At 39.2% G+C, this 72,089-nt stretch overlaps 1 pseudogene; it reads right to left on the reverse strand.

The window, feature by feature from the left end:
- Window positions 1–924: 924 nt before the first annotated feature.
- On the reverse strand, window positions 925–1,248 carry LOC149264148 (small ubiquitin-related modifier 1 pseudogene; annotated as a pseudogene).
- Window positions 1,249–72,089: the final 70,841 nt, after the last annotated feature.

A 72,089-nucleotide genomic window follows, 5' to 3' on the forward strand; every position in this document is an offset into this window, starting at 1 on the left:
ATTAAACACGCTCTCCAAAAATAAAAAAACCTTTAAAAACATATACAAGGTTATACACAAACGCGCCATCGAAGTAATACAAAAATAATAAAAATGCTCTTATCAAAATCACCACATCAAGGCCAATTGGAATTACCTTGTTTTCATTGATCTTGTACCACTCTCCTTTCAAATACTTTACATAGCATATAAAATTACCGAAGAATGAAGCATTTAACACACCCAAATGAATAACCATGAGTAAACACGTGTTTGATAAGGAAACCTATTGTAGAATGTGTTGCATATCAACATAGTAAGGTTAAACACACTACCATATGTTAATTGTATATTTACAACTATGGTTTGAATAGAATGTACAGTTGACACATAAGCGTTAGCTCACGGAGTCAGTTAGGTAGGAAGAATATTGTACCATTTTCATACACATGCCCTATGACTGAGTTAGAAACATGTAATAGCTTTGAGTATCGAATATATATTTTCTGTAAAAATGAATAGCTAACATCCTTGCTAACGAAATATTCCCAATAACCAAGTAGTAGTAGGTAAAAATGATAGGAGTAGCACCCTAACTCATGATGTTTAGTATTAATCTATGTTATATGATGGCTAAAATGGTCACACAACAACAAATATTGATCTTGAGAAAATGTTTGAGAAACAATCTGGTAAGCGAACATATTTCACCAAAAAGCACGATAGAAAAACACTCTGGTGCACACTAAAATCTCCAAGGCGTATATAACATTAATTACAATGTTAGTACATTCCAAACTTGTATATTAAAAACTCCAACATGGCTCATATTATTTAAGCCAATAAAAATTTATATTATGTGCTGAGACTAAGTTAAAAAAAGTCTGACAATTTCTGGGTTCAAACCGTTATGACAAGAGGTTGCAATCCAGTTGACAGTCCACTTTAACTCCTTCCTCCTATTTGATGAAGCATGGCATCAATCTCATCCCCATCTTCCATTTCATGTTCTTCAGGAGTTTTCTCCCCTCGTAAATGCCTCCCATAAAACATAAAAACTATGGAGTTCAAATCAACGGATTTCCTATCACAGTACACCATCATTAACTTCCCCAGTTGAGTATTACGCTTGATTTTGCAGAATACTTCATTTCCATCCGTGCCATTAACCTTCAGAATAATGTGTGCACCGTGGTCTGTGGGCTTCTTCTCTTCCACCATGCTCACCACACCATTACCCCAATTTCCGCCATTGTCAACGCTAGACATGGATGGTTCTTCAACTACAACAATTTTTGGAAGAAAAACAAAATTGAGAAACTCACTCCGAGTTGCTTAAACCGGTGGTCGAGATTCAGGTTTGTATCTTCATTTTACCTCTGATATATAATGTCACCAATTATAATGGATACCATAGTAACACATTCCCTTCGTCTGCAATTTCATCATATTCCCTTGGGCGATAACGCATCGGCTATATAAGTGGCACTAACTACGTAACCATCCTAAATACACTGAATTTTCTAGTATTAACTTGCAATAGTTAACATGCGGGGTTCATAAGGGCTACATAATTTGCATGTTTATAGCATCTACAATTTCTAAACAATCCTTTGAGATAAGAACGCTGCCATGTAAAGAACTCTCCCACCGTAATAACGCTCATTTGACATAAGAGCACTACCATATAAAGAACATTGTCACTGTAATAATGCTCCTAGAAAATTTTCTTTGTCGACTGGCCCAACATTAAGAGCACTACCATATAAAGAACATTGTCCCTGTAATAATGCTCCTAGAAAATTTTCTTTGTCGACTGGCCCAACATTTGTAAGGCATCTTATTACTATCCTCTCTATTCATATCTAAATAATGCATGTAATATTAACTCTGGCACTGCTTTTATGACAAGTAATGATAACCAATACCTATTCTCTTCTAAGCGATAATTATTGTCTTTATTGTTATCATGGCACTATTATTTATATTGCTACTATTACCTGGCATATCCTTATATATTTGGCACATTTTCAATCCTCGAATCTCCATATGGAAAGGCACAAAGAATACACAACACCCACTACCCTGATCATATTTAGATAAATGTGGCATAGAACGGTGGTGCCCCAAAACATCTGCTTCCCATTCCTTCTTTTCCCTTGCTAATGCCAACCATCTTGGAAAATTTTGATCAAACTACCCAAGAAAATCTTGATATTATTAGAGTTGCCTGGCATGATCAACTTTGGCCATAACTTGTAGTGATTCAGTACATTCTTTAGCTACCTTAAATTGCATGACAATCTCTTCATTTGGACCCTCAACTCCAATGGATATTAAGAGATGCCTTAGATAGTTGGCTTTACTAGTATGGCTTGAAGTAAACTAATGACGTCAAGGAAATAAGTCAATAGTTTTGGTGACCATCAAGCCAAATAAATAAGTAATACAAAGAAAGGCCAAGGAAAGAAAGAAGGACCAATCCTCCTCTAGTGATCTATTCCTTTTGAGGAAGGAGATGGATTGATTAGCTGGCGACTGCATGTGATATTGAGAATTAGAACTCCATTAGAATTCGTGTGGTATCGATTTGTGAACATGCATGTAGGAGAGACATCAATGAACCGTCAATATCTTATGACATTCAAGAAGGCAAAAAGTGAATAGCTCGATGATGCCAAACAATTTCCTACACCTGGTCTTCTCGGATTGATCCCACTTATGTTCCTCACTATTTTAGTTCTTTGATAATTAGTTATGAGTTTTCTTCCAGTTGAAATTTTCATTCAAGCCATTTATCTCCTTATTGTTCCATAACTTTCACCAGGACTGAGCATGATCCCATCTAGGCAATGCATTTGTTACGACCCACGAGTGAATCAACACCATGTAACTCGTGAACTTGTCATCATCCAAATTCTCATCATCGATGTTGTCTTATTTGTTTGTTGAAAAACACCTATAATCATCTTCAATTTCTATTTCTAATGTTGATGATAATTATAAGCATTACAAAGAATGTAATGTATGCTAGCATTTGTAAATTTCCTTCATTTCATAGTAATTAAATGTTATCCTCATTTTAATGCTAGTATGCACAAATCCTTTTATTCCATGAATTGGGATAATGTTTTCATGGATCTATCTTCTTGACAATATCAATATCCTTGAACACATTGAGATTTTCTTTTTCCATCTGCATGCATGGTTTGTTTTTCATGCAAACGTTTCTACTCTCATTTTCTTCATTGATTTTCTATATTTGCTTGATTTTCATGTCTTGAAATGAACAATAATGGAACTGCTCTCCCCTTGAGATCATGACGGATTCATTAGGTTTTTAAATCATAGGATGTTCATTTTTTCCTCTTCCATACTTTTTTCAGGTTGTTTACCACTATCTGCATTTCTTTTGATTTAGAGTTAGGTCTAGTTTGACTTTCCTCCATCATTTGTTTATGATTCTTTAGGATATATTGTAGCTTTCAGTTTTTGGCTTTCTGTCTAGGATTATTATAAATATAGAACCTTCTATGGCTAACAAAAGGAACAAATGATGTGTGTTTCCTTGAGGCATTTATATTTCTCTTTTCATCCTATTTTCATTCAATGTCTCTACGTATAAATTCATTGCAAAAATAATAGTAACCATAGAAGGGATTTATGTACCTGGTGGTTGACGTTCTCCTTTGATTGTTTGTTTGAGGATATATTCTTTCTTGTTGTAAGTTATGTTGATTAGTCTTTATTTCTTTCTCTTACATTCTTCTACTACACGTCCAAGTTCATGGCAAGAAAAACACTTGATATTTTTTCTAGGTGAAAAGAATTTCCTTTGAGATCTTCCAAATTTGTTCAACTTATATCTAGGAGGAAATTACCTTTTTGAAAAAATCTATTTCCATGACTCACTCTTTGGCTATTTTTGTTATTGCTGGTATTGTTTGCTTCTTGGTTATTTACTCTCTGTGTACCTTCCTCTATTGTTATTTTCAGGGCTGCTTCATTATCCTCTATGGATTCTTTTGAGCTACCGCTCTTTTCTTCTAACTCCTTCATGAATGTTATCTCCTCTTCTAGCTTCTTACAAAACTTTTTTTTTTCATCTAACTCTCTTCTAGCTGAAACAACCTCATCTTCTAATATTTTACATTGTAGGTCTCTCTCTCCTTGAGTTTACTGCACATCACCTCATCTAGTCTCCTTGCTTCTTCAAGTTGTATCTTCAGGCTGAAAATTTCCTCCTTGTACGCATGCTCTTTCTCATCACATATCTGCATGAGTTTATTCATATATTTGCTTTCATTCTTCAATCTTTCTATTTCATCCAATGCTAAGCCAAGCCTGGCTTGATTTTCATTTACCTTTTCTTCAAGAGAGTTAGGTACATTCACATAGGTAGAGGTTTCATTTAACTGAACACTTTCCCTTTGACAGGTTCCTTCCTCCTTCCTCTTTCTCTTTCCTTTATCTACATTATTGCTGCTAGCCTCTTCATACATGAGCTTCAATCTATCCAAAATTTATTTTGCATACATTAAATCTATTATTGTTTCAAGATATTTAATATTATGAAGATATTTATATATAACACATTTTCCCTTAGCATTCCATTGTTTTCCTTACATAGAGGGAGAGTTTTTACAGTAACTTTTGCATACAAGCTTCCATACACTAGGTCCATAAGCTATGAATTTGATTTTCACCTTATCTCTCAACTCATGAAATTTTGCTGCACTCAACACAAGGACACTTTGATAGTCCATGACTTAACCAAATCTACCTTCAAGTTGTTAGGCTTATATAGAAGGAACTAGCTTTGATACCACTTGTTGGGAATCACCATTGTTGTTAAACCAAAACCCACAAGTATTAGTCAACAATCACATCACTAGAGATAAGGATCCAAAAGAGGCGATTAGTCCATGTCGTGAAACACATGGGGAGTGTTGGTTTATCCAATTTCCAACAATTATTTCACACATTAAAGAGTTAACGGGAAAATTAACCATTTTTTTCTACTTTTATTATATATGTGATTACTTAGTTTACTAAAAAATCTCCCCTCACCAAATATTCTCACACACCTACTAGGGAAGCACGAGGTAACCAAGGGCTACCCATCACTATATACACATGTATTCGAGAAGTCCCCCCATTACTGGGATGTGAACCTGGTCTCTCACCATTTTGACAAAGGAGAAAACATTCATATAACCTTATTGGCACATTTATTCTCGGTGCAACCTTTTCAGGGTATACTCCCCTTTAAGATACCCCTTCTACCACCCCTTAAGTGAACCTTAGTGTTACCCCACAAGGTAGCCTTTCCCACACGTCCCCATAAGGGACCCTTTTTAACACCTCGATTCAAGGTTATTATAACATGGAAAATACCAATACATTTTTAGCTTCATTAAATCACCCATATATTATGAAACTAACAAATGACCCCATTACACAAAATAAACAATTGACCCCTATGCCAACTAAGTTACCCTTGTGTATCTATAAATTCGAAGCAAAATAGGGGGGATCTAACCAACAACATTATGACCTTAAATTTATGGTGCTTATCCAATAGTATCATAGAAGACTCAGTTCATCTATGAAATGGTATATAAGCGAGAATGCAGATTCCCATATAACTTTTGAATCCTTAGCTAGATCATTCCTCATCTTCTTCCAGGTCCCTGTTCATCATGACACACGGTGAGAACTGTTGACCCACTTTTGGAAAACTATTGCCACCGACATTTTAGACCATGTTCATGAATGGAGGAAACATCATAGTTTATGTAAAGTGGACATAACATAACCTATTCATCCAAATTTATTTTTGAGATATATTGTTCCTACAATTGGAAAAAACTATGTTGCAAAAGGAAGAAGATGTTATTAGTAAAGTTCAACAATTTGAAGGTATTTGTAGAAAATAAAGGTACCTTTACTATGTAACGTAGATAACCCTTGTTTATTATTTTGTTCAAGATAAACCTAGAACATCAAATGTTGAAGGTGGTTGGATCCGAAACATCACCCAGAATCAACCAGGGAATACCTTCCAATATCTTAGAAATATGTGTTGTAGTGTTTTATTCTCAAAGTACGAAGAGAACCCAGTTAAGATTTTGGATGGCAAACAATATCAACAATATAAATGGATACTAAACATTGTAGATTTGTAGAAACTAATAGAAACAAAACCTGCGAAAATTCTAATATATGCCACAATCATAGTTAAACAACAAAAGGAATAGTAATAACTCCAATCATCCAATGGAAACGAGATATACAAAGAATAGGTTTTATTATAACACTTGTGAAGGGAACAAATAAATGTTATCAATCCCCCTCTATGGGATGGGTTCTTGGCTATCCTCAATTGTCTTAAGCTTGTGTAGATTATCTATCCTCTATAATGTGTAAACCCAACAAAAATATGGTGTTCAACAATGAAAATAATGAGAGTTACAAGAGTGAGTGCAACAATGAAAATAATCAAAAGTGAATAATGAATGGAAAAAACTTCTATTTATAACAAAATATTGAGTTATCATCGACTAATGAGCAATAATAAAATATTATTAACCCCATTCTTAGAATAACCACTTGGAATATTTTATTATATTTCGTTAGGAGGGAAAAAATATTTAAAATTTTATTTAGAAATAATAAATAAATAAACGAATTATTTATCATCTAAAGAAATTGGTTAAGGAATAATAAAAAAGTAATGATCTATTTAATTATTCCCAAGGCATTTAGTCAAATTTGACAAGGAATAATAATTAATTAGTGATTAATTTATTATTCCTAGAGAAAAATAAGATAATTAATAATTTATCTATTGATTTTTCATAATTGGGTCAAATACGACAAGGAATAATAATTGAAAAATGGTATAATTAATTATTCCTAGAAGAAAATCAAATAAATAGTGATTTATTTAATTATTCTTCATGGGTTTAACTATAAATTGCTTAACAAAGGTGGTTTATTAAGTAATTTCTCACAGTGGAAGCAATTTTACTATGGTAAAATTAGCTTTACATGATGTACTTCGATCCATCTAGTAAATTAGGCTAGATGATCAATTTTTTGGTGATAATAGATTGCCCCCCAATGTACGAGTGTTAGGAGAAAAATGGATGACTAAAGTACATTGTAAAGACACAATCACTACATAACACACTGGAGTTAGGGAGAGAGAGAGACAAATAAAGTTGAAGTGAAAGAGGATAGGGATAAAGGGGGCGAGTCAAATGAAAGTCTCCTTTTATGTTGTGGTACCAGACCTCAATGAGGTGGGGGATGCATACCCATACCCATCGAGATTACTTAGTACAAAAATAATGGTGTGCCCAGAAACATAAATCTGAGCAATGAGGTACATGATGAATGGTACATGACATGCCGCATAAACGAGCCAAAAAATAATACAATGTGTCCCATATACATAATGCACCTGAAAAATATGAGCGAGGACTGAATACAATAATATCTGAGCACATGAGATATAATGGCCCTTCCCTCAAAAAATGGGTGGGAGGGACGGTAGAACAACCGGAGAATCCCTGCTAAACAGGGAAGAGCTCTACAAAACTTAATGGACCATCTGAAGGAGACATGCATGCTATGAACACTGCGATCGATAGGAATCAAACCCATCAAATCTCTGGAACTGCCTCTAAGGCTATAGCACAATAGGAATGCATCTGGGCATGTAGGGGGCTACTTGAAGTGCCACTCCCTTATGAGGTCTCAAATGTCTCACACACACCCAGGAATGATTGGTACAATATGCTGTATCATTTGGATCATGGACATGAAACAACCAAGTAAAAGGGAGATAATGAGACCCTCTGCTTGATCTGAGGCATCAAACAATAATGGAATATGGAACAAGGATACACCACCCTCTAGGTCATTCTTCTAGAATAAATGAGCTGATGTCGACAAAATAGGGCTTGCAATAGCTGATGCAATGAGGATCCCCAACTAAGGCATGAGGGAAAATAGTAATGTGACTGATGGACTGACACCAGGGACAATGGAAAATTATGGGACTGAGGGACAAACAAACGACTTCCTTTGTCAGAGAATAAATTGCATGGTTGACCTGGCAGTGACTGAATCAACTCTGAAGGGGATGGGGGACAATATGACTAGAGGCCAAAATGGACAACACAGGATGAATGGTATGCAAAGATGGATGGAATACTATGACATGATATAATGGGATATGAAATAGAATCCATGGATGCAAGGGTGACTCATCACGGATGCTCTGAACAAGGGTGACTCAATGATATTGCTACACAGAATAGGCATGGTGGGGACCATGAATGAGAAAATTATGGTTACTCATGATGAAAACCGAAATGTGAGATGAGAAGCACACAGTGAAGGTGGTCCCAAATGTACAAGCGTCGCATATGAAGAAATTCAATTTTGAGAGGCGATGAAGTGACCCTTCTTAGAAAAATGACTTCCTGGTGAAATGTCAAATCATCAAAAAATAAGAAAGACCTATTATAATAATCGGTGAGGGATTCCCATTAGTGTTCATCAAATGGAACTACGATCTGGTCAAAATGTGCAACTAAAAAATTGTGGGTTTTCCTATAAAAGGGTGTTTTCCCTCCAATTTTAGAGGAGGAGAAGGCCCTAAATCTTGTGGAGATCGTAGCGGATAAACTAACTGTTAGAATCAAGATCTGTGAATTTCATGCAAGGGGCCCTTATCTAAAGATGGCCTCAATTCTTCTTCGAATGACAATTTCTAGTGAAGAAGTAGGGAAAGAGGAAAACACAAATGAACTAGTAGAGGAGGTCTAGAATCATCCTCACCCATGAAGTCAAATATGGGGACTATGTGGACATAGATTACAATATATGAAGATATGGTATCAAATGTCTATCATATGCAATGTGCATATGGCTCACCGGAGAGGCTGTTAGGACAAACTATCCAAGGAATGGGAGGATAATAGACCATACCTAGATTCGGTGCAATCTAAACCAAGACTTATGTTAATCAGTTGAGAATATGGCCAAGGGAAAACCGTCATGCCCCCAAGCATGGGATACTTCCCGCAAACATATGTGATGGAGGGGACTGATCTAGTATGCAAAGGTGGGAATGATGCCCCCTAGCAGGAGGAGTTTGTGGAGTGCCATTGTGTTCTAAGTGCTCGAAAAAGGGATTCAAGCTTCTCGACCCAACTTGGCATGAGATCTTCCAAAGGATGATAAGGAGATGTAGGGGCATATGTCCCCCCTGTATGTTATGGGCGTACCAGATGTATTTTGAGTTATGGGCTTCTTACATAGTATTTTGTCACACTTCCTGCACTTCCATGTGACATACCCTGAAGTGCCCGAAACATGACCATTATATAGTATACTCATCCATGTATACAGCTCAAATCCCTCCTTTAATTTTTCTTTGAAAATCTCTTGAGCTTTCCCTAAAGAAATAGCTCTTAAAACCCTAAACTGAGTGTCATTACTCTTATGAAGCTCAAAAATGAGATGGTATCTTGTTGTACCATGTTAGGCCAATGATGGGATCACTCTATTCCCTTGCATACCCTCGATCCTCTTAGAAAGGAATTTTTCCCAAAGAGGATGGAAGCTTCAAGAGCGGCGAGCTGGAGGTGGTTTCGCATAGATGAGGTCGAATCCTCCTAATTTGACCACTTGATATCATCCCTATGAGCTACCTTCTTGAGATGTGGACCTAATCCTATATTTGGAGAAGTCCTAACTCCCTCTCCCAACCTTTAAATTCCTCCTCTTCCATTCCCAAATGGTTGTTCTATGTCCATTCACACCCCTATGCTAATCTTATGCTTAGAGGCTATTCATTAGATTTGGAGAAGGAGTGTCTGGAGAGCTTCTTGGCTTGGAATTGGATTAACACTCAATGAGATCATTTCAACATCAAGGCTATGGTTGTAAGCTTCCCTTTATTCTTTAAATAATATACAACTACTGGTTCATCTTCCCAAAATATATATGTTCATGTATTTATTAGCTTGGCATTCCTTGATCAGCTAAGTAGGTTATTATTGGATTTTCTATTGGTTTTGGCATGCTTTGTTGTCTCTTGATCACTTGTGCAGGTACATAAGCACTAAAAGAAGTAGGAAAAAGTCTGTGACACAAGCGGTTCGAGGCTCTCAATAAAGGAAATCAAATTAGCATCAGAACAAGGTAGGTCATCTCTTTCATTCTACTTTTCAATTATAATATAGGAAGATGTCTAGTTGATTGTCACTTCAATTGCTAGACCCACTCATTGGGCTAGAGGGATCATCTTTGTCTGTAGAGAGGATTAACCTTGTCAACAAAATGGTGACTCCACTGGGGACCCTATGACCCTTTCCATCCAATCCTTCACTCTAATCTTTTGTCTAGTTTGACCAACCATTGATTTTTCGGCTTATCTGCATCAGCCTGAGTTTATACCATCACTGATTACTACCTTAGAGTGCTAAGCCTAGATCTTTTCTTGGAATATTTTTAATTTTTTACCATATTCCTAGCCCATCACAGGTTTACCCTTACAGTTGTGATGGAATCACACTTTTTACCTTTACAATCATGATGATCGCAGTTTTTACCTTTATAGTTTCAATGAAAAAAATTCTTCATTTTTTGGTCAGGCTAAAATCATCACTACTTTTGCCTATACAAAGTAGTGATGCCATCGTGGGCTTTCCTATGCAAAGTAGTGATAATCACGTGTTTGGGTATATAAAGTTGTGATGATCCTTGAATGTGAGAATTTTTTAGGTTTCTTCCTAAGAATCCTATGTGTCTTGGCCCCTAAGGTCTTTTCCCATCATATATGCTTGTATTTGTCAATGTTTTGATTGATTTCCTTGATTAATTTTCAAAATTTTTCTCGTTGGCTTCGAAGTGAAATATGACTGAATTCTAGGTTTTCTAGTAATTGGACATTGCTTATTGCTTGTTGGTTTCGCTAAGACGTTTGTTTTGCTCAATGATTGATTATTGTTTTCTGTGGAAATCGTTGAAGACGTTGTTTTGCCTTTGTTTTAACTTGTATTTCAAAATTTACTTTTCATGGAAATGCATTAGATTAGCTATGTTGAAAGGTTATAGTTTTAGATTCATCATTGAGAATAGATTACATTTTTTTAGTGATTGAAAGGTAAAAATTGTATTAGGTGCATAAAATGATTCAAAATGAAAAGAAAATCATAATTCCTATAAACGCATCTTAGTAAAGCAAAACCATTTTTCTTTCGGAAAAAATTGCATTTAGGATAGTGGAACCTGAAAATCTTTTTACTTTTGGCATTGCATTTAGAGAAAAGAAAGATTATATTTCATTTTCACATTTTGCATTTGGAAGATGGAAGTGAAAGTTAGTGAGAAGCATTTTGCGTGATGCATTAATGACTGAAATTTCTTCCCTTTGTTAGTCTAGCTCCCATCAAAGTGGAAAAATTATTTTTATTGTATAGTTGCATCATAGGTGTTTTGATCTCGTTGATTTAAGCCCAAAACTGAAACATAATGAAGATAAACTTTAAAATCTATCAATTAATCTAAGGAGCATTTGAAACATTAACGCTCATACTTAGTGGCCTAGGCTAGAGACATGTTCTGGTGTCCTTAAAACTTAGCAGTTGTGCTTTGCTTCGACATTAGATAGTGCTAGCATGGACTTGTGCTCCCCGTACCGTCGTGTACATAAAGGGAGACACTCATAGGTTGCAAACCTTTATCCATAGGAAGCTTAGTCTACTTCCCTGTAAACGTGATACACTGAACACAATATTTGGGGAAATTGCCTACACGTAGGTCAAGTGCTTGGTAAATTTATTTGTTGAGGTATATGTTACACTTCATGGTTACTTAATACTCCTTTTTCCTAGAGTTACCTAAGTAGTCATTTCAATTTTTTCTAACTCCTTAAATTTGAAAATATCATCAAGCATTTGTCCTTTCAAGCTTGCTAAACAAACGAAAGTGACTAGTCACCTTTTCATCCTTTTCTTAGCTCTTAAAACATGAAAAGGAAAGTTTTTGTTTCAAATTCTAAAATCAATTAATTGACCGTGGAAAAACATCCTTCCTATGGAAATACTCCTGAGTAGATCTTAGGTTGATACTAATGGCAACATTTCTTAAGTTTACCAGTCAAGGAAACCCCTCTGACGGGAATCCTAGTCCTTTTCCTTCTTTTGGAAATACTAGTGCTCCCTATATGGCGACATTATCCCTTCCTGGATTAACCATTGGTCTGCCAGTTTGGTTAATTTTTACCTTAGTGGTTTCGAGTGTCCAAACTACTTTTCAACCAAGTTATCCTCCACCTGAACAACATCAACCTCATATTGATCCTAAAGTTGACCCCCTTCCTTCTTCGCCTATTTATTCACCCCATTCTTCCCCTTCACTTGGTGAAATTCTAGATTCTAGTAACCAGGAAGCTAAGAAGGAGAAGAAGAGGACAAAAAAGAAGAAGCGAAATAAGCAAGGGGGCAACCAAGCAGTGATTGCTACGAATGAAAATTATGTAGAAAAATATTCCCACTAGCCTCGGAAGGTAAAATTCCCTAGCATGTTATGTAAGGATGGCCACCTTCCTCAAAATTGTCCTTGTATTACCAAGGTATTAGAAGTGTGTTCGACAAGTAGACATCGACCTTTATTATCAGCCTCTGGCAATCATGCTAGTGATAAACCTTCAAATAGTAAAGCCGATGGGAAAAAGGGAAAAGTTAAATTTCCCTATAAGTTGTGTGAAGCTAATCATCGAATTCACCTTTGTCCTCTTATGGATGAAGCTTCCAAATAGTTGGAAAACCTTACAGCTTCTCAACCTCATCCTCCAAATGGGTATCAAAAACTTTCCCCTGATCCTTCGCTAGTTGATCCAGTGATTGATCAAAATTCATCTTTGGTCAACACTGCTCCCTCTAAAAGTGAGTCTCATAAGTTCGTTCTCAACCAACCATTGTTTGAGAAACTAGTAGCATTGACTCCACCTTCATATATCTGCACCTTTCCGGTAGAGAGTGAACCTCATACTACTCAGGTTCTTCTAGTCTCTTCAGTTTCGAATGAACTAGAGGTAAATCCTCCTATTAATGAGGAGCATGAGAGAATTTCTCCTGTTCCTGTTGGAAATAATACTGAGCGGGGGGGTGAATCAGTATTATCTAATTCTTTTTCAATATATTTATACTTTGAATTATTGTATGTCAGTACCATAAAATAATGAGCATGAACAAGAAAAACAGATAGTCACACCAAAGAACACCAAATATAAGGTGGAAACCCAATGTGGGTGAAAACCACCTGCTGCAATATGTCTCTATCTTCTTTCAATTAGAAATTCCTTATACAATGATTTTGTACTGGTGCAGTCCTTTACCAGTACGCAGGCTGCAACCTACAGAGAGCTACAACTCTCTCTCCTGGAAGGGAGTTACAACCCCCTACTTCTTTTCTTTCAAGGACCACTTTTCATAAATTTTCAAACTGGATCCATGAACATCAATCAATCATCAAGTATATCTGCATCAAACAATCTCCTTTTCCCAATTAGCACTGAATCAAGTAAACACTTCTCTGACAGTTGTACCCAGAAAACAGTAACAGTAACCACACACCAAATTCTGAACCCAGAATACTGCAGCAATATACAGAGGCAGCTAGATCATAATCTAAAGATATACGCTACTTCAATAACCTGAAACCTGTGTGCAGATCTATAAAGGATAATTCCTTCTTTCAAATATTCAGACACTAATTTACCCAGATTGTCAGATTTATAGATCAAGCATGCGCCTCATATAACAGATCAAAATCATACAAAGATACTATTATTCAAGCATAAAGATTATGACCCATCAATAGAACTTATCCTTCTTTATGCGCTAAGGTTCCTCCTTCATTCAGATCCAGATCTGCACCATAACCCAATCACAAATATTTCAGATCTAGCACTTATTAGATATTCAATTCATTCAATGATACTTTGCCAAATGATCTCCTTCCTCTTTTATAGTCTTAGGCCTTCCACAATACCACAGTCCAAAACCATAGGATCAAAAAATTGTTGGACTAATACCATGAACCAACCATGAAAGTGCGTGAGATCAACACTTTTGGATGCAATACCACAGACCAAAACCATAATAAACCAATACCACGAACCCAATACTTGGGATCAACACTTCTGACGAGGTACCATGGTCCAAAACCATAGGTTCAAATACCAAGGACTAACTACCATGGACCAAAGGTAAGTTCTCCAACATATACGCGCTTTTCCTTGCATGAAAGTGCGTGAACTTTTTCTCTACATGCAATACCACGGACCAAAACCATAATAAACCAATACCACGAACCCAATACTTGGGATCAACACTTCTAACGAGGTACCATGGTCCAAAACCATAGGTTCAAATACCAAGGATTAACTACCATGGACCAAAGGTAAGTTCTCCAACATATACGCGCTTTTCCTTGCATAAAAGTGCGTGAACTTTTTCTCTACATGAAATAAAATTTTCTCTGCATAAAAGTGTGTGAACTTTTCTCTACATGAAATAAACTTTTCTCTGCATAAAAGTGCGTTAACTTTTCTCTACATGAAATAAACTTTTCTCTGCATATAAGTGCATGAACTTTTCTCCACATTATAATTTATTATCTGAGATGAGTGGGTTGCCATCAAGTACAACATATGTATCATAATGCCAACAGTTCCCATCGAGAAAGAAGTCAAATCTCATGTTCCTATGACACCCCCTATGAGTAGTTTAGTCACTTATTTTTATTGGAGTCGACTGGCAGGATATTGTCTTCCATCTTATGTGCCTTTCCATATTACAATACAAGCTTACCATATGGTGGTACCTAGCACAGTCATAGATGAGGACGCACCTGTTAGTATTATGTCCTCAATTTCTTGGCAAGCTTTAGGTTCTCCTCAGCTTGTCCCCGTCACCTAGAATCTGTTAGCCTTTAAGAGAGGAACTAGTGAACCATTAGGGATCTTTCCTAAGTTGCCTATTACTTTGGGAGGAAAGACTATCTATATAGACGTGAAGGTTGTTCAAGGCCCATTGGATTTTAATCTACTCCTTGGCCGTGACTATGTTTACATCATGGGAGATCTTGTATCTTCTCTCTTTCAAGTGATATGTTTTCCACTTGAAGGAAGCATTGTGATCATTGATCAACTTACATTCATTGGTCCATAATCATCTCCCACTCAACCATCATCCCTAAATGATTCTTATGTGGAAGAAGTATCACCCCCACCACAGGTTAATTACGTGGCCAACTATTTCATGCCCACATCTACTGATCATCTAGTAGGTGATGTAGTACATCATGTTCTGGGGACATTGGAGCCTGATTTCGCATTCAAATCCCTGGACATGTATCGCTTCCAGAGTTTTGTTCTCCCATATTATGATAACCTCCTAGAAGCCATGTCCTCTTTTGGTTTGTGATCAGGGGATTTGGAATAGAGTTCTCTATCCTATGTCAAGCTTGTTAAAATAATGAAACACGACATATGAGCAGAGTTCCTTGTCTTGTGTCAAGCTCGTTAAAAAATGAAAGAATGACCATGAGGATAGATATTTTACTATGTCAACCTCGTTAAAGAATGAAATAGGTTTCCATGAGCACGGTTATTTTCATTTATCAAGCTTATTAAAAAATGAAACAATCCCCCTCTGATTTGAGTCTTTGATTAGATCTCGTAGAATCCTAATTGAGTCTTTCACTTGATCTCATACGTGAACCTTCATTCCATTCACCTGTTAGTAACCAATAGTCTACTTAGGTGAATGAAATGAAGCTTGGGGTGCATGTACCTCAAATTGAGTCATTATGCTGGGGACATGCAAACTTATCCCAAGCATAGTTTATCTTTGTTTCAAGCTTGTGTAAAAATGAAACCAAACCCAAGCATAGGTTATCCTTGTTTCAAGCTTGTGTAAAAATGAAACCAAATACAAGCATAGTTCTTTCCCATGTTTCGAGCTTGTGAAAATTGAAACCAATCCCTCTTTACATATTGTGATTTTCATTTCTATCAGTCGAGTTTTGCTATATGAGCCTTGGTTTTTTCATTCAATCATCACCATATCTTTGGCTGATCATATGCTTTCACTTGGTTGTTTCTCTTGTGCCTAACAAAAATCTGGGGTGAGTGGCCTTATTAGCCATCCTCCTAACCATTACATGTTTTGATAAGTTCCATCATGACCAGAACTAGTTTCTATCCTTTCATACTACTCGTTCCTCCAGGTGGAGTCCCCTTTCAACTCTTTTCAAACTCTAGAAATATGAAAAGATTACCGAGTACTTGTCATTTTGAACTTGTTAAAGTAAATGAATTGACGTATACTCAGTATAATTTTAACCTTTTTCGGAACTGAGATAGACTATTGTACGAAAAAGGAACACCTTAGTCGAACATGGCTAGAAGGTTCTCTTGAATATTGTTTTCTACCTTTTCGGGTTCAAGAGACAAATGACAAAAAGGGACATGATGGAGTTTTATTTTTCATCTCTTTTCAAAACTCTCTAAATATGAAAAATATGTTGATTTTGTCTTATGTCAAACTTGTTAAAATTTTACGACAAAAGACTCATCACCATGATAAGACCAAGTTTCTCCTTCCTAGGGTTCGTAAAACTTACTAGGATGGATTCATCTGTAGGATGAACTTATATGACAAGCATATGGTATCCTCTTCAAGCTTGTCTAAAAATAAAGAGGTACTCATTAGAAATACTAGGGAAAATTGAATATGAAACATCCTTTGTATTAGTAGCATGTCACTCTTGAACATGACACTCATCTGTTTCTTGTGTCGGGTTTTGGATATCCTCACTTAGTCACTTGTCCTTCCGGGTTTGGGTGATCCATTTTGCCTCTCATTTGACTATTCCACATCATCATTATGACCCTTGGTCCTTTATTAAGTCTAATGCTTCCACAATCTGGAATTGTGCTGCCAATATGTTCAAGAGAAGTTCAATATGCAATTATTTACCTATACACTGTTTGAGTCGTTACAGTCTTGAAATTTATTCCACTTTATTCCTTGTTTCGTGTCGATGCTCGGGGATTCATTATGACTCTCCTTTGATGGGTCACTTCCTGTCGACTTCAATTCCTTATACAAGAATATGACTTAGAAACTCCCTTTCAATACCTTAGAGCTTGCATTCCCTAATGGAAAGTTCTTCACATCTGACGACAAGTTTTCACTATTGGCCTTCGATCGGGTGATTCCACTAGTGTTCAACTTTAGCTTCGATATCACATTCACATATTGTACTATCATACTTTTATAACCTTGTCATTATGGGTGGTTCCTCTCGTGTCTGTTAACGATCCACATCAATAGCTAGTAATCAGGTGGTTTTCTAGCATCTTTGACTTCGACACGTTCATTCGCATGTTAGAATTTGTACTTAATCGGGTTTGGATGGAGCTCAAGACCTTGAGTCTTGTCTGTTATGACTTAGGTTGCATGGAGTTATATGTAATTCAGGATTGTACACATGTTTCTACTATATATATGGATGTGAACATACCGTGAGACTTTATATTTATGATGATCCTTGTTCTCTGGCTGGTTGCGCCCATACCATGGATCTTTTCATATAGTCTTCATCATCTAGATGGTTGCATCCATGCCATGGATTCATGTCTTGATATCATATATGTATATGTACATGTGTCCTTGATTTTCAGGTCTCCTGACAATGCATGTCCTTGTCCTTGCCAAAATCTCATAAAGCATCTCAGCCATCACTCTCATTCTGCCTTCATGCTTTAAGGGGCATCTATTACACAGTATGTTTTCATGCCTTCTTCACTTCCCTGTGACATACCCTAAAGCACTTCAAACATGACAATTATACAATATATTTGTCCATGTATACAGCTCAGATCCCTCCTTTAACTTTGCTTGGAAAATTTGTAGATCTTTCCCTGAAGAAATAGCTCTTAAAACCCTAAAATGAGGGTCATCGTTCTTATGAAGCTCAAAACTACAATGGTCACCTATTTCACCATGCTATGCTGGCAATGGAATCACTCTATTCCCTTGCATACCCACGATGGTCTCAAAAACGAATTTTTCCCAAAGAGGATGAGAATCTTTGTGATATAGAAGCTTCAAGAGCAGCAGGCTGGAGGTGGGGTCAAATAGATGAGGTCGAATTCCTCCTAATTTGACCTCTTGGTCTCATCCCTATGAGCTACCTCCTTGATATGTGGGCCTAATCCTATATTTTGAGAAGTCATAACTCCCTCTCCCACCCTATAAATTCCTTTCTCTCCCATTCCCAAATGGTTGGTCTATGTCCATTCATGCCCCTATGCTAAGCTTGTGCTTAGAGGCTATTTGTTAGATTTAGAGAAGGAGTGTTTGGAGAGTTTCTTGGCTTGGAATTGGGTTACCACTCAAGGAGATCCTTTCAACATCAAGGCTATGGTTGTAAGCTTCCTTTTATTCTTTAAATAATATAAAACTGTTGGTTCATGTTCCCAAAATATATGTTCATGTATGTATTAGCTTGGTATTCCTTTATAAGCTAAGTAGGTAATTATTGGATTTGCTATTGGTTTTTGCATGCTTTGTTGTCTCTTGATCACTTGTGCAGGTACATAAGCATTGAAAGAAGCTGGAACAAGTCTGCGACACAAGCGGTTCGAGGCTCTCAACAAAGGAAATTGGATTAACATCAAAACAAGGTGGGTCATCTCTTTCGTTCTACTTTTCAATTATAATCTAGGATGATGTCTAGTTGATTGTCACATCAATTGCTAGACCCACTCACTGGGCTACAGGGATTATCCTTATCCATAGAGAGGATTAACCTTGTAAACAGGTCTCCAAACACTTATATGTTTTATGTGATACATAATATGATTATGCATTTTATATTATGATGATGGCTCGTCATGTGTTGTGTTTATGGTTGTCTTTTGTGGTATACATGTGATAAATGCCAATCTAGAATGTTATTTGCAATGTTATCTACATAGTTATTTTGGGCTCTAGGAACATGACTGAAAGTAATGGTTTCAAATTAATGTACCAACAAATTAACTCGTAGATATTTTCTAAATAAGAATTGGTTATGCACATGATATACACCATCCAATTACATGAAAAGTAGCAAGGAATCTAAATGAGCATGAAGATGAAGGATGTGATGAGCGAGTGCATCAACTAACAAACCTATCACTGCATCATATCTGGACTAGTTATTGGTGGCAAATCCAATGCACATGCTATTTGAAAGGACTAATGTATGGAAGGCGGTAAAAATGGCCAATGCTACCCAAGCTAGATTACTAGAGAAGTGACTCGCACTGTTGGCATGACCGATATACAACGTGGATGATGGATCCATATGAAAGGTGCAAAAGACAATGGATGAGATGATGCAGCCTACCTAACTTCATGACAAAAATAAAGACACAGAAATCAAAGGGATATGCTGTGAGAAACAATTGTTGAGGTAGAGTGCATTGGGAAAATTAGGAAGGAGATGGCCTTCACAATCGTCCAGAAAATATTCCCCCTTGCCTAACTGCAAGGGTAATCAGGCATAGACATAACTTCCATGATGTTCATATTAGAATGGAAGATGGGTGGACTGGAGGAAGACTGACTACATGATGCAGTGGTGGTACCTGATGCATCAACCTGAGAAAGAAGGTTCACATATGCATCATCATCAATGGTACATGACGAGCTAGTAGATGGAGGATATACATATGTTGAGACCTAGGATTACATCAAAAGAGGTTCGATGGAAGTGCACGCAGAAACCTCAGAAAGGTTTGCCTGTGAGGAACTCAAGGATGATGACAAGTAAAGGATATGGCTTGTTGTGTCCATCATCTTGACATTGAGGGGAGGGATCACAATGGTGGGGCTAGAGTCCCCCTATTCTGGTTGTCTAGGGGTACCAGAATCCATTGGTAGAGGACTAGGGGTTCCACCATGAGTGGCCTCGTATTCATGAAGCACTTCAAGGAAATCAAGAAATTCGTCGAGATGAGGGAAACAATGGGAATAGTGACCATGATGATCACACAAGGCACAAGGGCAATTTGTGCACAATGTTCTAAGTTTCTTGGGTGGACCCGACATGTTAACAGTGACTTGAGGGATATTTGACTCAAGGACCATTTCATGAACCAAAAGTTTGAGATGAGGAACCTCGAGACAATAATTGGCGGCGTGCCCAATAAATTTACACAAATCACATGGAGGTGATGACTTTGGGACCTTAGGGTCTGAAGGAGCTTGGGGAGCCTTGTCATTTGGTTCTTTCCTCTTAGGTTTCCCCCCTTGTCGAGATGCTTGCGTAAAAGCAGTGGTAGGGGCTATAGGGACCGGTTGAACTGGGGTCAAAGTATGATAATTTCGTAGCTGACCAGGTGGAATGCTTGTAGGGCAATCGATGTACCATACTCGGATCCCAAAGTCATGTTAGGAAGGACCATCGAAGCCATGACAATGATAGAAAATACTCCTAGAGGGGGAAATAGAAAAAGTATCTAGCCTATAGGGTAATGTCCCGACAGAATAGCTCCTAGATGGTTGAGACCTAGAGGAACAATTCCTAGTGGAAACATAAGAGAGGCACCCACAAACAGAGGAGGTCCTATGGGGCCAGATCTAGAGGGCTCAGCTAGAATGCCAAGAAAAGGGTGTTGAGGAGCCGACTGTTGATCAGATGTACCAGACTGCTTGAGAGTAGCTCGTGACGCTTGTAACATGAAAATACTCATAGAGTTAGGATCTGAGATGAGAGGGGGAGGACCAGGGAAATTACCCAACAATGAATCTTTATAGACTCTGGATGAAACATCGGTGGGAGGAGTTGAAGACTACTTATCTAACATTGATAAAATAATGTACTTGAGGGAGGTCACAAATTCCAGCTCGTAGTAAGTCAACTGATCGATGGTAATGATCTTCCCTTTGTGGGAGAAGCACATCTTGCAGAACACTGTAAATGCAACAAATGACATGACATATAAGTAACTATGACCTAAGAGAATGTTGTAATCCAAAGGGGCATCAATAAACTCAATGTTGACATGGACAGGCTTACCTGCAAAGGTCACTGCACAGTTGTGGTACATTCTAGTAGGCTGGGAGGAGTGTCCGTCTCAAGCACGCAAAGTAATGGTGGAGGGGGACAACTCAGGTGACTTGAGTTGTTTCCAAATGGCAGCAGACATCACACAGGTGGATGCACCTTCATCAATAATGCATTGGTAGATGATGGCATTACAGACTCAAATTGGTATCTGGAAAGAAACGAATGAAGGTAATGGGGGATGTTCTGATGTATCGACTGGGAAGACAATCAAATGATCATCAGAAGGATCTAATGCACCCAAAGAAGTTAGTAAAGATTTCTTTTGAGTTGGCCACAACTGGAGTACTTCCAGCATCGACATGGCAGCAGGTGATTGCGCCAAGTCATTTACTATAGTGTATGTATGGGCAACTCAGTTAGAAGCCACATTATGGTGTAATGGTCCCTTTGGGATGTTGTGAATAACCTCAAATTTCAGTTAAGGGCTCTATAACAGACCATTTGGTGTCATAACAGGCTCAAGATATGCTTTGGTTTTGGACCCAATGGTGGATGAAGTAGATGGCTTGACATATTGATGCGATCAAGCTTGTAGGTTGATATAGGAGGGATTAACCTCATCAAAATTCATCACAAGGATCTTGTAGTCACTAGGACCAGAAGGTTGGGTGGATGGGCTACTTGACCTGGATGAGTTTGAGAAACAAAAGTCTTTTTTGAGGGAAAGGATTTGTAAGCACTGTCGGTTGAGATGGCACAAGATTCTAAGGTGATTGTTAACCTCTAGAAGCTACTTGAGCTACCCATATTTGGCGCATCTGGGATAAGAGAGGACACTTATGTCTATAATGGCCATGTACACCATAACATGAACAAGGCTTGTTTGTACGAATAACCTTTTTCTGCTTGGGATGGCTTCCATGTTGCTGGCTATTAGTTCTCAGCTAGTTCTCCTGGGATTCACTAGGCTGATTACCTTAATTACCCTAGTTACCGTTGTTACCCTTCCCCTTCTTAATTTTCTTCAAATTTTGGGGATTGGTTGCACTCTTCTGCGTAAACACTTGACCCTGAGGGGGTGGTGGCTATTGGGGCTAAGGATACATGGAAGGCTATGGTGATAATCCTGGAGGGGCTCGAATGCTCAACTGTGCATAAGGAGGAGCAATGGTTTGGTAGGTAGGTTGGGGTCCTGAAAACATATTGCTAGAAGGATGGTCATGTGTATTGGAGGAACTGGTGCCCCCTTGCAGATAGCCATAACTTTACTTATATATGGCGAAGGGTGTGAAAGGGTCTCAACGATGCTGTCAGCGACATGAGATGCCCCCAGTGCATTGGAACTTCTAGGATGAGGGAGGTTTATAATGATAGTATAGACATAATAGGATTGCGCATGAATAAGGTCATATCTTAGAGTGGTTTGGAGATCTTCTTCCTTGGTGTAAGGAAAATGGGATGCGACATCCTTTCCAGTGGATGCTAAAAGGCTCCTAAGAAACCAATCTAGATAGACATGGTCTTCGAAGGGAACGGCATAACATGTGCTCCTCCTTCTACACCACTCTTAAACATGGTCAGAAACACTAGTGGCAAAGGACTAATGGAATGAGGTCAATAGCTCTGTACCAGTGTTATATCAAAGAGGTAACTAGAAATATGAGAGCGCTTTAGCAAGTTCCGCAAAAATGGAATGACATGCAGCAGGCTGGTCTAGATACCATTTTGTAGCGTCTCCAATAAGCGTGTGTTGGAAGAGCTATAGATGAATGGAGTCATCGACAATGGAGTTCGATGAACACCACATGTGGAATAATCGGACATGGTTGGTATGATCCTCTCTAGTATTACCCTCAAACTTTGCGATGTTTGAGGGAAGCTTAGCCAGCATAGAAGGCCAACCAACATTGTGGTGTATGGTGTCATTTATTAACTGGCTAATATTTAGTAGACTTAACCCAACCATAAGGGGGAACATGGGGGCTGCTGTAATGGTTCCTGTGATTCTTCTGGTTGATGTGACTACCGGGATAGAACTGGAGCCAACACCAGGTTGGTTTCCTGCACTAGATGTGGATCCAGACATGGTGACAATATGTGGTGAAGGAGGCTCGAAATTAGATGAGGAATCATACGAACTAGGAGAAGAGTCGGTATGGGGACTCGAAGGGCTACAAAATTGAACCTGATGCGGAGGGGTAATATGCCCAAGCGGAAACTAGAGGTGAAGGCCTAATAGTCTCTGCAAAAAACACCTTGGTGGCACAATGGTGGTAAGACACACATGACACAGAAATGGTGAAGGGATATCAACAATATTCCTTTGTCTCGATGAGGGGAGATAAATTTATTATGTTAATTCTTGGATTAGCAGTGTAAACCAAGTTCCCTTCACTTAAGGTGTGCTCATGTGTACAAATGTCTTTATAGATTGAACCCATATCCTCTTTGTAAAAAGGAAAAAAGTTTACTGAAATTAACAACAAAAAATGAACAAAAAAACTATTAACTAAACCCCACCCAAACTGGGTTTGCAAACACTTGCTGGTTGGTGGCTAAATCAACAGAAAACACACTAAAAAGGAAAGATATCTAATTTTCAGTGTGACTAGGATCAAGTAACACTAGGCTGCTAGAAAATGGTGCAACAAAAAAAAAAACCAGAGAGGAAGATCGCTACAAAAATATAGGAAGATGGGTTAAAAACCTAGGGCAACTGATGGGACCCTAAGGCCAATGACCAAACAAGTCTTATTATGAAACTATGTATGGTGACAACCTACCTTTATAGATCTTAAATAGAAGGGTATAGATCTGCAAAATATGGTTGAAAGTGTTGCAGAAACTCAAACTACTCACTCAGCTAAACTCCTCCTATAAAGGTGGAAGCGTACTAGAAGCCCTAGGGGGATAAATTCCACTTGTACGAGTAAATAAGAGTAGATCAAGGCCTAAGAGGGATGAGACAGAGGTCAAAAAACCCAGTAGAATGCTCTCGATAAAACCCAGAAAGAGAGCTGATAAAAACCTAGAAACCCAAAAATCACAAGTACTAATCTATTTTTAGGTGAGATCGCACTTTTTGGGCTCAAAGGTGCCTTTTGGACTCCAGATTGCACTTTTTGGGCTAAAAAGTGCGATTTCTACTCCTTGATTCCCAGTCAGCAAATCTCATAAAAAATTATCGTCTCTATCACGGTTGGTTCCTATGACCTCCGGAAAAGACCAAAAGGCTTGCATAAGTCAGAAGTTTAATAGATATAAGGTTAAAAAGCTAGGAAACATTAACAGACTAAAAAAAGAAGAAACCCTAAGCTGAAAACTCCAGGTCACCCAGGTTTATGGATCTGAAGTATAGAACCAGTGGAGTCACCAGTTTTTTTGTAGTGTTTTCTTCTCAAAGATGTATGAAAAGAACCCACTTAATATTGTGGATGACAAACAATCTCAACAATATAAATAGCTTCTAAACAATGTAGATCTACAGCAACTGATAAAAACAAAACTTTCCAAAATTCTAATCTATGCCATAATCATAGTTAAACAAAAAAAAAAAATGGTAATAACTCCAATCATCCAATGGAAACTGGATATACAAAGAATAGTTTTTATTATAACACCTTTTAAGGGAACAAATAAATGTTATCAGTTCCTCTCTATGTGATGGATTCTTGGCTATCCTCAAACATCTTTAGCTTGTGTAGAGTCTCTCTCCTCTATAATGTGTAAACCCAACAAAAATATGGTGTGCGACAATGAAAATAACCAGATTTACAACAATGAGTGCAACAATGAAAATAATCAAAATTGAATAATGAATGGAAAACCCTTCTATTTATAACAAAATATTGAGTTATCCTCGAATAATGAGCAATAATAAAATATTATTAACCTCATTCTTGGAATAACCACTTGGAATATTTTAATATGTTTGGTTAGGAGGGAAAAAATACTTATACTTTTATTTAGAAATAATAAATAAATAAATGATTTATTTATCATCTCAAGAAATTAGTTAAGGAATAATAAAAAAATAATTATTTATTTAATTATTCCCAAGGGATTTAGTCAAATTTGACAAGGAATAATAATTAATTAGTGATTAATTAATTATTCCTAGAGAAAAATAAGATAATTAATAATTTATCTGTTGATTTTTTACAATTGGGTAAAATATGACAAGGAATCATTATTAAACAATGGTTTAATTAATTATTCCTAGAAGAAAATAAAATAAATAGTGAATTATTTAATTATTCTTCATGGGTTTAACTATAAATTACATAACAAAGGTGGTTTATTAAGTAATTTATCACAGTGAAAGCAATTTTACTATGGTAAAATTAGCTTTACATGGTGTACTTTGATCCATCTAGTAAATTATGCTAGATGATCAATTTTTTATTCATAACAATACGTATGGTACACAATCTCATACCATTTTTTGGACCACCTGCTACACCAACACCAACACCATCAAATGTTGGATATTACCCCAGCCATCTTGTGTCTCCCCAAAATCATCCCTTACCAAGGAATCAATACCTAACGCACACTTCAAAATGTATTTTAACCTCTCCCATTTCTTATACAAAACCTAGTCAAGGAAATCATTATTTTCCTTTCCCAACACCACAACAGAATAATCCTCCAATGCAGAATATTTGTGGGGGGTTAATTTTGTGCAACCTCGATTCCCTCAACAAAAAAATTCATTTGTGCAACTCAATATTAAAAAACCACCAAATCGTAAAAAGAAAAGAAGAATAAACCAAAAGGAGCCTAAGGATAGGGGGAAACGAGCGACAAAAAAAACAACCACTTGCCCTGACTAGGGGAAATACCCCTAATAAAAACCAAAACCAAAAATAGGGTAAAAATGACCCCAAAAATAAAAACATGAATTTTTCTCTTTGGACTAACCATTGTGCTATTTGTGGAGAGTATTGACAATTCACCCATCACTGCCCTCAACTTCTAGAGTTGAAGCACATGAGAGAGGCTAGGGGGTAGGGGGGGAAACTAATTAGCAACATGTAGTAATGCAAAATTTATATCCCATCTAGGATCAGTAACTACTCAGTACAATATTGGTCCTCCCTAATATCAGAACTAAGAAGGGAGTAGTTCCAATAACAACTCAAGTCCTGACATCTATATGCAACAAATAGATGCTCTGACCCAAACTCATAGTCATTATTACAGAATCCCTCTAAAACTAAATCCTTCAACAATACCTTAAACAATACATTTATGTCACCTTTCACTATACAACGAACCCCCATTGAACCATTCTGAATATGGTCAAGGAGCCATTATGTCACACTTTCCATGGATTATAGCAAAAGTAGCATTAACGACCATGTGAAAACTTCAACAACCATGTCAATGTTGGAGGTATTGGAAACATTTCCAACTTAACGACAAAATCTTCATTCCAGATTTGGTGTCATTGATACCTCAGATTCATGTGTGATCGCCTTTGACATTGACAAATTGGAACCACAAATACCTTCTATAGTCACCTTCCAGATTTCGGTAACCTTTCGAAATGTCATTATTCATCGGTGCATTGATGAGGGGAATCCATCTCTATTATGTCAAATTCAATTTGGAAAAAGCTCAGATCACCTAAACTCATGACTTCGTCCATTACATTTTAGGGCATATGATAAAATCCCATTGTCACATCTAAGACTCTTTTAGAATGTCCCAGTTGAAATCGCTAGAAAGACAATTCTCAAACATATTGAAGTCCTTGGTTCCCCTCTAGATTACAACATTTTCTTTGGAGGAACTTACATGTATCCCTTGAAGGCAATGGAATCATCCATTTTCTGCACTATGATGTTCCCCCTTAATTGGAAAATCATTACCATTGACCAATTATCAAACTCAAAAACAAGGACGTCTTCGTCGCCACATGGTGCATTTCCCTTTTTAGGGTCCCAAAATGAATTGGTCCCTTCATTAACAGAGGTAGGTCAATGAATGTTTAAAACATCCTCTCTTCTAGCACATTTCCAGGAGACCCATTAGTTATCACTCTAGTTTCTACAACTCTTGTATGTATGATGGCCATGTCAAATGGTAATAAGACACAAGATACTCAACTTCCAAACCCAGAAACACCAAATGATGCGACCAATGAACTTCCTTTTCTCCCTTGCATGTGATGAACCCCAAAAATGGGTAATTATATGGGCTCATTTGGCCTTCTAACTTAAATTAATCCACCATTCTCATTAGTTTATTGCATTTTTTTTATTATATTTATGCTAATAGAGTGAATTGGGTTAGTCATTATGCCAACAAGTCTAATGTGTGCTTTATGCAGATTTTTGGTCAATTTTGAGACAAAATCAAAGGTTTAATCAGCATTTGGTAGCCAATATTTGAGGAAAACAAGGGAGAGGATTTGTAGGAGGGTGTCCCCCTCATTTATGACCCCCTACCTCGAATCCTCCTTCAGAAATCTTGGAGCACAAGCAGCCACATTGATGCATCAAAGGGGCAGCCGAGCAAGTGAAGAAGAACTATTGTCTATCTCTAGTCTTAGGAGCCGAGCCTCCTTGATTTTAGGAAAGCTATTGGAGGCTCCAATTGGATAAATAGGAGGGCTTAGGTGCTTAGTAGTTTGTTGGATGTTAGTTAGAATTCTCACACTTTTGGTGCTATTCTTGCTCAACTCATTTCGAGCTTACTCTTGTGAAAAATTTATGTAATGTGACTTTTATTTTTGATAATGAAGATGAAACATTTTCTGAGCCAGCACCGATTTATTTCAGAGGGATGGAGCTCTTGGGTTAGGGCCCAGCCCAAGCTACCTAGTAGCTCTTGCTTTGTACTTATATGCTTTTGCTTCAGTTCATGAATTAATTTCTGTTAGATAGATTCATTTTTCCCTTGGTTAGAACATGTTGCTTTTGTTGGTTTACATAGTTATTTCCATTTCAATTGATAAAGTAGGTTAAATAGTGGTAAGAGAAAGATACAAAAGTTCCATGAATAGAGCTTGACCTTGTTTCCTCCTTTGGGGACCATGAATTGAGGTCAAGATCCGCCTACTGCCATAAAAAACACAGTTTTGCTTCCTCTGTGCAATTTCTAGTGTTGTAGTTTAATTTAAAATCTAATGCTCTACTTCAAACCCATTTTGCCATGTTCATTTATGTTTCTGCAATAAATCTCTTTCCATGATTTCCTATTCATATAGCACTGTTCAACATTTTATTCTTCTAGGTTAGAATTTAGGTTAAAATAAGAGATAGTTCTGTTCTTTTGGTACAACTAGTTTTTTTCTTGCTTAATTTTAGTATTTTGACTTGCAGCTCTCTTAAAACACACCTCTGCTCATAATATAGCAATAAAGTAGCCTTCAACATCTCTTTTTCTACATGTTTCATCGGGCATTCACAACCCTTCACAAATCTTCCCTAATTTCTGCATTTTCCCCATAATCTTTTCTCTTGCCTCTTGAGCAAATCCAACCATCATTTTCTTTCCTAATCATCCTTGATGAGCTTTAGACCCCTTGAAACCTCCCTCTAATCTTCAACTACCCTTTCCCACCATTTTTCCACCTTTAAAACCTATGAAACAACTCTTGGCGTCCTCCTGTAGATCCCCTGCAGCCTCCTGTATAATTTCCTGAAAGTGACTTTTTGAAGTCTGAGTGTAGAGGAAGTCTCCATAAGGTTACCAGGGGCTTGTTAGGACTCCCCCACACCTTCCTACACCATTTCAAACCCCAAGGTTGCCTTCCATTGCTACCAAATCCCTGCCACAACCACAAACAGATAAATTAAAACCATAACAATTTCACATAAAACACTTAAAACCCCAAAAAGATGTTTTTTTCTCATTTCCTTCTAGAAGTAGCTTGAATAGATGTAATTTACTTTTTCACTAGTCAATGGCACTCATTTCATCAGTTTTCATCTCTTTTTCTGCAAAAGTATGGTTAGTTGGAAGAATTAGGGTTTGTTAGGTTTTGCTTTACACTCCAGTCTTCTTTCTCTTTCTGCAAGTTGAATATCCTCTTTAGAGTTAGCTTTATTTCATCACAGCTAAGATATTCTTCTGAGAATTCATAGAAGTTGGCGTAAGCTCCTAGTGATCTTGCACCAGCTGACCAAATGACAACCTGTAGTAAGATCTAGTACTTGTGCATACAACACCATCGCTTCCAAGTTTGTTACGAACTAGCGGTTGATAAAAGTAAAGTAGGAAGCCCCATAAGTTACAACATTCTTGCTGCAATACTGGTGCTCACAACTTTTTGGTGCCATTGCCGAGGAAGCATCAGAGTATTTTGTGATTACTGCTTTTCTTCTATTTTCTACTGCAACATTCTGCTAAGTAGTTCATTTTAGCAAAAGTAGAGTAGTTGTTTCTCTTGATTTTTGTATTTCCTTGCTTTCATTTCAATTCTGCAATTTCCATTTCAGGAAAAGTAGATTAGTCCTTTCAATTCTACAATTTCCATTTTAGAAAAAGTAGATTAGTCCATTCAATTCTGTAATTTCCATTTCAGCAAAGGTAGATTAGTCATTTCCTTGCTTTCATTTCAATTTTGCAATTTCCTTTCAGCAAATTCATTTCAGTAGCTGCAATTTGTTTGTTCAATCAATTTCAGTTTTGCAGGTACAAGAATAAAAACAGAATCACCCAAAAAAAGAGATTCCCTTTCATGCCTCTTAGGAATAGACATAATTCAGGGAAATTCCTACCCAACACCCCCACCACATCACAAAGCCACCCTTCTCTCTTCTTCGGTGGCAATGATCCGGAAGATCCTTTAGGAGAACAACCCAAGATGTTTGAAGAACCTATAGGAGAAGAAGAGGAAGACACCATCCCTCCTGAGACAGTGGTTGAAAACATAAATGCTAGGGGGAATGGAAAAAGAGTAGAGGGTACCTTTCCCATCTGAGAGACCAATGGGGACACTAAAATGAAGAACATAAGCCTGTTAGCCCTACCTCACTTCCATGGATTGACTACGAAAGATCCTGACACCTTTATATTTGAGTTTGTTGTTATCCGTTGAACCTATGACTACGCAGAAGATGAGCAGAAGTTGAAATTGTTTCCTTCTACCCTCAAGGATGCAGCATTGCACTAGTTCATGGGGTTACCTGGCAACAACATCACAACTTGGGCTCAGATGCAGCAAGCCTTCAGTAATAAATATCGGGACTACTGTAGGTCAAAAGATACTAAGGAAGAAATATTCTGAATGACCATGGGAAGTGATGAATCCTTGGAGGATTATGAAGAGAGATTCCAGCTCAATTATAAAAGGGCCAGGTGCACACTTGACCCCGAATCTCTGAAGTTGGTCCTGCTCAAGGGAATTCCGGAAGACCTTCTAGTCACCCTCCATTTACTAGCTAAGGGAGACATCTACTAACTACCTTATGAAGACATAAATACTCTCTTTAGAGGCCATTATAAACCAACTAGAAAGAGAGGTAGGGGAAGTCAACCCATAGCCAGTACCTCCTTATCTAGTTCATCTCTCAAAGGTGAACTTGGAAACATGTTGGAAAGTATCAAGAGTGAGATGTTGCAGACTCTTGCCATGCAAATGGATACCTTGCATATCAAAAGGAAACAAGAGGAACTAGACAGGGCTTTAGCCATTTTTTGTCCTAGGTGCACTAGAAGGCATCCTAGGAACAAATGTCCATTGAACTCTATAGAGGTTTGTTCAGTCTGTGAAGAAGATAATTCTATAGATAAGTGCCCTTCATTGCCCAAACTTAAAGCTATGTACCAAGGGGTCGAAGGAGTCATTGAACCACTCTATTTCATAAACCAAAGTGTTGGGTTGTGTTATATTCTTTCCATGACTAGCCCACATAATTAATTGGTGGGTTAGAGGGGGGGTGGAGCCCCGCTTCGTTGCGTCGATTGTGTAGTGGGGGGGGGGGTGGGAGGTCACAGGGGGTTTGAGGCATAACCGTAACCCCAATTTATGGGGTCTAGGGCAGCAACCCATAAGATTTTGGTTTTGGAACCTATGTTAGGTTGGGTGGACCCACCTATGGTTTTGTGCATGATTTTCGCACATGTTTTTTTGGACATGATGGTTTTCAATCCATGGTATTGGACGCAATGGTTTTCATTCCATCGTATTGGATGCTTTAGCATGTATAAATATGTATTATAACATTGAAAGGAACATAATGAAAATTCAAGCTGGTAGTCCCGGTTTTGGGATCCAGGGGAAAATCTATGTGTATATGTGTTTCATGTGCTACTGTTATAGACATATTTGCGCACTACAACCCCAATCACATATGTCCATAAACCAAGCACTTCTAAGTCCCTAAAATTATTGTTTCATACCCTAAAGGAGCAAGGTAAGCTGATTACATCATCTCCCAGAATTTTTCCATGAAAAACTGCTCAGAACTCGTCAAAGCAGGACCATACAAATTGCCTAGTGCTAAAGGTGTGATGCATCTCACCTACCACATGAAAAAAGTGCAATGCATACTGGAGAGCCCTTCTATAGGGTGTTATGAGTGAGAGCAGAAAAATGGCACAAGCAGTTTGCTAGGTGGAAAGCCAGAGAATCTTTTAGAAGCTGCTCATTTGACACTTGCCTCTCGGAGTTCGCCCAGGGATGAGTAAGAGATCTAAAATCTCCAAGTGGAACCAAGAACTATCAGAGAGATGACACTAATCAAAATCCCAGAAGCTGACTCACCCCCTAGCAAATATCTATAAATGGATCCCTCATCCAAGAGATCCAAAGGTTGGAATTTGGTAATTTGTAAAGAGGTGCTGTTGGTTTCTCTTTGAATACATTGTTGGGTGATCTTGCTTTGTGTGAGGTGAAGAGGGCTTTCAAGCTGGGAGGATGGCACTGGGTCAGACCAAGTGGTTGTAATCCTCTCTTCTATGACTTTTACTAATAAAGCTATTTGAGTTTTCCTCCATATTCTTGTATATCTCTTCATACTGTGTTTGTTATATGCATTTTTATGGTCAATATATATCTGATCCTATATTTTTTACAGTGAAAGATCTCTATGCTTTCATGGTATTATGCTGTTGCAAATCTACAGGTGCTCTTTGAAGCCAGACAAGTAAGGAAGCAGTGGCGAGATTCTGTCAAAGGGGAAAGGAAACAAGCAAGGAGCCAAGCGGAAGACTGAGTTTGGTACTCTCTGCTTCTTTCCCATCTCTCTCTCGTAAAGGAAAAACAAATGACTTTAATCTGTTTGTTTCTAAGATAGCTACCCGTGTTAGTGGGACTAGCAGCTCTTAAAATACACTAGATTTTCCAATAACAAAATGGCGACTCCACTGGGCACCGATTAGTTTGATTTCTTGTCTCTATTTGGTTTGATTCATAAACCACAGATGGAGCCTGAAGTCAAGCCAGCTAGCTCTCGAACTGCATTTGCTATGCAAGTGCAAAGTAGATCAACGCAGCTTCAGTTAATCTCTAGGTTTGTTTATGAGCTGAAAAATTGACTTGGAAACATCCTAAGTGCCCTAGAGGTAGCTTGGGTAACCTCATTAGATTAGCCCTATAATTTGTAGTTACTGATTATCATATGCTCATCCTAAATCCCTGAGCTAAACTGCAAACTGTGACCAAAAACCAAGCTAAAGTCTCATTCCTTAACCATCGCACCCTCTCCTTTAGGAAATCTGGATGCATCGCACCTCCCGTTTGCAGTAGGTGGGATGCATCCCTGTTTCCCTGTGTTATAGGTGAGATGATCAGACAAGACTGAATCTGCCTCCAGATTTTGGTTTTTTCATCACTGTTTTCAGTTTTATTCGGGAGTTTTGTTGTCTATGATAAGTACACCATTCTAGAAACCCCCCTTCTTTGCATCATCCAACCTCTATTTTACAGAGAATTGTGAATGTTTTTATGTATTGTGTACCATTTATAGTTCTCTTTTACAAAATAGTAGCTTAATCGAACTGTCGTCTTTTGATTTGGAAGCGTCGCAAGTGTCGTTTTCAGTCAAAGAAAATAATACTACTCTTTTTGATAGTCGATTACATTATTACTCTTGTATTTGATCTGAATTTATAAGTATTTCAAGTGTCGAAAGTAGTTTTCAATTCAAAATTGCAAAGTGTCATCTTGCCTTCTTGTCATTTTTTGAAAAGAAAATCGTTAGTGATGTTGCTTTGAAAGAAGAAATAATTCAGATTTGTACTTAGCATTCTTTTTGTCATTCACACATTAAGAAAGCGGAAAACAAATACATGCACATGCATTTGCATTTACAATACTTGTTGATTTTGATTTAGGACAATGCATCTAGTGTGTGATCTTTGCCCTATGTTGAAAAGATTTCATTTCTCTTTTCCTTAGTAGCTAGGATTTTCATTGCAAAAAGAAGATTAAATGACTGTTTATCATCTTAGATTGCATTTTAGGAATTGTATATCTACATCACGTAGTGAACCTTAAAGGCAAACTTCTTAATAAAGATCAACTGTAAAATAATTTCAATGAACATAAAAACTCTTTGGAACCTAATGCACAACATCTAGAAGTCTAGACCAGAGACGTATTCTGGCATCATAAAGCCTGGTAACTATTGCTTTCATCATAGATTGGGTGATTCCTCCTCTTTGAGACAATAAGTGTCAGTACGCACATGTGCTCCCACGTACCGTCGAGTATATATTGGGAGACCACAATAGGCTATATCCTTTATCCTTAGGAAGCTGTGTGTGTCACCCTATTGATCGCAATGCACTGAACACAACATTCAGGAAGATTGACTGTCGTACCGTAAAAAGTATTCTACAGTTTTGCGATTGGTTTGGTAATCCCTCTGTCTAGATTTCTAGAGTAGTCTCTTTCATTCCTTTTCAGACTCCTTAAAGGAAAATATCCATCTGAGCACTTGTCACTTCAGGCTCATTAAAATTGAAGGCGACTAGATTCATCTTTAGCTTTTTCTCGACTCTTAAAAAGTGAAAAATAAAGTTCTGTTGAAGCATCTAAAATTCATGTAATACATAATAACATTTTACCCTCTTATTTTGTGTTGATCAAATAAATCCGCAATCGTGGAAGAAAGTCAATCAAAACCCTATCGTTCACGGAGACTGATGAGTCAATGGTCTTTGACTCCAAAAACCAAACCATTCCGGGTCAAGCGAACTTGTTTAACTAGGTCAAAGTCTCCTATTTTGTTTGAAACTTGTGTTTCAACATCCTATGAGATTCTAGTTACTCCAACCATTTATGATATCCCTGCCTCTATAGAAGAAGTTCCGCAGTTACAAGAGGACATTAGAACTGATCCTAGTGTAACAGTAAACACTTCCATTCCTGAACTAGCTCCATCCAGGGTTGATTTAGAAGGTGTTACCCCTCCAACATCTGTTGCTGCAGAATATATACCTTCTTCGACACCAGAAATATTTTACAGACCTGACGGTCTGCCTCTTCCACCTGGATTGATTGCTATAGAAGAGATTACAGAGGATCTTCCATCCAGTACTCCATCAAATTTCGGGACTGAGATCCACTTTTGTACTTTAGAAGTTAATACCCCTTCATCGCAAGTTCCTGTAGAAGCATTGAGAAGTCTTTTGGATAGACTCAATATGTCTGGAAAACCATCGACATCTAGGACTGTCTCATCTGATAGAGCGGTAGTAGAACCTCCTGCCACAACTCCGACGATGTTCGCTGGTATACCATCTGCCCTAACTAGCTCTCAACTGCTAGAAGGAGTCCACCCAAGGACAATTTCAGCAGTATGGTCTATTCCCATTTGTTCATCCAGAATAGTATCTGGAATCTCTTATGTTGAATCTCAATGAACTGATCCTTCACAACATCAATTTGGGCAGTCTAGTCTCCAAAGGCCAATCATTCCCTTGAGCACTGGATTTCCACCATATGAGAGTTCACAACCGAATTCAAGTCAAATTGGAATCACAACCAGCAATTGGGTGCCAATACTGCCTCAACAACCAAGAGTTGTATACTTAATGCAACCGAGTCTACCTATGTCGAACATCCCCACCACACCAACTATTGTGACGGTGTCACAAGTACAACAATTTCCTGTTATATGCCAACCTCAAGTTTCTCAGGTCATTGTACAACAACCTCTTGTCTCCGTGACACAGCCGCAATCACTAGTTAGTGGCTCCTTAACTAGAGCGACTCAGGCTCAAACGGGTACTATTACCCCCCATCTTGGTCAAATGTCTAGTATTGGGTGACAGAAAATGGTTTCACAACCACAGCTGGTGCAATATCAACAATCGCAATTCCAACAAGCTTACCAAGGACCTGAGTAGAAAAACTTTGCAAGTAATGGGTAGCCGTATATTCAAAATGGTTATAACCAATGGTCTCAAATTGGTTATGCCCAACCACCTTATCAAAGTTATCAACATCAAATGCATTATGTTGGTATGCAAAGACCCACTGCTCAGGTGATCCCATCTTATCCTGGGTACACTTCACTGAACCTGAATCAACAGTTGCCCTTCGTGGCGACTCTAGAGTTACCAGATCTAAATCAACTAACGAATGATCCAATTTCTTATGCCCCTTGGTGGCCGGTGATTCCTCATAAGCTTCCGTTAGATATTCCTAAATTTAATGGAATTTTGGGTGAAGACCCGTTGAATCATGTGATGACCTTTCATCTGTAGTGTTCATCCAACATTCTCAATGATGATTCGATTCGGCTTCACCTTTTCAGCGAACGTTAACTGGTTCAGTAGCAAAATGGTATATCGAGTTGCCTAGAGCTTCATTCGATAACTTTAGCACCCTTTCCACAACCTTTTCAACCCATTTTCAATTACCAATAAGGTATGAAATAGGAACAGAGCTTCTTACCAATTTCAAGCAAACGACGGCCACTCACATATCCGATCATATTCATGAATGGCAACGTCGTCGTAGAATGGTGAAAACATATGTTCTTAATCAAATGCTAGCTGAATGGTTTATTAAGTCATTGTTACCTTCTATTACAGAAGATGCGGAAAAGGGAGGGGTTGTCACTGAAGAGTAGGTTATTGCTCGTGCACAATATCTAGACTTGATCTATACTCAGTTTGGCATGCTCTATGACAAAATCCCTGGTGCCCCGAGATCAAAATTTTCCGTTCGTCTTCCTCCTAAGTGAAACAAAGACTCTCATGTTGATGATGGTGTGATAGGTATGATGAGGACGAAATTGACAAAGGCTACATCTAAGAAATCCTGTAATATTTCTAATCACAAATGAAGAAATTCTCGCCTCGAAGGTTAATGTTGTGTCAACTGACAAAGGCAAAGAACCAAAGCAACCAGGAGGCAAGAAGAAAGGGAAGAGCAAAAAAAAGAAACAGGATGATTCATCTCCTGAAAATATTCTGCAAACCCTTCTAGGCAAAAGAAACCTACTCAGCCATGCCTCATATGCGATGAGGATCATTGGACGAGAGATTTTCCATATAAAGCTGAAGTTAAGAAATTCTTTAAGAATTCAAAAACCTCAGCAGTATTGACTGATCCGTTTCCAAACCTAGGAACCAATCTAGTTGCTAGTGACAATGCTTCCCCATCCCAATTCCTTATGCTGTCCTTTTCAAAACAACAAAATGATGCTTTGATATCGACAAGGAATAAATATTACGAGAATCCACAGTTGTCGAACAACAGGGCTACTGATCAACCTAGTAGTTTGACAACAAATTCGACCGAAGTTGTGCCACCCATCATTCCTGAGCTAATGATAAAGCCACCAAAGGAAGTTGTACACAAATTGACATTTAATCCTCGTGCTAGAGCGGCACAGAATCATAATATAGTATAGGACCTGGCCCAATCACCGTCCGCTATGTTGACACTTGAAGTACTGCAAAATTTCCCTTCCCAAAGGAAGGCTCTATTATCAGCAATAGGTGGGATTGACCCAACATATTCCAATCTTGTGGCCTTTAATCATAAAGGATACGAACCTTAGTTACTAGCTCAACTCACTTTCCTAATTCAAGTGAAATCCCTCAACAAAACTATTCATCAAACGATTATTGATGAGGGGGCATCAACATGTATTTTGTTGATGAGTTGCTGGAAAACTTTAGGCTCACCACCCTCGTCGCGATTGTCGACGACGTTAAAAGCATTTGATGGATGAACATACACTCCATACTGGATTTTAAGTAACTTGCAAGTCGAACTCAGGGGAAAAATAGTAGAAATTGATGTTGAAGTTATCGATGGAAGCCTCGATTACAACATCCTACTGGGAAGGCCCTGGATTTATGCTATGGCTGCCATTGTGTCGACATACTTCAGAAATATTGCATTTCCCTTCCAAGGAGGAATTACAATCGTCGACCAACAGTCATTTCTCCCCAACAGTTCACAAGTTACAGGAAGCATTTCGATAATCCACAGAAGCTCTCAGTCACTTCAAAATATCAGAGTAGGCCTACTAAAAGACCCTACATTGATGGGTACTTTTGCCCTACCATCTCCAAACAATCTGGCGGAAGTGGCCACGGTGGGAACCTACAATATGATATCTTCTATATCTAAAAGATTCAGAAGATTCCTGAACATTTTGATAGCATGGATCATCACCATTTTAGAAAAATTGTAGCAATCAATTTTCTTGACCTGGGGGGCAAACACAAGTCAACACTTATCGAGTGTTTGGATAGATAGATCTAAGGAATATAGTACCACTTCAGATCCTTGGTCGCATGTACATTCTACAGACGAAGGAATTGTTCAGTCAATGATCATAGAGGGGGCACCATGGGAAGATTACCACCATCGTTCCCATCTTCCGGATTACCACGAAGATTATTCCAGCAACCTTAATCATCCTTCAGTTTTTGATTTTCTATCAAATATTGTAAATACGGTGGATTATGAGGATAGTTCTTTTACTGTTTCAACCTCATTAAAAAATGAAACAACTCCCTTTCCAAATCGAGTCTTTGATTACGATCTCATAAAATCCAAGCCAAGTCTTTCAAAGATTTCAAAGGTAAACCTTCATTCCAACCACCACATTGAATGCAATGAAGCTTGGGGGGCATGCACCTCGATTTTTGTTATTATGTTGGGGGCATGCGAACTTATAACAAGCATAGTTTTTCGTTTCAAGCTTGTGTAAACATGAAACCAAATCTGAGCATATGTTGTCACATGGTTCAAGCTCATTAAAGAATGAACCAAGCCACGAGCAGTTTTACGCGAAGTTCAACCTCGTTAAAAATTAAACCTAGCAATGAGCATATGTTCCACCAGGGTTTAAGCTCATTAAAAAAAGAACCCACCTCCAGTAAAGAACCATTGTGAATGTATTGTCATAAGCTTTTGAGCCTTGGTCGTGTTCTTACGATCACCTCCACTCTCTTGTTGCCGATCATTTGCCTCCATTTTATTGTTTGACCCTTTTGAGGAAAAGTTGCGATGAGTGATCCTATTAGGCACCTTTTTTACATTGCCGTGATTGGAAAGTTCCAAACCTTACCTAGAACCAGCTGCTATCTGAAAACATCACTCATTCCTCAAAAAATGAGTCTCCTTTAAGCTCTTTTCATCTGACTCATAAAATATGAAAAGATTGCCGAGTGATTGGCGTCTCTAGCTCGTTAAAGTGATTGGAAGTTTTATCCCTCCTTTAGATTTTAATCTTTTTGGACCTGAGGGATTATTACACAAAAAGATCGATCGTTTGTCTTTTTCGGCTTGTTAAAACCATCGACAAGTCATCCATTTCGCATTGTTTTATATTTTTTGGACTTAAGGGATTATATTATGAAAAATGAATATTGGAGTCTTCTTTCCATCTCTTTTCAGACTCTCTAAAATTGAAAAGGACCGAGTTATCCTTGTTGTTAAACTCGTTAAAACAATAGTGACAAACTTGTCCATTCAGACAAGAGTGAGTTTCACTATTGCTAGGCTCGTTAAAACATAGCGATGGGTTTGCCCGAAGGCAAAATTATAGAACAAGCATATGTTATCCTCCTCAAGCTTGACAAAAATAAAGAGGTACTGGTCAAAAATGACTGGGTAAAATTGGGAAGAAAACTTGAAGAAACTTTATTGGTAGCAGGTCACTCTTGAACATGACACTTTCACTCCATCACCATGACTGAGTCGGGTTGGGTTATTCCGTTCACTGGTCATATCACCATTGGTCCACCGTACCATCAACTTTTGGGGTTAACACTACCAATCCATCTCAGTGTCACCGATATGTTCAAGAGAAGTCGCCCACAGAATTCACCTACCCATCTTGTGTCTCATCTGCTACAATACCTTCACACCTCGTTCTTTCATGACCGCCATCCTGAACCTTGTATCATCAGATCATTTTCACCTCTACAAGATCATTTTCTCTGTTCCGTGTCATAGATGTGGGATCCATTAATGCCCTCCTATGGCAGGTCACTTCATGTCGACATCAGCTCATTATCCAAGAAGCCGACCTAGGGATAACCCTTCCAGTACTTTGAATCTTGCATGCCTCAATGGCAAGTTTCTCACTTCCGGCAACAAGTTTACACTAATGGCCTTTGACCAAAAGATTTTGCATGGTGTTCGACATCAGCTCACGTATTCACACCACGTGAATTGTACTACAGTACCTTGAGGTTCATCATCGGCATCAATGATTCCTCTCATGCCTGTTAACAGTTTACATCATTGACTAGTAATTAGGCGATGTCTTTCCATGTTCGAGATCATAACATCTTTTCACATGGATCGACTTGTACTTCGGGCAAAGATTGAACAAGTTTTGAAGACCCTAGATCTTGTTTCATCCCTTTGGGCTGCGATATAATCAGGAAAATAAAGACATCAAATGTACATCATTGCTGCATAGATAATCATCCAAACTAAGGGATGATGGCTCTACCGAAATCATCATTCTGCACACAGACAGTTGTCTATCCTATGTACATGAAAATGAATCTATCAAGCTGAGCATGGGTATGCCCGCCTCAGCTAGATCATGAAAATATTATGAAGATAATGTATTGTATTGTATCTTATTACAGGTCACCTTCCCATGAAAAAAAACCTCGAATCCTCACTATAAATCATTTCACCCGACATCAAAAGATTTACGACCTCATTCTTTCGGGGGCAACTGTTATAGATATATTTGGGCACTGCAACGCCAATCAAATATGTCCATAAACCAAGGGCTTATAAGTCCCTAAAAGTGTTGTTTCATACCCTAAAGGATCAAGGTCAGCTGATTACATCATCTCCCAGAAGTTTTACATGAAAAACTACTCAGAACTGGTCAAAGCAGGACCATGCAGACTGCCCAGTGTTAAAGGTGCGATGCATCTCACCTGCGACATCCAAAAAGTGTGATGCATACTAGAAAGCCCTTCTATAGGGTATGATGAGCGAGAGCAGACAAATGGCACAAGCAGTTTGCTAGGTGGAAACCCAGAGAATCTTCTAGAAGCTGCTCATTTGACACTTGCCTCTCTAAGTTCACCCAGGGATGAGTAAGAGATCTAAAATATCCAAGTGGAACCAAGAACTATCAGAGAGATGACACTAATCAAAATCCTAGAAGCTAACTCACCCCCCTGCAAATATCTATAAATGGATCCCTCATCCAAGGGATCTAGAGGTTGGAATTTGGTAATTTCCAAAGAGGTGCTGCTGGTTTCTCTTTGAAGACATTGTTGGGTGGTCTTGCTTTGTGTGAGGTGACGAGGGCTTTCAAGCTGGGAGATGGCACTGGGTCAGACCAAGTGGTTGTAATCCTCTCTTCTATGACTTTTACGAATAAAGCTATTTGAGTTTTCCTCCATATTCTTATGTATCTCCGAATACTGTGTTTGTTATATGCATTTGTATGGTCAATATATATTTGATCCTATATTGTTTACAGTGAATGATCTCTATGCTTTAATGGTATTATGATACTATGAATCTACAGGTGTTGTTTGAAGCTAGACAAGTAAGGAAGTAGTGGTAAGATTTTTTCAAAGGGGAAAGGAAACAAGCAAGGAGCCAACCGGAAGACTGAGGCTAGTACTCTCTACTTCTTTCCCATCTCTCTCTCGTAAAGGAAAAACATGTGACTTTAATATATTTGTTTCTAAGATAGCTACCCATGTTAGTGGGACTAGCAGCTTTGAATAGACACTAGATTTCCCAATAACAGTTATGCTCTCGCATTGTTTATTTTCTGTGTTTTAGAATTCATATGTAGGTAATTTTTGTATGTGGTTAAAACCTACATTTGGTATTTTTGATGCCCCGAAAATCGTTGTATCAACATTGGGGGATAACCACCCGGTCCGAACCTTAATACAGCTCCTTATCCGTTTGGAATGGTGGCTCCGACTGGGGATAATGGGACCAGTTTCCCAGTAATGAATGAAAAGGGTGGATAAATGATTGATTGTCTAATCTAATGATAGGCGAATAACTTAATCTATCAGCAAAATAAAATAACTACTACTAATCCCGAGAACTATTGTACTTTGAAATGTAGCGCTTGATGATCAATGTCTATTGACAGGCATATAGATGACTCTATCTAATAGACATAGACATTTATTCATTCAAGGATTCCTTTGCTTAAATAGCTAACAAAGTGATTAACATAATATTGCTACACTTATCATTTATATCATCGATACACATATGATGAAAAGAAAAGCATACTATAAACATCCAATAGTGGAGGAAATAAAGAATGTTGTTAAAACACATACATATATCTGATAATAGCAAAGGCGATCAAATGACAATTCATATAAAAAGAATGAATTCAGACATAGATAATAGTACCATATGAGCTGCGAGTCACTCCCAATATCAATCGCTATTTGAGATTCTTCTTCCGACTCAGAAATACTTTCAAAAAAAGACAGTAGTGCACATTCGCATAAAAGCTTCCTTGCCAAAATCAGAATAATTGGTCCAGTTTTATAAAAGAAAATGCCTGAAGTACAGTAGTGCAACTTCAGGCTTTAAGTCATGTACAAAACTTACGACCCTTTCCAAATACATGAAAGGGTCTATAAATACTAAATTAAGCTAACTATCTATGAAACTGAAATCCTACTTAATTGGTATCAAACGATCTTGAATATCTCCTTCTCAGCAATCTGGCAGTTAGCGGCATGAATCATCATGTAGGCTGTTTGCCCTTAAACCTGAGCTGACATATCGCAAGCATTGGCTCCACTTCAGGCGGTCTGTTGAGGCGAGAGGTGAGTTGGGCAGCATAGGTGGCATCCTGAATATCGGAAATAATATACCTGATTGCATCTGTAAGGCATTTGAGGGTGGCTCTCTGGCTGTGTGGTTTGACTAAGAAGAACCAATAGGCATCCCATGTTAAACTGTTAATTCCTGCGATTAATCTCCCATTTTTCTCTAGTTCCGGATAACATGACTGCTCCAATGTTTTCGCCGCTGTCAATTTACCTGGAGTGCATTGCGAAATCATGTTAGACAAGTAGAGAGTATTATTAATCAATTCAACCAAATTACTTGTGGTTGATTTGCATCTTGAAAGTACTCCCTCAGCTTTCATTAATTGGGACTGCCATTCTGTAAATAATATTTCCTTATGTGATTCTAAAATCTTAGGTAAATTAGCCTCCTGTCCTTGATCGGTATCTTTCCACTCAAGAAAATCAGTTAATGTTTCATCGGCTTGTTCCAAATCAGTTCTAGCTTTTTCTGATTTTTTACTTATCGATGTCGTCAAATCGCATAATGGTTCCGCCTGGGCGATTTGTTCACATAAAAGTTTTATTTGTGTTATCATTGCCTTGTTTATCTATAATGCCTCTACTTTGAATTCAGCTATCTGCAGAAGACTCTTTGTCTTCTCTAGCTGGGCTGATAGTTGAGCAATATGCTCATCTTTTGACTTCAGCATTTGTTCATTTGCTACCTTCAGTTGTGCCAATGCCTCAGACAACTCTTTCTGCTTTTGGACTGCACTGTGATCAATCCTCTTTTTCTCTTCCTGCAATTGTTGAGTTAATTGATTATTTATTTGTTGTTGTGTTAACAATTGTCGTTCTGCCTGCTCCGCCTTCTGCTGTGCTTCTGATAGTTGCGCTTGCAATGAAAAGATCTCCTGGTCTTTTGTTTTTAATAGAAGACTCACCTCTGATGCCTTGTCTATTGTTGCTGCCGAATAGGCTCCAGCATATTGTGATAGTTTTGTTAGGTCGTCAGAGGGGTCAAATTCCTCCTTCCAAACCACATTGCCCGTCAACGTTTGTTTTGGGAATAGAGAAGGTTGATCAATCCTTCTCCACTTCCTCTGTCGTTTTACCACAGCTTTGTGTCTTGGGCTATAGAAGACATACAAGGGAGGAATTTCTTCTATCTGTAAAATAATTTGATCGGATGGATCCTTTGGGATTATCTCTACTTCTTTCGAACTGGGTAGGCTGCTGGTTCCACTTGGAACCTGTTTTGAAGTGGTTTCCTGTGTATCTGCTGCTTTTGATGTCTCAGTATCTTTAGAGCATTCAAGATTACTGATAATTGAATTGAATTGCTGCCATTCCTGGAGCAATTTCGGGTCAATTTGAGTATCTACATTCACCTCTATGCTGCTCTGTTCTTGCTCTTTCTTCTGGGATTCCTCTTGCACTTTCTCCTGTTCTTTTGATGTAACTGGAGGTTCCTTAGTATGTTGTTGTTCAGGCTCACTTGATTATGTTTCTGGGGTTGTTGCTAACAGATCTAGAGGCAGATTTTGCAACCTCTGTTCTCTAAGTCTGTTGAATTCAACTAACCCTTCATCTTTGTATTCCATTATGGCCAGCAATCTAACTTGGTACATTGATTCAGCTGAGGAGAATAGGTCATCAAAATTATCCTCTTTATGATCAAACTTTGTCAATTTGGCCTGTTCTAGTGCATTATAGGCGACTTTGTTGGGATCAAATCGCCTATTAGGGAGAGTTGCTAGAGTTAATGACTTCACCTTTGTAGCTTCTTTCTCTGCATGTTTGAAATCATGCAAAGTGTAGACACCACATCTTAGAGGAAAAGAGGGCCAGACCTGCTTCTTATTTTTCTTTAGAGTTTGTGTAACTCCTTCGAAAATAATCTAATAGGCTATCTCCCTCGCCAGTAGTTTATCAGGTATGTATAAAGGAAGGACATGAGGTTCGGCTTGGCTACCGAAAATTCTTATATAAGTAAATTTCTCCTCTCCAAACCATCTTCCTATTGATGTCAAATCAATTCCTGCTTGATAAGAAATCTTGGGATCAGGTTTATCAAAAATAGGGTAATGAATGGGTAACATAAAGCCATTGCAGACTTGGTATAAATGGTGCTTATAGGAAGTTTTCCATAATTTCTGATGGTATATGTGAATAGGCATGGAGTCTTGTGCAGTCCACCTCCAGCCAAGCACGGGAAATTTAGAATTAAAACACAGGGTGTCTAGTATATAAGCACTGTAGTAGAATGGGGGAATAAGCCTTTCGGTAACACGGGTTTTAGTTCTAAAATCAAGAACTGTTGTTGCTAGCTTATCTGACAGTATAGTTTCCCAATCCATTATTTCACTATTACACGCCACTTCCATCAAGGGAACCATTTCTATAGTGAAATTAGCGGAATCGTGCAACCCCCACAATCTACACATCATTATCCCAGCATAACAATAAGGAGAACATAGGGAATCAACAGAGTACTTACCGGAAGTTTCATGCTTGTGTTTTGCCAGATTTTGCCTCCAATGCCGAATGGGTTCGGATTCAATTTCGTTCTCATTTCGGAATTTCTCCAGAAATGCCTTGTTGTACTTCTTATCTGGCGCAGGCAAATGATACATTTGCCTCAAATCATTAGCCTGAAATGAACTGAAGATTCTCCCATCTCTGGTGCAGAAGGTTCTGTCTGTGATTGGGATTTCCTCAATTGCCCACCTCACTACATCTGTATATGGGAGAATTTGTTCCCGAGCCGCTATCCGATGAAGGAAAGAGTCGGCTAAGTCCTTTAAAGTAGCATCAGATTTTCGATTGGTATCCATTGTGGCTTGTACTGCTGTCACCTTTGGTTCTTCAGCCTCAATCAAATTATAGGTACTTTTCCAAGTAGTTCTGTCGAGTCCTGAACATGTAGTATCAGATATCAACCCTTTTTTTTTTAGTTCCTGGATTAGCGACAGGTTGTCCTGGGGCTGGTGAAGCGGAAGTGATTGCAGTTTTCCTAGACTTCTTCCCCATTCTGCTTGAATCTATTACTTCGGAAGAATTCTGCACAAGAGTGAAAATGAGCGTAACACAGAGAATTGGTAGCGAAAACCAAATATGAGCGAAATATATTGATCAATGCTCGATGAAGGATTAACTTAATGTGGCCGCGAATACAATCTGTGAAAAGATTTTTAAGCTTACTATTTCATTAAATGGCCGTTAAAACCTGCCAATCATTTAAATGCCCATCATATCGTTTTATTGGCCGAATGATTTGTTTAAGCATGCCTTGGATGTTTTGGCAGTTGAGCGCGGGTGAATGACTGTTTGGAAGTTAAGGCCTTTAATACGAATTAATCGTAATATCCCCGCTTTAACAATTATTGAAGTTCGTGCTTTTGGCTTTATCGCAATCGGGCGTCGGGGGAAAACTTAAATCATTATATTGGTTCCTTTTGGAATCCCCGATCGCTGATAGCGATATCGCATCGCATCGGGAGTATTAAATGGGCACTCTGAAAAGCATGCATGGTACATCGCCGATCGCCGATAGCGATATCGCATTGCATAGGAACGAAAGGGACTTAATCGCATCGCATCGGAGCGAAAGGCACTTGATCTCATCGCATCGGAGCGAAAGGTAATTTTGTTATGGAAACTTATTATTGCCGATATCCGATAGCCTATTGCATGTTGTTGCGTCGGAGAAAACCAGTGGGTCTTTAAGTTATGCCTCCTTTGTCATTGCGATATGTGATCTTGCGACCGCTTTATCGCAATGATAAAAGATTAATCATTTATATTATAATACCAAATAATTCGTTTTTCAAAAAGGTTTTGTAATGTTTTCATTTTGTTTTCACACCTTTTTGAATAATGCAAAGTTGATACTAATTAAAATAAAAGGGGACCCATTTCATATTATAGTTTTGTGAATATAAATGATATGAAATGGGGGGTTGTTGTAGAGCACAACAATTGGCGATTCGCTGGAAGAAACAGTTATCTCTGAAAAGTAAAAAAATACTTAAACTTTTTCAAAATAGAGTTCTCATCAAAGGAGAAAATTCTAATATAACTAGGTATATATGCATTCCGAGTAAAATGAAACTATCTTTGCTAATTTCCTCTCTTGTTTAAAATTAGATACATTTTAAGTTTTAAATTGGCTTCTATTGGTTGATAATGATAAAACAGAAAACCTTTCCAAATCAGCTTTTAGAATTGACTCCTTTGTCATAGGTACAGCCTCTGCTGCCAGCAAACGTTTATAGTTTCGACAGGGATACCTTTTAACCTTGTTATTGTCCATTGTCCTATTCATTTTAGAGTATGATTAACGGAATGAATTCAAAACATGCTTTTCATATTTTGCATTTCTTTTCTTCTTTTCTGTCATTTTGTAAGATAAAAAGCCATTGTCCTGGTTTGGTGACCAGCTGAGTGACAATGCCATTCACTGGTAGTAATTTAACCGAACAAGATGGCTCGTGATGAGACCCCTTGTCTTATAATTCTAAGTCATTACCCTGTTTTGGTATGCAATATTGGTAATATCGGTTAAATTATTTCCCTATGATCATGGTAAGCAGGCTTGTAATAAGACCTCTTATCTTTTATATCAAATATTTTTGAATTACACTCTGAGTAATCATAAGCTTTGGTGAGAGGGATGGACAATTTTCTCCTTAAGAGTAAATGGATGACAAGGTAAGAGTTAAAGATGCTGAAGTTGGATTAGTTCCTATTTTGATATTGATAACCTTTATTTGTGACCAATCTGAAACATAGAATGATTTACAATATTTCTAAACTTTGAGAAGCGTTCACAAAAATTGAAGTGTGGTTTCAGAATGCAATTACACCTAATTTCCTAGAAATTATCCTTTTTGTTTAAGACTTCTATTATTTTAAAAGTAAATATCAACCCTACTTGTTTTGAGCAACTTTCAAGTGCAGCAAAGGTCAATGGAAGATACCTTACAACTTTATTTTCTAATGATCCTACAAACTACAAAATTCTATATTAAAAAAAGGAGAAGGGGTTACCTCCTCAATTGAAGAATTTTTTTAAGATAAGGCCATTAACAGGGAGAGAATCTCTCAAACCTGATAAATCTTGTAATATAAAGGTCGAATGGCCTATCTTCTCACAGATCTGAAATGGCCCAAGCCACATCTTTTGGAACTTGGCGTGTTTTCCCTTGTCCTCATGGGCTTTATCCCATTTCAGAACTAAATCACTGACTTGAAATTGTTTTGAACCGAATGAGACTGAATCAAAGGATGACTTGATGATTTGCTGACGTTTTGCGTGAATAACCTTGGCTTTTTCTCTTTCCTCTTCTAATTTTAAAATTTGGTCATGTCTAAGTTGAATAGAAGAAGAAGGGCTTTCCACAATAAACTGAACTAGTGCTAGAGAAGGAAGGACAAGATTTGTTGGTAGCACTGCTTCTTTTCCATATACGAGATTGAATGGAGAAGAACCTATGGAAGCTTTCTATGTTATCCTATCAGCCCATAGTGCAAATACTAAGGATTTGTGCCATTTTTTATGATTCTGTTCGATAGTTCGCTTAATAATTTTAATTAGATTTTTATTTGTAGACTCTGCTAAACCATTACCTTGGGGATAGTAATTAGCATAATATTTTAATTTAAATCCTCTTTCAATAGCGAAATCAAACATAGCATTGCCTGAGAAATAAGATTAATTATAAAAAACAATAGCATTTGGGACACCAAACCTGGTAATGATGAATTGATCTATGAATTCAATAATTGCCTCAGAATTTGTTGTCTTTAAAGGAATTGCTTCAACCCACTTAGTAAAATAATCAGTAGCATTAAGGATATACTTATGCTGTTTGGAAGTATGTGGAGTAATTTCTCCAATGATATCCAATCCCCATTGCTCAAATGGTTGTTCAATGTTGACTGGCTCCAAAGGGAAAGCTGGTTTTCTTTGTATTCCACTAGAAGTTTGACAATTTCGGCATTTCCTTACATATTCATGAGCATCTCTAAATAGAGTGGGCTAGTAATATCCAGCATGAATGATTATGTGGGCTATTGTATCAGCTCCAAAATGTCCTCCTGCTGGTCCATCATGTAATTCCTGCAAAACCTTTTGTGCTTCAGGTTTTTCTAGGCATCTTAATAAGATTGAATCATAATTTTGTCTAAAAAGCACGTCATCAATAATTGTGAAATTTTTTTATTTTAATCTAATGGCCCTTTTGTTTTTGTAAGACAGGTTAGGAGGTGCATATCCATTTTCCAAATAAAAGATGAAGTCAGCATATTGTGATTCAGAATCAGTAGTACTTATCTGGTTGATTTCTTTGGTTTGATCTGTATCACCTGATTCTGGAATGTTGGATGCTCCTGCCAACAACCTGCAAAAACCTTGGCCTCTAACAATCTTTGCTGGTTTAATTTCTAAGTCATATTCTTGAAGCGTTGTAACCCAATTTGCCCTTTTTTCACCTAGCTCCCTTTGGATTAATAGTTGCCTTACTGCAAGGAAAGGAACTATAAATTTTGTATGGGCTTTTAAAAGGAAGGGTTTGTAATGTTTGACAGGTTTATATACAACAAAGGCTTGTTTTTCTATTGCGGAGTAATTCAATTCAGCACCCTAAAGATTTGAACTATAGAATGAAATGGGTGCTTCCAAATTATGATCGTTAATCTGTGTGAGTACAGCTGCATAAGACAAATCGGATGCGATAGTATACAATGTGAAATGATTAGAAAAATTAGGAGTATTTAATGCGGGGGCATTAATTATTGATTGTTTGATTAAATCAAACGCTTCCTTTTCTACTGATCCCCATCTAAAGACTGAATTTTTCTTTATCATAGTTTGAAGTGGCAAAATGATTTGAGAAAAGTCTGGAACGAATCTTTTGACAAAATTGATTTGGCCTAAAAATGACTGCATGGATTTTTTATTATGAGGGAAAGGGATTTCAGAGATTTCTTTGATCCTGTCAGGTTCAATATAAATGCCATCTTTAGAAACAATAAAGCCTAATAGCTTTCCTTGGTCAAGAGCGAAGAAAGATTTTTTAGGGTTAAGTGAAATACCGTACCTTTTGCAGCGTTGAAAGATTTGATTTAAATCATGCAAATGATTGGATTTCTCTTTAGAAAATACAGTAATATCGTTTAAGTAGACGACTATTGTTTTGTTAATCAACCCTTTAAAAGCTATATCCATCGCTCTTTGGAACGTGGCTCCTGCATTAATAAGTCCGAAAGGCATTTTCTGATACGCATATGTTCCCCATTTTGTTCTGAATGTGGTTTTAAGTCGGTCATCAGGATGGACCAAAACTTCGTTATATCCTGAAAAACCATCTAAAAAGGACATTAACTCAGAGCCTGCCACTGATTGGAGTATCTGCTCCATAGTAGGTAATGGGAAATTATCTTTTAGGCTCGCCTTATTCAAATTTCTGAAATCTATACAAATCCTGATGTCACCATTTTTCTTTCTGACTAGCACCATATTGGAGACCCAGTTTCAGTGCCGAACGGGAAAAATAATATTAGCTTTCAAGAGTTTATTGAGTTCAGATTTTATTTGACTCTCTAAGTTAGGATGTATTTTCCTCAACTTCTGCTGAATTGGTTTCTGTTCGGGAAGCATTGGAATGGTATGCTGGATGATGGATGTATCATATGTCTTTAAATCGTCATATTTCCAAGCAAAGACATGTTTATTTTTCCGTAACAGTCTAATGAATGCTTCCTTCTCTTCCATGGAAAGTCTTAATCCTAAATTAATGTTTTGAGGAGTGTGCTCAGTGCCAAGGTTTATCAATTCAAACCTTAAGGTAGAACTTTGGAGCTTTGCATTGGTCACAGGTTTAAACCTGTCTTTAATATCATAAAGATCCTCAACCTTTACCATAGGCTTTGGGATTGAATTCCCTTCGTGTTTACCTCCAATTAGTGATATTGTCAGGTATGGATGGCCTAAAAAGTAATTCTACTGAAAATCTATCTGGGCTATAATCTTCAAAAGGTAAGAGCTTGGAAGAAAGATTGGCTAGCAGGTCGGCTGCTGAATTTTGAGCCCTGGGAATGGAAGAAATATTGAATGCCGAAAAGTGGGAGGTGAGTTCCTGTACCAGCAATTGATAATGTTTGAGATGGCTAGAAATACAATGAATTGTATTCCTTACCTGTTTGATAATAATTTCAGAATCTCCAAACACTTTCAAATATTGGACCTTAAGGCCAATAGATTTATATAGTCCTTGGACTAAGGCTTCGTACTTTGCTGTATTATTCATGCATTCAAACTCTAACCTACAGTACAACATTGTTTTTTCTCCTTGCGAACTAATCAAAATATATCCTGCTCCTGAACCCTCACTAGATTTGGACCCATCAAAATATAATGACCAAAATAAAGAAGTATTAACAATTTTATTTACAGTTTCCTCAGTATCGTTAAAACATCTTAATTTATCTGTTTGTGAATAATTTTCGATCTGAGATGTAGAATGGTTTACTGAAAAAGGAGATGGTTGGGCAACGAAGTTGCCAAAGAACGACTCTAATGAATAATTCCCCAAAATGTTGTTATTAAATGCTATTGGTTGGTTTTCTTGTTCAAATTCCGTAACTGTATGGGTCATATGTTTTTCCCAATCAATTTTTATTTGATTTGGCTTACCCTTATAGGGTAGCCACATATGGGACCAATCGGTAGAAATATACCCATGTAGTTTTTCAGACCAATCCCTACTCAAGATCAAACCATAAAATTCAGGAATATCGGTGATCAAGATATCAATTCTTTGTACTACTCTAGGATCAGCTGATAGCCTGATAGTTACTGAGTTGATTTCTCATAAAACTTGTACTTTAGTCCTGTCCAACTGTACAATATGAATAGCATACTTTTGGGGTTCAATGTTCAGTTTGGAACAAACTGAAGCTGGCATTATATTAGAGGATGCCCTTGAGTCAATTAAACAGTTGTGCAGGTTTCTATTGTAGATCTCGTAGGTTAGAAGGAAAGGTGGAGTATGAGAATTTGACCTATCTCCTATCAGAACTGCATCAGTAGCTTCGACCATACCAGACGGTGGTTGACCTATATCATTTGCAGCTTTAGCACTGGGAAGGGGTGAAGTAGGAACAACATTTAAATCTTTGAGAAGCAATTTTTGTTGATGTTTCAATTTACTAAGTTCAAACATGGTAATGTTTGCCTTAGTCCTTTTCATGTCAGCAACAATATTATAATCCATTAAATCAGACACTACCAATGTCTTAGATGTTGATGGGATAGTTGAGGTTGAAGGTTGGTTTTGTGGAATTATTACAGGTGGCTTCTTCGAGGGTACCTTTTCCTTTGTTGTAGTAGCACCTGCACTTCTTTTCTTCGAAGTTGTCTAAACAGGCTCATAGGTACCTTTGCTCCTGGCAGTAACAGGAAATGCTTCTTCTTCATTTTCTGTATCGGAGTTAGACAATATAAAATCCCACATTCCATGACATTCAACAACTTCCTCTTCTTCATCAGTTGGTGAAGCTGTTTCTTCTTCTCCTTCTTCAAGATCTGAATCTGCATTAGATATAACATTTGGTGTTTTTGATTCAGTTTTCTTGTAATTCCTAAAGGGTATTTTGGTCGAGGATTCAACTACCCGTTTTTTGATTTCAACCATTTCATTTGACATAGTCTTGAGGACCTTTTGTAGACCTTCCATGTCATATGGATCTTTAGGGGTTTTCTTCTTTGAATCATCTTTAAAAGAAACTTTTTTGGTTTTTCTATCTTCAAGAGCAACTTTCTTCTCTAGAGCATTAATACGTTTCTCCACAGCAAGTGCTTCTTTCATGTTTTCAGCTAAAGTTGGTTTTCCATCCCTGCCTACAAAAATAACTATATTGGAAGGTAGGGCAGTTATATACCACTCGCTTCATATTTGCTCACTTGGTTTGGAGGCCGTTGGGATTTTTTCAAGAGTTTATTGAATCGCGCATTAAATTATTTAATTGGTTCCCTATGCTCTATCCTAAGATTGGAGAGATCATTTATTAGTGTGGCCAAAGACCTATCATCACCATATTTAGTAAGAAACTGTTCTTGGCAAGTCGTCCAACTGGTAATAGAACCAGAAGGTAAGGAAAAATACCAGGATCCTGCTGATCCTTGCAAAGTATAAGGGAAAAGTCTAATGACAACATCTTTGCTCCGTTACTCCCTTCAAATTAACTGCCAACATGAAATTATTAATATGTTCCTCATCTTGTGCTCCATCATCTGGATTAAGCTTAGGTAACCATTTCTCAGGTGCATCAGGTAATGCATGCAATGGAGCAGGCATATTGACTGCACTAGGCCTGGTCCATGGGTCTGCCATTGTAACCACAGTAGTGGATGATATCACTGTTGAACTTCCAGAAGTCTGGGAAGGAGTTGATATTAAAGATTGCGCAGGTTGGGATGTTGAAGTTGCTAATCCCTGATGAACAACAATGTGTGACGAGGGAGTGGGTGGTTGACTTCGCACTGGGGAAGGTGAGATGGAGGATGTGGATGAAAGTTCTTCACTGTCAGATCCTTTAGTGTTTTTCTTCGCCTTTTTCCTTTTGGGTAAAGGGAACTCAGTAGGTTCAATACCGAGCTTTCCACTTTGAAGTCTAGTGAGAGGGTGAGGTAAATTGAGCTGCGAAGTCGCACTGCTTTGAGATACCTCAGATTTCTGTGGTGATATCAAGAAACTCTAAAGTTTGTGGATAAGAGACTGGACTTCAGGAGATTCAAGACTTAGTTTTCCTGGAGTATGATGGGTTTGAGTAGTGGTAGTTGATTCCTATTCTTCTTGTTTGGATACTGGAGAACCAGCATGCAATCGGGAAGTACGAGGTGATGCGGAGGGAGAATTACTCTTAGAATGGTCTGTAGATTTGGGTTTGCTTGCCATTCACAGTTGATGGCCCTCCTTCTAGCGCCAAAAATGTTGATGCCCTGAAAATCGTTGTATCAACATTGGGGGATAACCACCCGGTCCGGACCTTAATACAGCTCCTTTTTCGTTTGGAATGGTGGCTCCAACTGGGGATAATGGGACCAGTTTCCCGGTAATGAATAAAAAGGGTGGATAAATGATTGATTGTCTAATCTAATGATAGGCGAATAACTTAATCTATCCGCAAAATAAAAGAACTACTACTAATCCCGGGAATTATTGTACTTTGAAATGTAGCGCTTGATGATCAATGTCTATTGACAGGCATATAGATGACTCTATCTAATAGACATAAACATTTATTCATTCAAGGATTACTTTGCTTAAATAGTTAAACAAAGTGATTAACATAATATTGCTACACTTATCATTTATATCATCGATACACATATGATCAAAAGAAAAGCATACTATAAACATCCAATAGTGGAGGAAATAAAGAATGTTGTTAAAACACATACATATATCTGATAATAGCAAAGGCGATGAAACGACAATTCATATAAAAAGAATGAATTCAGACATAGATAATAGTACCATATAAGCTATGAGTCACTCCCAATATCAATCGCTATTTGAGATTCTTCCTCCGACTCAGAAATACTTTCAAACAAAGACAGTAGTGCACATTCGCATAAAAGCTTCCTTGCCAAAATCAGAATAATTGGTCCAGTTTTATAAAAGAATATGCCTGAAGTACAGTAGTGAAACTTTGGGCTTTAAGTCATGTACAAAACTTACGACCCTTTCCAAATACATGAAAGGGTATATAAATACTAAATTAAGCTAACTATCTATGAAACTGAAATCCTACTTAATTGGTATCAAACGATCTTGAATATCTCCTTCTCAGCAATCTGGCAGTCAGCGACATGAATCATCATGTAGGTTGTTTGCCCTTAAACCTGAGCTGACATATCGCAAGCATTGGCTCCACTTCGGGCGGTCTGTTGAGGAGAGAGGTGAGTTGGGCGGCATAGGTGGCATCCTGAATATCAGGAATAATATACCCGATTTCATCTGTAAGGCATTTGAGGGCGGCTCTTTGGCTGTGTGGTTTGACTAAGAAGAGCCAATAGGCATCCCATGTTAAACTGTTAATTCCTGCGATTAATCTCCCATTTTTCTCTAGTTCCGGATAACATGATTGCTCCAATGTTTTTTCCGCTGTCAATTTACCTGGAGTGCATTGGGAAATCATGTTAGACAAGTAGAGAGTATTATTAATCAATTCAACCAAATTACTTGTGGTTGATTTGCATCTTGAAACTGCTCTCTCTGCTTTCATTAATTGGGACTACCATTCTGTAAATAATATTTCATTATGTGATTCTAAAATCTTAGGTAAATTAGCCACCTGTCCCTGATCGGTATCTTGCCACTCAAGAAAATCAGTTAATGTTTCATCGGCTTGATCCAAATCTGTTCTAGCTTTTTCTGATTTTTTACTTATCGATGTCGTCAAATCGCATAATGGTTCCACCTGGGTGATTTGTTCACATAAAAGCTTTATTTGTGTTATCAATGCCTTGTTTATCTGTAATGCCTCTACTTTGAATTTAGCTATCTGCGGAAGATTCTTTGTCTTCTTTAGCTGGGCTGATAGTTGAGCAATCTACTCATCTTTTGACTTCAACATTTGTTCATTTGCTGCCTTCAATTGTTCCAATGCCTCATACAACTCTTTCTGCTTTTGGACTGCACTGTGATCAATCCTCTTTTTCTCTTCCTGCAATTGTTGAGTTAATTGATTATTTATTTGCTGTTGTATTAACATTTGTCGTTCTGCCTGCTACACCTTCTGTTATGCTTCTGATAGTTGCGCTTGCAATGAAAATATCTCCTGGTCTTTTGTTTTTAATAGAAGACTCACCTCTGATGCCTTGTCTATTGTTGCTACCGAATAGGCTCCAACATATTGTGATAGTTTTGTTAGGTCGTCAGAGGGGTCAAATTCCTCCTTCCAAAACACATTGCCCATCACCGTTTGTTCTGGGAATAGGGAAGGTTGATAATTCCTTCTCCTCTTCCTCTGTCGTTTTACCACAGCTTTGTGTCTTGGGCTAGAGAAGACATCCAAAGGAGGAATTTCTTCTATCTGTAAAATAATTTGATCAGAGGGATCCTTTGGGATTATCTCTACTTCTTTCGAACTGGGTAGGGTGTTGGTTCCACTTGGAACCTGTTTTGAAGTGGTTTCCTGTGTATCTACTGCTTTTGATGTCTTGGTATCTTTAGAGCATTCAGGATTACTAATAATTGAATCGAATTGTTGCCATCCCTAGAGCAATTTCAAGTCAATTTGAGTATCTACATTCACCTCTATGCTGCTTTGTTCCTGCTCTTTCGTCTGGGTTTCTTCTTGCACTTTCTCCTGTTCTTTTGATGTAACCTGAGATTCCTTAGTATGTCGCTATTCAGGCTCGCTTGATTCTGTTGCTGGGGTTGTTGCTAACAGATCTAGAGGCAGAGTTTGCAACCTCTGTTCTCTAAGTCTGTTGAATTCAACTAACCCTTCATCTTTGTATTCCATAATGGCCAGCGATCTAACTTGGTACATTGATTCAGCTGAGGAGAACAGGTCATCAAACTTATCCTCTTTATGGTCAAACTTTGTCAATTTGGCCTATTCTAGTGCATTATAGGCGACTTTGTTGGTATCAAATCGCCTATTAGGGAGAGTTGTTAGAGTTAATGACTTCATCTTTGTAGCTGATCCGGATTTAAACAGGAACGCAACAAATTACAGAGATAACCATATACACAAAGATGCAGCGGAAATAATACTTCATTTCATTAATGGAAAATACTGAAATATGCTTACAAACAGAAATGGCAATAAACTAGCTAGGGCGATGGTAGCTTATCTCTGAGAAGAGATGTGATGGCTACATGCCTCTGAACTGTGTTACAATGAGGCTCGAAGGCCTATTTATTGTTGAGAAACAATGGACAACCCTTAACATTCCAAAACCTAACCCTAGGAGATGAAACGCCAAACTGTGGGCCCCGTTTGGGTAAATTGGTACATCAACTTCCCGGGGTCGTAACTTTGGCATACGATCTCTGTTTGACGCGTACAATAGCTCGTTAGAAAGATCTATCCGAGCACTACCACTTTGGGAAGGGCAACATCGGTCCATGGACCCATGTTGCCCCCAGATTTCCCAAAAAACGTCGTTTAGGGCCTCAAAACGGCTCCGGAAGTTCAGGACCCGAAAAACTGCTAAAAATAGTAAGTTGTGCTACAATTAAGGAAACTGAAAATGCTGAGAAAGACAATGGTGGGGGTCCAGGTGGACTTGGCAGGTGGCCACCAATATCCACCTGGATCATTCCTCCCCCCTTAGGAAGCAATGGTCCCCATTGCGTTGAGCTCCTCCATGAGATGAGGAAACTTCTGCTGAACTTGTTCCCTGGTGAGCCACTTGCCCTGCTGAAGGAGTTGGCCCGCTTTGACAACTCGATACAGTTGGATATTCTGTTGGCGAGTGTTCTTGATCTGTGTGTCCATGATCCGATCAGTTGCAGCTTGTTCCATGCAATCTGGATTTAATTCTGTGGGTTTGAGCTGTTCTGCAATGTCGGATGTGTCTAGCAATGGTGGAAAGTATGGCCGAAGGCGGTCCACATTAAATACTGGGTGCAGGCCAAGGAATGGGGGAATGCTGAGCTCAAATGCATTGTCTCCCATAGCCTTAGTAATGGTGTAAGGACCATATCGGAGTGGTCTCAATTTTCGATAGGCTCCAGTAAGGCGTTCCTTTTGCAAATGCAACCAGACTTTGTCGCCCACCTGAAACTTGTGTGGCACCCGATGTTGATCATGTCGCTGCTTGTACTTGGCATTTGATTTCTCAAGAATGTCATGGACCTGCTGGCGAATATGTTGGATGCGCTCAATGAAGCTGGTGGCCTTATCTGTTTCGGACTGGACATGAGCTGAATTCATGTGAGTAGCTGCAAGTGGCATGGCCACATCAATGGGGCATAGTGGCTGGAATCCCAAACCCACCTGAAAAGGGCTATGGCCAGTGGAGCTGTGAAGAGCTCGGTTGTAGCTGTGCTGAACGTAGGGGAGGCTCTCGTCCCATGTGCGTGGATGCTTTGAGTTATACATGCGCAGAATGTGCACAATCATCCTATTGACAACCTCTGTCTGGCCATCAGTTTGAGGATGGAAGGCTGTGGACTTCGTGAGTTTGGTGTCCAGCATTGACCAGAGACTGGACCAAAAGGTGCTGAGAAACCGACTGTCCCGATCTGAGATGATAGACTGTGGGATCCCAAAGTGCACCCACACTCGTTCAAAGAAGAGTTTAGCAGTGGCTTCTGCTGTGATATTCTTCTTGCAGGCCATCATAATGGCCATCTTTGAGAACCTGTCGACGACCACAAAAACACAGTCATTTCCATGCTTAGTGGAAGGAAGGCCTGACATGTAATCCATGGAGATGGATTCCCAAGGTCGACTAGGGGTAGGCAACGGGGTATAGAGGCCTTGCTTCTTAATGGTCGGTTTGGCAATGGCACAGGCAGTACATGATCGGATGTACTTCCCAACATCCTGTCGAAGATTCGGCCAATAGAAATAGTTTTGCAGTACTGCCACTGTTTTCTCGACCCCGAAATGCCCAGCAGCCCGACTGTAGTGTGCTTCCCAAATCATCTTGGCACGCTCGCTTGAAGGAACACAAAGGTGACCGAGGTGGCATAATAGGGCATCCTGGAGGTGAAAATCTGCAACTTGCCGACCCTCCAAGAGTGTCTGGTATGTGTGGCCGAATTCTGGGTCGCTTTTGTAGAGAAGTGGCCAATCAGAAGTCTCGTGCCCGCAAGAGTTGAGCACGGTGGTTAGCGCCATGATCGGTGGTCGACTGAGGCAATCTGCAACATTATTGGTGCTGCCCTTTTTATACTTGATATTCAAGTGAAACTGTTGCAGGTATGTAGACCACTTCTGATGGCGATCATTCTGCAATTTCCCTTGGGTCTGTATGAACTGCAGAGGTCGGTGGTCTGTGTGGATGACCGTTTCCTTCCCCAAAATGTAATGCTTCCATTGTCGGCAGGCCTGTACAATGGAATACATCTCTTTATCATAAGTGGGGTACTTCCGGACTGTGTCTGAAAGTGTTTCACTGTGATATGCCACTGGATGTCCATGTTGAGTAAGGACTGCCCCAATAGCATAGTCAGAGGCATCTGTCTCGACCTCAAATGGTTGTTGTAAATCTGGTAACGCGAGCACTGGTGCCGTGCAGAGGCGATCCTTCAACTCCCTGAATGCCTTCTGTTGAGATTCAGACCAAAAGAATTTTGCTTTCGCCCCGCCCTTGGTGACTTGACTCAAGGGCCAAGAAATATGAGAAAATCCCAACACAAACCTGCGGTAGAAGTTGGCAAGACCTAGAAAGCTGCGGAGCTCTGTTAGAGTGGTTGGAGAGGGCCAATCCCGAATGACTTGGACCTTGGCTGGATCGACATGCACCCCCTGTTCATCAATGATGTATCCCAGATACTGAACCTCGGTCATGCCAAAAGTGCATTTCTCCAAATTGGCACATAGCTTGTGTTGCCGCAGTGTTTGGAGAACCTGTCGGATGTGGTGGAGGTGCTCTTCCCAACTCTGGCTGAAGATCAGAATGTCATCCAAGTATACTACTACAAAGGAGTTGGTGAATGGCCGCAAGATGTCATCCATTAGCCTCATAAAGGTTGCAGGAGCATTCGTCAATCCGAAAGGCATGACCAACCATTCGAAGAGGCCCTCCTTGGATTTGAAGGCAGTCTTCCACACATCTGAGGGTTCAATTGGTACCTGGTGATATCCTGACTTCAGATCGATCTTGCTGAAATATTTCGCCCCCTTTAGTTGGTCTAGGAGGTCATCAATCCGCGGGATCGGGTACCTATTACGGACAGTGATCTTGTTCAGCGCCCGATAGTCAATACAGAGTCTCCACGTCCCATCCTTCTTCTGTACCAACACTATCGGGCTCCCACAGGGCGAAGAACTCGGACGGATGTGACCTTTCTGCAGGAGCTCCTGAATCTGCCTCTTGATTTCATTGTTCTCCAGAACGGAGCGCCGATAAATTGGTCCATTGGGTAGCGGCGCACCTGGGGTCAGATCGATGGAGTGCTTGACTTGACAGTGCAGAGGAACCCCTGCCGGGGAGGTGAAGATGTCTTCGTACTCCTCCACAATCTTGTCCATCTGTAGCTGCCGTGCAGAGGAACCCCGTTTGGAGGCCGCGGCCACTGTCTTCTTCTTCCCTTGAGGGCGTATCATCAGGAAAACAAATTTCCTGGTTTTGGAAATGATCTTACTGCATTGTTTTGCAGTAATCAAAGAGATGGCGGCAGGTGGTGCTACCTCTGGTATCCTGAACAACTTATTTCCCAATGTAATAATAACAGCACGGGGCCTTGATTCATACACAGCATGTCGCTTCCACAAGTATGGTTGTCCTAGTAATACATCACAAACTTCAAGGGGAGCAATGTCACACAATACCTCATCCGTGAAGGGCTTGATGTTGTATGGAAGGCGACACTGCTGGCTCACGCGAAGATCTCGCCCTTGGTGAAGCCACCCAATGGTGTATGGTTGTGGATGTGCTGTGGTCGGTAAGCCCAACCGCTTCACGACCTCTGCCGAAATGAGGTTCTTTTGACTCCCGCTATCAACAATGAACTGTATCGGGGAGCCCTTTACCCACATCTGGGAGTGGAAGAGACGCTCCTCCTCCTCTGGATCTTCGGGTTCATTTTTCTGGATCTTTGCGGTAGCAACAGTGGCGCTGGGATCCGCATCAATGATCTGCTTCCCTTTTTCATACCCCTTATCGGGTTCTGACTCAGAGTCGGAACATGCATCTGATTCTGAAACCTTTAGCTCAGCCACCAGTGACTGCTTGGCCCGACACTCACTTGTGTTGTGAGTGGAGCTCTTATGGAACTCGCACCATTTTCCAGTGTCCTTTCTCGGCTTCGCGGCATTGCTCTTTGCTTGCAGCTTCGGCTGGTTGTCTTGGGCTGTCCCGCCTTGGCTTTGTCCTTTGTTCTGTGGTTTAGGGGCACCTTTCCCCTGCTTTGGATTCGCAGATCCAAAGTCTCGCTTCTTTTGTTTAAACTTCTGCTCGACCTTGACGGCATACCGGTATGCTGCGCCGAGCGAGGGGATGTTTAAGAACTGTATTTCTTCCTGGATGTACTTGTGCAGGCAGCCACGGTATTTGAGTATCAAATGTTGCTCCGAATCCTTGATACCCAACTTTGTGCGAAGGGTATGGAAAAGATTGGTGAACTCCGGCACGTCTTGGTCCCTTCCCTGCCGCAGCGTGGTCCACTTTATGTATTCATCCTCATAGCTTCCGACAGGGTAGTACTGCTCCTTGATGGCATCCCGGAACGAATCCCAGGTGGGTGCGGCTGAAAATAGTGAGCCAGTACTTTCATCCTTCTGCTCGCAGTAGGTTTCCCACCAGTCCTTGACGTGGGGGGCTGCTTTGAGAAGAGCAAAAACAATCTTTTCCCGACTCGAAAATTCATGAACAGAAAAATAACCCTCTAGCAGATTTAACCATTTATCTACGGCATCGGCGTCTATCTGACCCTCGAATATGGGGATTTCAAAATTAACTTGTACCTTAAAGGGTGTGGCGTTTCCAGAGGAGCTACTGGAAGCCGATGCGCCGCTTCTGGGTAGCCGCTGAAGGATCTGCGCAAAGCTGTCCATCATCGCGTTCCGTTGTCGCTCGAGCGCTTCTTCGAGCAAGATTTTGATGGGATCTCCTGCCCCCTCGTCTTTCTTCTCGTCCGCCATGGGAGGCCGTCGGGATTTGCGAGGCTGGTCTTGCAAAGGTTCAACCAGTTCAAGCCCTAACTCCTTATATCCCGACCTTGTTGGGGACATGCAAAGAAAAACAGAGAAAAAGCAGACCGCTCTGATACCACTGATCCGGATTTAAACAGGAACGCAACAAATTACAGAGATAACCATATACACAAAGATGCAGCGGAAATAATACTTCATTTCATTAATGGAAAATACTGAAATATGCTTACAAACAGAAATGGCAATAAACTAGCTAGGGCGATGGTAGCTTATCTCTGAGAAGAGATGTGATGGCTACATGCCTCTGAACTGTGTTACAATGAGGCTCGAAGGCCTATTTATTGTTGAGAAACAATGGACAACCCTTAACATTCCAAAACCTAACCCTAGGAGATGAAACGCCAAACTGTGGGCCCCGTTTGGGTAAATTGGTACATCAACTTCCCGGGGTCGTAACTTTGGCATACGATCTCTGTTTGACGCGTACAATAGCTCGTTAGAAAGATCTATCCGAGCACTACCACTTTGGGAAGGGCAACATCGGTCCATGGACCCATGTTGCCCCCAGATTTCCCAAAAAACGTCGTTTAGGGCCTCAAAACGGCTCCGGAAGTTCAGGACCCGAAAAACTGCTAAAAATAGTAAGTTGTGCTACAATTAAGGAAACTGAAAATGCTGAGAAAGACAATGGTGGGGGTCCAGGTGGACTTGGCAGGTGGCCACCAATATCCACCTGGATCAGTAGCATCTTTCTCTGCATGTTTGAAATCATGCAAAGTGTAGACACCACATCTCATAGGAAAAGAGGGCCAGACCTGCTTCTTATTTTTCTTTAGAGTTTGTGTAACTCCTTCGAAAATAATCTGATAGGCTATCTCCCTGGCCAGTAGTTTATCAGGTATGTACAAAGGAAGGACATGAGGTTTGGCTTGGCTGTCGAAAATTCTTATATAAGTAAATTTTTCCTCTCCAAACCATCTTCCCATTGATGCCAAATCAATTCCTTCTTGATAAGAAATCTTGGGAGCAGGTTTATCAAAAATTGAGTAATGAATGGGTAACATAAAGCCATTGCAGACTTTGTATAAATGGTGCTTATAGGAAGCTTTCCACAATTTCTGATGGTATATGTGAATAGGCATGGAGTCTTGTGCAGTCCACCCCCAGCCGAGCATGGGAAATTCAGAATTAAAACACAGGGTGTCTAGTATATAAGCACTGTAGTAGAATGGGGGAATAAGCCTTTCGGTAACGCGGGTTTTAGTTCTAAAATCAAGAACTGTTGTTGCTAGCTTATCTGACAGTATGTATGCCCAATCCATTATTTCACTATTACACGCTGCTTCCATCAAGGGAACCATTTCTATAGTGAAATTAGCGGAATCGTGCAACCCCCACAATCTACACATCATTATCCCAGCATAACAATAAGGAGAACATAGGGAATCAACATAGTACCTACCGAAAGTTTCATGCTTGTGTTTTGTCAGATTTTGCCTCCAATCCCGAATGGGTTCGGATTCAGTTTCATTCTCATTTTGGAATTTCTCCAGAAATGCCTTGTTTTACTTCTTCTCTGGCGCAGACAAATGATACATTTGCCTCAAATCATTAGCTTGAAATGAACCGAAGATTCTCCCATCTCCGGTGCAGAAGGTTCTGTCTGTGATTGGGATTTCCTCAATTTCCCATCTCACTACATCCGTATATGGGAGAATTTGTTCCCGAGCCACTATCCGATGAAGGAAAGAGTCGGCTAAGTCCTTTAAAGTAGCATCGGATTTTCGATTGGTATCCGCTGTGGCTTTTACTGTTGTCACCTTTGGTTCTTCGGCCTCAATCAAATTATAGGTACTTTGCCAAGTAGTTCTGCCGAGTCCTGAACATGTAGTATCAGATATCAACCCTTTCTTTTTAGTTCCTAGATCAGTGATAGGTTGTCCTGGGGCTGGTGAAGCGAAAGCGATTGTAGTTTTCTTAGACTTCTTCCCCATTCTACTTGAATCTATTACTTCGGAAGAATTCTGCACAGGAGTGAAAATTAGCATAACACAGAGAATTGGTAACGAAAACCAAATATGAGCGAGATATATTGATCAATGCTCGATGAAGGATTAACTTAAAGTGGCCACGGATACAATCTGTGAAAAGATTTTTAAGCTTACTATTTCATTAAATGGCCGTTAAAACCTGCCAATCCTTTAAATGCCCATCATATCGTTTTATTGGCCAAATGATTTGTTTAAGCATGCCTTGGATGTTTTGGTGGTTGAGCGCAGGTGAATGACTGTTTGGAAGATAAGGCCTTTAATACGAATTAATCGTAATATCCCTGCTTTAACAATTCTTGAAGTTTGTGCTTTTGGCTTTATCGCAATCGGGCATCGGGGGAAAACTTAAATCATTATATTGGTTCCTTTTGGAATCCCCGATCGCCAATAGCGATATTGCATCGCATCAGGAGTATTAAATGGGCACTTTGAAAAGCATGCATGGTACATCCCCGATCGCCGATAGCGATATCGCATCGCATCGGAACGAAAGGGACTTGATCGCATCGCATCAGAGCGAAAGGCACTTGATCGCATCGCATCGGAGCGAAAGGTACTTTTATTATGGAAACTTATTATTGCCGATATCCGATAGCCTATTGCATGTTGTCATGTCGGAGAAAACCAATGGGTCTTTAAGTTATGCCTCCTTTGTCATTGCGATATGCGATCTTGCGATCGCTTTATCGCAATGATACAATATTAATAATTTATATTGTAAGACCAAATAATTGGTTTGTCAAAAAGGTTTTGTAATGTTTTCATTTTCTTTTCGGACCTTTTTGAATAATGCAAAGTTGATACCAATTAAAATAAAAAGGGACCCATTTCATATTATAGTTTTGTGAATATAAATGATATGAAATGGGGGGGTTGTTGTAGAGCACAACAGGTATTGAATCAATTTTGGCTTCAAGGGGACGCCTTTGTTGCTGAGGGGTTTCGCTTAGGCCTGTGTTAGACCCTATTCAGTGGGAGATCTGCGAGATCAAGTCTGGTGGTAAAAGAAGATGGTGAGTAGTGGAAATATAGAGATCGAGAAATTTAATGGTCATAGTTCTGAGTTGTGGAAACTCAAGATGGAGGATCTGTTAGTGGATAAGAATCAGTGGATCACGGTAGATCCGAGTACTAAACCAACGTGAGTGTCTGATGAAGAATGGAAGAAGTTGGATCAGAAGGCAAAGAGAACAATACGATTATGTGTCTCAAATTCAGTATTGTTGAATGTATCAGCGGAAGCTACGGTGAAGGCTTTGTGGGACAAGTTGGGGACTTTGTACCAATCTAAGTCTCTAGAAAATAAACTATTCCTGCGAGAAAAGTTATATAGCCTGAGGATGAAATATGGAGATTCATTGATAGAGCTTATGAATGCATTTAATATTGTGGTAAGTCAGTTAGCATCTGTTGATATGAAAATTTTATATGAAGATAAGTTCATCAGTTTGTTGTGTTCTCTACCAAATTCGTGAGATATTTTGGTTATTGCAATAGGTAGCAATGAAACTGCCTTGTAGTTTGATAAAATAATCTCATCCTTGCTGACGGAGGTGATGAGATGGAAAAGTATGGAGAGCCAGAATGGTGATGACTTGTCTGTACGAGGACGGTCCTAGAACAGAAACAAAAATAAGTCATCGAGTGGGAGATCTAAATCTCCAGGAAAACCTGTAACGATGGTGTGCTGGAAATGCGGAAAGGAAGGGCACTACAAAAGGGACTATAAATCTAAAGCTCCTAACATAGGAAAGGGATCTAATGATGCTCCTTCTAAAGAGGCGAAAACCACCTTAGATGAAGGTGGGGATGTGTACTTGTCTTCTTCAAGTACACATGTAGATCATGAGGCATGGTTGATTGACTCAGGTGAATACTTTCACTTCACTCCCCATAGAGAGTGGTTCTGCGAGTATGAGAAATACGATGGTGGTGATGTCTTCTTAGGGAGATGATAGGAAGGCTAGAATCATTGGTCGCGGAAAAGTAAAGTTGAAGTTGCAAGGTGGAAGTGTTAGAACACTTCAAGGTGTTCTGCATATTCCTGCATTGGCCAGAAATCTAATTTCTGTAAGCAAGCTAGATGATGTAGGTGTAAAAACAGTGTTTGAGAAGGATAACTGCAAGATGGTTCGGGGAGCACTCTTATTGATGCAGGGAGTTCAGATTGGAACTCCGTACAAGCTGCAAGGTAGCATCGTTGTTGATGGGTACAATAGTTCCATGGTTCCTGAAAGTGGAGAAGAAAATCTAGTGGTCTCTAGAGAAAAGACCATGCTGTGGCATCAAAGGTTTGGACATACTAGAGAGAAGGACCTTCAAATACTTCATGGTAAAGGTATGGTAGAAGGTATGAGTAATAGCTCTCTAGATTTTGATTTCCGTGAAAATTGTGTATATGGGAAGTAGAATCGGGTGAGCTTCCCCTCTGGTGGTAAGAGGGCGAAACATATATTAGAGCTTGTGCACAATGATGTGTTTGGACCTGTGAAGGTTCTATCACTGGGTAAGTCTGTGTACTATGTATCATTTATAAATGACTTCTCAAGGAATACATGGATATATTTCCTTAAGAAGAAATCTGAAGTCTTTGACAGATTTAAAGAATTTAAGGCTCTGGTGGAAAACCAAATAAAGAAGATAAAAGTGCTAAGGATAGATAACGGTGGAGAGTTTTTCAGTAAGGAATTTGACGAATTTTGTAAAAAGCGTGGTATATCACAGCAAAAGACTACTCCATATACACCTCAACAAAATGGAGCTGCAGAAAGAATGAACAAGACGTTGATGGAAAGGGCAAGAAGCATGCTCAATGGTGCCAGGTTAGGACAAGAATTCTTGGTAGAGGCAGTGGAGACAACATGTTACCTAGTCAATAGATCACCTTCATCAGCATTGGAGGATAAGACTCAACAAGAGGTGTGGACCTGTAAGAAATCCTCTCTTTCACATCTGAGGGTATTTGGATGTGATGAATATGTACATGTTCCAAAGGAGAAAAGAATCAAGTTGGATAGTAAATCTGAAAAGTGAATCTTTATTGGGTATAAGGATGATTTAAAGGGTTATAAGCTTTGGAACCCAGTAATAGGGAATGTTGTGCACAACCGAGATGTGGTGTTCGGAGAGGCGAAATATGTTATTAAACATGAATTTCAACTAAAGGAACTTGAGAAGATAAATTTTGAGCTAAAGGAGGAAGAATCAGACTCTACAGTAGAGGAAGAATCAGAAGATGAAGAGCCACAAACTCCAGGTGTGAGAAGATCAGTTCAAGAAATAAGGAAGCTAGAAAGGTATAGTCTGTCTATATTCTGTTCAAATTTCGCTTTTTCTGTTACTGATGATGATCCCAGAACTGTGAAGGAAGCAATGGATTCAGAGGATGGAAAAATCTGGAAAGAGGCCATGGTTGATGAAATGGCATCTTTTCACAAAAATGAGGCTTGGGATCCGGTGGAGTTGCCGGCTGGAAGGAAACCCATTGGCAGCAAATGGGTGTTCAAGAAGAAGACAAATGCAAAAGGAAAGGTGGAGAAATACAAAGCTCAGTTGGTAGCAAAAGGTTATTCCCAGGTGGCAGGAATTGATTTTGGTGATATTTTTCCTCATATTTCCAAGGTAACTTCTATTATATTACTTTTATCTGTTGCTACTACTTTTGATTTTGAGGTAGAACAGATGGATGTGAAGACAACATTTCTTCACGGGGATCTAAAGAGGAAATCTACATGAAGCAACCTGAAGGCTTTGTGGTGAAGGGTAAGAAAGAACTGGTATGCAAGTTAAAAATGTCTTTGTATGGGTTAAAACAGTCACGAAGGATGTGGTACCAAAAATTTAATACATTTATATGGGGACTTGGCTTCACTAGAAGAAAATTAGATCACTGTGTGTATTTTAAATTAATTGGTGACCATGTTATTTATCTGATCTTCTATGTGGATGATATGTTGTTGGTTGGAAATGACAAAGAAATTATCCAGGATTTGAAGACCCAATTGTCCTCCAAATACGACATGAAAGATCTTGGTGCTGCAAACTATATTTTGGGCATGGAAATTAAAAGAGATCGGGAAAAGAGGAAGCTCTCATTAAAGCAGAGGAAGTATGTCAAGATAATATTTTGGAGGTTTAATATGCAAGATAGTAATTTGGTGAAGTTTCCTATTCCTATAGGTGTGAGGTTATCGACTTAATAGTGTCCCAAGACATAAGAAGAGGAAGATGACTCCCATGTTCCATATGCAAGTGTAGTTGGTAGCCTGATATATGCAATGGTTTGTATGAGACCAGACATTACACATGCAGTGGGAGTATTGAGTAGATTTATGTCAAAACCAGGGAAGGAGCATTGTACAACGATAAAGTGGGTTTTCAGGTATTTGCGTGGCAGTAGTGGTTATGGTTTCTGCTATCAAGGAAGACCAGGATTTGACAAAGTATTGGATATTCATGGATTTGTTGATGCAGACTGGGCTGGAGATCTGGATCAGAGAAGATCTACAAGTGGGTATGTGTTTAACCTATTTGTAGGTGCAGTCAGTTGGATGAGTGAGAAACAATCTGTAGTGGCACTATGAACTACAAAGGCAGAATACATGGCAACCACTCATGCAAGCAAGGAAGCAGTTTGGTTGCAGAGATTGTGTTCAAGTATGGGGTTAGTACAGGGAGATATAAGGATAGATTGTGACAGCCGAAGCACAATTTTCTTGGCAAAGAACCCTGCATATCATTCGAAGACAAAGCACATTGATGTTTAGTATCACTTTGTGAGGGATATGATAGAAGACAAAAGGTTGTTGCTAGTAAAGGTGGACATTTTGAAGAATACTGTAGATGCATTAACAAAATCTGTGAGATTTGACAATTTTTCTTAGTTTACAGAGACAATGGGCATTTCAAGGCTAGAAAAATGACTAAGTTCTCTTATGGCCCCCTGTGGAAACAAAACAAAAAGTGGGAGAATGTTGGGTTGTGTTATATTCTTTCCACGACTAACCCAAGTAGTTAACTGGTGGGTTAGAAGGGGGGTGGAGCCCCCCCTCGTTGCGCCGATTATGTAGTGGGGGGAGGGGGGTGTCACAAGGGGTTTGAGGTGTACCCATAACCCCACTTTATGGGGTCCGAGGTAACACCCCAGAAAATTTTGGTTTTGGAACCTATGTTAGGTTGGGCAAACCCACCTATGGTTTTGTGCATGATTTTCGCACATGTTTTTTGGACATTATGGTTTTTAGTCCATGGTATTGGATGCGATGGTTTTCAGTCCATGGTATAGGATGCTTCGGCTTGTATAAATATGTATTATAACATTGAAAGGAACATAATGAAAAATCAAGCCAATAGTCCCGGTTTTGGGATCCAGGGGAAAATCTCTCTGTATATGTGTTTTATGTGTTATGCTCTCGCATTGTTTATTTCATGTGTTTTAGAATTTGTATGCAGGTAATTTCTGTATGGGGTTAAAACCTACACAAAGGTGGCCACATGGGCCTAGACCTTACCAGCAGGGAATGCAAGGGAAATCCTAGGCATACTACAACCCCAATCAAGCCACTTCCATGCCTTCTTGGGGCCCCCCTACTCATCCCTCCTGGTCCACACCTCCTCCTTGGCCATATCTATCTCAATATCATGCTCAACCAACTGCTCATTCATTTCACTCCTATTCTCAGCCACAACCTCAAGGGAATGCACCTCATCAGGGGTGGAGGCCCCAATACAACTCTCCTCCCACTATTCTACCTCGACCACCTGCTCAACCACAACCATGGCCTACTGCTCCACCAAGGCAACCCCAAATTCTTGCTCAACTGAACCCAAACTCGAATAACAAATAGGCTCAACAAGTATATAGTGGGGAACCATCATGCCCAACCTATGCTGTGGAGATTCAAGAGATTAACCTATGATCTGGGAAGGTTCTCCCAGATAGCCAGCCTCCCCATAAGGAGGATGAGGAAGATAAAGAGGAAAGTGAACTGAAAGTAATTCCACCCTTTCCTAAGAGATTATCAGGCACAACCTAGCCTACCCTAGAAGAAACTGAACTTCTGGGAGGATTAAAAAAACTATGTGTAAATATATCACTTCTCCAAGCCATAAAGGATGTGCCTATATACAACAAGATGATCAAAGGGAAGTGCATCAGGCATCCAGGGCGGTGCAAGAGAGATGCCCCAACCATCAATGTCATAGGAAAGCTTTCTGACCTAATGTTGGGGAAAGTAATTTGTCCGAAGTATCTAGACCGTGGAAGCCTAGTAGTTGATGTCCACATCAATGGCACCATGATCCCCCATACTCTGATTGATCTGGGGACTACCATTACTATGATGACAAAGGACACTATGCTCAAGCTCAACCTCTAGGGCTCCCTGAGAAAGACCACAACAGTACTGCAGTTAGCAGACCTCTCCACCATGACCCCTAAAGGGATTGTGGAAGATGTAATGGTCTCCATTGATTCTTGGGAGTACCCTGCAGATTTCCTAGTTCTCTAGCTGAAGGCAAAGCTCACTGGTATCCTTTCATCCTGGGAAGACCCTGGTTGGCTACTGCAGATGCGTACATTAGCTGCTGAGCTGGGAACATGACAATCAAGAATGGGCATATGTCCAAGCACCTAGTCCTATACCCTCCTTCCAAACCCTTGTTAGAACATGATCTACCTCTCTGGTTAGTGGAGGAGGATGACGATGAATTCTATTCTACACCACTGTGTGTAGTAGAAACCGCCATGAGGGGGAAACCACAAACTGGGGATGATATCATTGAAAACTTAATTCAAAATCCACCCCCAGTTGTTTTCCATTGGAAGAGCTAGTGAAATAGACCTCAGACAATCCTTTAGCTGATCTCTTTATGGCCAACCCGACCACTCTCTGTATAAAGGCTATAGAGTTCAGCTCTAAAACAACCTTGAAAATCAACTCATCCTTATCCACCTCCAAGGAGAAGAAACTATGTAGCTTATTGAGAAACCATTTAGATGCCTTCACCTGGAGTTATAAGGAGATGAAGGGAGTGCACCCTTCAGTATGTACTCATCACATTTACACTAAGGAAGATTGCAAAACAATCAGGCAGCCTCAAAGGAGGATGAATCCAGCCCTTAAAGACATTGCCAAGGAAGAATTGCAAAAGTTACTGGATGCAGGATTCATCTACCCCATCTCTGACAGTGAATGGGTCTCTCCTTTGGTGTTGGTGCCAAATAAAAATGGTAAGTGGAGAATTTGTGTTGATTATCGAGAACTGAACAAGGCCACCAAAAAGGACCATTTCCCTCTGCCCTTCATAGATTAGGTGTTAGATGGTCTGGCGGGGAAAAATTTTTCTCCATCCTAGATGGGTTTAGCGGGTACAATCAAATCCAAATTAGCTTGAAAGACCAAGATAAGACCACTTTCACTTATCCTTGGGGTACCTTTGCATATCGGGTCCTTCCTTTTGGTTTGTGCAATGCTCCTGCCACTTTCCAGAGAGCAGTATTGGGTCTATTTTCTGAACTAGTTCATGATGTAGTGGAAATATATATGGATGATTTTACTCCTTATGGTTCTAACATTCAGGAAGCTTTATCTAACCTGGGAAAAGTTTTGGACAAGTGTATTAAAATGAACCCGTCCCTCAATTCGGAAAAATGTGAATTCATGATGACTGAAGGGACCATGATAGGTCATGCAATCTCTCAACAAGGATTGCAGGTGGACCCCAACAAAATCGCCATCATCCAAAGGGTCCCACCTCCTCAAAGGTGATAGATGTCCAAAGTTTCCTAGGCTTAGTAGGATATTATAGAAGATTCATTAAAGATTTCAGTAAGCTAGCCTCTCCATTGTTTGGTCTTTTGGGAAAAGATGTCGAGTTCATATGGACTGACAATTTTCAAGAATCCCTAGACACATTGAAAAGTAAATTGGTGACTGCCCCAATTTTGAGAGGCCCAAACTAGGTCCTACCTTTCCACATTCACATAGATGCCTCGAAAAAAGCAATAGGAGAAGCCTTAGGGAAAGTTGATGAAAGTTTACCTTATGCCATATACTTTATAAGTAAAAGTTTATCAAAGGTAGAGATGAACTACATGGTAACTGAGAAGGAAATCCTAGCTATAGTACATTCCTTAAATAAATTCAGACATTACCTCACAGGATATCAAACCTTTGTACACATTGATCATGCTCCAATTAGGTATTTAATGAACAAACTAGATACAAATGCTTGCATTATTAGATGGTTGCTTTTATTGTAGTAGTTTGATTTAACCATTCTTGATAAGCCTGATAAGGAAAATGTTGTTGCTGACTTTTTTTCTAGAGTAAATCTGCTTGTAGGTGAGGAAGGAATGGTGGATGATCAACTGCCAGATGAACACCTATTTTCTATCTCAGTACCCTCTCCATGGTTTGGTGATATAGCAAATTTCTTGGTTTCAGCACAGTTCCCACCACACCTGTCCGCAAAGGAGAAGAGCAAGATTATGAAGAAAAGTGCCCATTTCACTTGGGTTGGGGGTAATCTCTTCAAACTTGGCCTAGATCAGATTTTGATACGATGTATCAGGGAGGAAGAAGTTTTTGACATTCTCCTGACCTGTCATGATGGGCCTTGTGGAGGCCATTTTATAGCAAAGAGGACTGCCTTCAAAATTCTACAAGCAGGATACTATTGGCACACTCTTCATCAAGATGTGAGGAGATATATTAGGCATTGTGATTAGTGCCAAAGGATAGGGAAACCTACTCCAAAGGATGAGATGCCCCTGCAACATGAAGTGATTTTTGAGCCATTTTAAAAGTGGGGAATAGACTTTGTGTGTCCTATCAACCCTCCTTCAAACCAGAAACAATACAT

The sequence above is a fragment of the Pinus tabuliformis genome, chromosome 6, assembly GCF_031772625.1.
Source record: "Pinus tabuliformis cultivar Carrire ecotype Pingquan chromosome 6, CPIR1, whole genome shotgun sequence".
In the NCBI taxonomy this organism is placed as follows: domain Eukaryota; kingdom Viridiplantae; phylum Streptophyta; class Pinopsida; order Pinales; family Pinaceae; genus Pinus; species Pinus tabuliformis.